Source organism: Meleagris gallopavo, chromosome 1, assembly GCF_905368555.1.
Source record: "Meleagris gallopavo chromosome 1, MGAL_WU_HG_1.1, whole genome shotgun sequence".
In the NCBI taxonomy this organism is placed as follows: Eukaryota; Metazoa; Chordata; class Aves; order Galliformes; family Phasianidae; genus Meleagris; species Meleagris gallopavo.
Genome location: NC_139404.1, coordinates 191,490,357 through 191,562,296, shown reverse-complemented (window position 1 = coordinate 191,562,296; position 71,940 = coordinate 191,490,357). Strand labels below are relative to the sequence as shown.

Here is a 71,940-nt window from a genome sequence, read left to right as displayed (position 1 = left end):
GATGTAAAAATCAATTCCCCCTGCTTATAAGCTCCCTTCAAGTACTGGAAGGCTGCAAAGAGGTCTCCCCAGATCCTCCTCTTCTCCAAGCTAAACAAACTCAGCTCCCTCAACCTTTCTTCATAAGAGAGGTGCTTAGTTGACCAGAAATAGGGATAGGCTTGAAACACCATGGCCCATATTGGTTCTCCCCTTTTCACAGAATCACAGGATCATAAGGGTTGGAAAGGACCTCTAGGGTTCATGATGTCCAACTCCCTGCTCAAACCCTGAAGCAGGTTGCAGTGGGTTTTCCTGAGTCCATTGGGAAAAGGAGGCAATTAAGCAGGTCTTTGAGCACTCTGATGAAGGCAAAAATCTTGGGGCAAAGCAAAATCCCTGCAGGATCAGAGTAATTTAGGAAATTGGAAAGTAGTATTTAGGAAATATTACTTTCCTGAAAGAATGGTCAAGCATTGGAATGGGCTTCCCAGGGGGGTGATGGAGTCACCGACCCTGGAGGTGTTCAAGGAACGACTGGATTTTGTGTTGAGGGACATGGTTTAGTGAGTACTATTGGTGATAGGTGGATGGTTGGACTGGATGATCTTGAAGGTCTTTTCCAACCTTGATGATGCTGTGATTCTGTAATGCTAGGTGGAAAGCACAGCATTAGGATGAGAAGACAATCCTGGTGCTTCTCTGCAATCCCACTTCACCAGCTCACTGCACTACAGTGATTTCCCAGATAATTTGGCAACGACTGGTGATCAGACAGGGGTTGGAGGTGTTTGTCCCTCAATCTACCATGTAACGTGAGGCTTTTGAGTGCCAGGAGCCTCACTGCCGCAATCTCCTACTCTCTGAGCCAAACTCCCCGCATTTCCAGTTTGGGCCCTGACTGATTTGGAATGCATTTGGATGTTTAGGCATCCCATTTCCACAATTTTTTATGCACTTGGGGAATATAAAGTTAAAAATATACAAATCTCTTGTTGTGATAAGGTTTTTGTCAGTGAAATTGCCCAGGCTGACACAACGTCCAGCCACAGCTATGGTGGTCAGCTCCTTGAAAATGGGCTACTAAAATGACAGACATGATGAGACTCAAAATAATAGTATAATTCCCCATTTCATGATAGCCTTCCATTACAGCCTTGTCTGTGCCAGCTCCTTGAGTGCAAAACACAATGAATCCATCCTTTTTTCTACTGTTAGATCTGAGCTTCTTACTGTGTGTCAATGAGTTTTCCCCATATAATAATGTAGGAAAGGCTGCAGAGTATCACTTTTTAGGAGCAAGTATTTCACCCGCCCTGCAGTCTTTCTGTGAAGTGACCAGTTTTTTCAAAGTCTGAGTGCTTCAGCCTTTTCCATGTCATCCATCCATCATTAGGTTTTCTCCCCCATCCACCAGTGGACTCACATTGGCTCCAAACTTTTTTCGTGAGTAGGGTATTTGTAACTCTTAGTTCCATCTGAATCTTAACTCATGTCAGCTCTGACCTCTCTGAACCACCTCATGCCTGGTACACAGGAAGAAGCAATCCCTATTCTTTTACCTTTTCCCTCTAAATCCCATCTTCCTGGGGATACACTTGCAGATTCGGGGCCCCCTCACTGCAGAGTCTCTGGAGGAGGTGATATTTTGGGATGACTTTACTCTGTCTTTTCCCCCATCCTCCCTTTCAGCTGCACCTCAAGCATCATCCAAAGCTTACTGAAGTGAAAAATGTTTTTCCATTAACTTCAACAGGCCTCAGCTCAGGCTCCCAGCATGTGCATGTGTCTCTTTCTTCCAAATGCAGCTACCCCAACTCAGACACAGCATGTCTGAAGGCTCCTGGCACGTACACCCTGCCTCTTTCCTGCTCAGCTCTGAGCCACATGGCCAAGGGCTTCACGCCTTGAGTGTTGGCCATTGCTTGGCTGGATGTGCAGCTCCTTCCAATCTGCCAGCATTAGCACCTTGTCCATGTGCAGCTTTAGCCCTGATCGATGCAGCCCTGTGCCTGATGCTTCTGGGGCCCACCTACAGCTCCAAGCCCCCCTCCCTCCTGTCATGCACACATAGACACACACATGTGTATGCAGAGCCATGTGCATTTCCTGGCTCTGTTTCAACAAGCAGAAAATTAAAAAAAAAAAAAAAAAAAAAAAAAGTGGGAACTTCTGCTCTAATCTGCAGGGACAGAATTCCTGAATTAATAAGTCACCAACATCTCATTCACCTCCCTGTCCTGAGCAGCAAGTATAATGATTCCCTCTTTGCCTCTAAGAAAAGCAATAAAAACAAAACAAAACAAAAAGTTAAAATAGAAAATTCCTGAACAATGCTTTTTTTTTTTTTTTGTGTGTGTGTGCTCTAAACATCAGCAACTGGGGGTACTTCCATGACCTCAAAATTAAAACAATCCAGACAAACAATATGTCGAGCTCTGTCCTGCCTCCTGCTGCAATTATTCCTAATGTTTGGCCTCAGATCAGAGGCAGCAGCAATCTCTATAAATACGACAGCAGAGCAGAGAGCTATTTCCAACAGAAACGCCTCCCGAATCATGTCAGGAATTTATGAGGCTGAGAACGGGCCAAGATTGAAATATGCTCTGGATCAAATGGCATTGCATAGGTGGCTCTGATCAGCTTGGCAGTGGTGGGATGAAGGAGGAATCCTCCAGATGGAGGAGTGGAAGGATATTTATTGATTTTAAAAAATTATAAATTACAGCTGAGAGTGACAAGAAAAGGCATTGGTATTTTCAAACTCAGGCTCTGCCAGAGAGGACTAGCAAGGAAAAGGCTTTAACAAGTCTAAATTCCTCTTCATGTTTTTTATTTTGTGAGCACATGTGTGTGTTGTTCTTACTCCTAAGCCTCCCAGGACCATTTTGTGTCTGGTATATAGGAAGAAGCAATCCGTATCCCTTTTATTTTCCCCTCTAAATCCTTGGGAGTATACTTGCAAATTTGAGCCCCCCTCACTGCAGGATGTTTGGAGAAGGTGTCATCCTGTGGGTTTCATTCATTTATGAAATAAATTTTTTGCTGTTTTCCCTTTTTACTGAAACCTCCTCAGAGCCAGATCAAATTAGCCTAAATAAACAAAAATAGAAATGAATATTTGCCTAAATAAATAAGGTGGAGTAGGAAAAAGAGAGTAATGCAGAGATGGACAGGCACGTTGTATCCCCTTGCTGGCTCTGGAGGTGTGCCAACCTTAAACCAGGAGTTTTCAGAGTCAAACTCCTTGTTCACACATTAATTGGGCTTTTGGGGCAGGATGGTAAATATGATATCACTCCCAGATGTCAAACTATATGAGCAATATCATATGTAGATCAAGGTGGCATCATGTGGTTGAATGCTCACTTGATCCCACACACACGCATAGAGTATGAAGGTCATGAAAAGCCATGCACTTTTGGAACAACTTAATAATTATTATGATAAATTAGTTAGCATCTGGGGCAGTATCCATCTATCCTATAGACAATGGAAAAATTGTATAAACTAAAGAGGACAGATTATCCAATATGCTCAGGTACTGATGATGATCTACAATTACTTTTGCCTAGATGACAGCATTCAGAAACAATGCCCATCATACGCCAACTCAAAGATGGGGTTTTTATCCTATTTTCATAGAACCACAGGATCACTGGAAGTTGGAAGGGACAATTAAAGGCCTTCTGGTCCAACTCCCCTTCAGTGAACAGGAACACCCACAGCTCCATCAGGTGCTCAGAGTCCATCCAGCCTGACTTTGAATGTCTCCAAGGATAGGGCATCCAATAACTCTCTGAGCAACCTGTGCCAGAGCCTCACCACTCTTATCATAAAAAAAACTTCTTGTATCCAATCTGAATCTCCCCTTTGAGTCTGAAACCATTTCTCCTTGTCCTGTCACAGCAGACCTTGCTAAAGAATCTATTTCCTTCTGTCTTACAGCCCCCTTTAGATATGGGAAGGCCACTCTTACGCCTCCCTGGATTCTTCTCTTCTCCAGGCTGAACAGCCCCAGCTCATTTACCATACTGTCCATGCTACTGGTTATACATAAGATGAGAAGAGCATGAATGGAAAAGGAAGAGGTCATTTTTCAATATAGAAGTACTTAGCCACTGGGAAGTGTCTATATACTACTGAGTTAGGCATGGCTTAGAGCCGGCATGTCTAACAGGAGAAGAGAAGCAGCAGAAAAAAAAAGACTATCGGCCAAAAAAACCCATCATTTCAGGGCCAAATTCTCCTTTAGATTCTGTAGAAATTCCCAAGGATGAAAAACAGTACTGCTATATTTGCATTTGAATACAATAAAATTCCATCTTAGACTACTATCAGAAGATAGGAAGCTATTGCAAATGAATGAGGAGTCATTACTTGTCTTTTGAAACATTTCAGATATTTCTGCCTGATTATGTCTGGGCATGGAACAGCATCTGTGACCTGGTCTGATGTAGTCAATCTTACATCACTGCACTTTAAAGGACAAGAAATGGATTCTGAACAAAGATGACTTTTTAAGTGTTTCTCCCTGCTCGTGGAGATTTAATTCAGTTCTGCTGCTGAGGCAGATGAAGTCATTTTAAGGGCAAGATGTTGCCCTGACTCACACTTGTATAGCCTGCATGGTTCTGCTGTATCCTCATGTCTCCTGCAGCCCCTCTGCACATAAGCTGCAAATATTTAGACTTCTTGGCTCTCCCTCACCAATGTGTAACTTAAACTCTCATCGGTGTGACCCCTGACTTTTGCCTCAAACCTTACAACTTGTATATCATTACTGAGTTCCTGCCCCATCATCCCTGGGCCTCTTTTTGATTTTTCCATCACTGGAGGTGGAGTTTCCATCTTTTTCCAATATTCTTCCACCCAGTGCTCTCATTCTTGGGGCCGGTTCATAATGTATAATGTTCCTCTCATGTTCCTGCCAGGTAGGTCTTTATTAGTTTTGGTCTACATGTTGGATCACTGTTTGTATTGTTATGCAACTAAGTCCAGGACAATAGCAGGATCCTGTGCATTCACTACGGTTCCCATCATCATTTCCAGGGCTGAAATTTCCCTAATTAACATGCAGAATGAAGTAAAGAAAAAAAGAAACACAAACCATCCCCTGCTACCTTCTACTTGCAAAAGCTGGCTCACCAGTGAAACAATACTCCCCAAATTTGCCTTTAGATGTTACAGCCAAAGCGCAATAACTTTTGTCACCTCTGACAGTTTTTCATTGCTGTTTCCTTCAACGCTGGTCAATATTTGCATAATAAAGTTTCTCTGATGCTGGAATGCAGCCATGATTTTGGAAACAAGCCCTGGCTCTGTTGAGAATGCTTCTTAGAATGAAAGAAATATATGAATTTCCTTAATTTGTGCAGGGATTTCCGTTTCAGTAGCTTGGCTTGTCATTGTGGAATAATTGCTAAAGGAGACACTGTGCCCTGTTATTTTCTTCTTTCTGTTTGTGCTTCAGAGGTCAAGATGATATAAGCTGCAGCTCTGCTAAACTGAAGGAAAATCTTCAGATAATCACTATAAAGGCACAATAGAAGATGCAGCTGGATTTTTGCAGGGGAAGCAGCTGTGGGATCTGTTTTGAATGGGTAGGATTTGGGAAAATTCCTAAAGGCTGGGAATATGTGTGGCATTTGTGAAGTACAACATACCTGGCATATACAGAGCTAACATTGATATTTATTATAGCAATAACACCTGTGGCCTCCGAGAGCTGAGTGCTCAACAGAAGGGAGACGTTCAGGGGCCTGTGAATCTGCTGTGATATGTTTTGGATGCTAGTTCAAAACCAGCTTGGTTTGACAGAAGCGATAATCTGCCTATTCTTCACTGCCTGGAGTCAGAAAATACAGTTATGTCCATCTTACAGAAGCCACAGTTGTCTCCTGTGGTCTCCTTGTTAATGAAGTGGATGGTGAAGGAGCATATCCTTCCTCCAGGCTCACTGAGGGATGATTTCTCTTCCACCTCATCTCTGAAGACCTAACAATACTTTCATACTGTTGGACAGAGGCACATCATTTCCATCCTTTGCAAGATGGTATCTAAACTGGTATTTCTGTTGGCAAGCCTGCCTTCTTTGCCCTACCTGGTTTGAGATCTCCTGAGCAGCTTATTACAATGGTACACGAAAATAAAATATGAGGAGAGCTATTTCCTTTGAGGTGAGTGAGGCGTGGGATTTGAAATATCTTCCCCAGGCACCTACAGAAATGGGACAGTAATGTTCCCTTATCCCCAGGGGCAGAAGTGAAGGCTCACAAGATTGACTGCCTGAGAGATGCACTGCTGGCTTTCACACCTCCATAAACTAGCTCTTCCAGGCCAATAGCAAGATCATTGCTTAAAAAGATGCAAATTCCCCAAGTCAGTGCTTTTTCTGTAGTGATTTTTCAGTCCCTTGCTCATTGACCACACAGTGTAAAGGATGTCCATGATTTTCTGCAGCAATAGAACAAGGGGCAACGGGCAGAAATTAGAACACAGAAAGTTCCATACTAACATAAGGATAAACTTCTTTACTGTGAGACTGACAGAGCACTGGAACAGGCTGCCCAGATTGGTTCTGGAGTCTCCTTCCCTGGAGATACTACAGATTTTTCTGGATGCCTGCCTGTGCAACCTGCTGTAAGGAAACTGCTTTAGCAGTGGGTTGGACTTCACAATCTCTAGAGGTCCCTTCCAACCCTTACAATTCTGTGATTTCACACCAGTTTGTGCCTGAAGCACCTCTCCATGTTTTTTTACATGATCAAGTTGCTCCTATTCCCACGGAACACATCCAGGCTATCAAACAGATTTAGTCCACAAATATTTTGGCACAAGGTCTTTTTGTACATATAACAACTTATCCGTGCTCATGCTGTGTGGGGACATAGAGGTTTGCTGTAATATTTGTAGCAATGTCAAGATATGCCTGGAATGCTGAACTCATGCCTTCTGGATTAAGGACAAGCAGGATTTTCTTTCTCATAGAACAGTCCACATCTGCTGTCCATTCATGGTCATCACAGAAGCACAGAATCATTCAGTTTGGAAAAGACTTTTAAGATTAAGTCCAATCATCCATCTACCACCAATATTGCCCACTAAACCGTGTCTCTCAGTACCACATCTACATCTTTGTTGAACACCTCCAGGGATCTCCAGGGATGGTGACTTCACCACATCCCTGGGCATCCTGTTCCAGTGCTTGACCACTGGAATGCAACCCTTCATCTGTGAGCAGCTGAATGCCTGGGCTCAAACACACAATCCAGTTGAGGCAGCTGAACATATTTCCACACACTGGCTGAGATATGGGAACTATCTCAGTGTGTATTCTCTGTGCAAATGGGGCAGAAATTGGATTTTCTGTATAGTAAGCTAAGCTGATGTGAATGACATCACATTTGGCTATCATGACACAAATTGTGTTTGATAAAACTATTAAATGGTTCTGTTGTGCTGGTGATATACTGGGGTATTTGTGGAGACCTGTTGGGTTTTAAATATTGCCATTTTTCTTATCAAAACAAGATTTCACTGAGGCAAAATTTTCATCTCATGAAGGTGAGCAGGGATGCCATAGAATCATTTGAGTTGGAAGGGACCTTTAAGGACCACCTGGTCCAACTCCCCTGCAATGAGCAGGGACACCTAAAGCTCCATCAGGTGCTCAGAGCCCCGTCCAGCCTGATCTTGAATGTCTCCAGGGATGGTGCATCTACCACCTGTCTGGGCAACCTGTTCTATTATCACAGACATCTTCTTCCTTATATCCAGTTGGAAGAATGTGTGTCTGACAAAGTATTTCCAGTGCCTGCACTGACACAGATCCTTTTGCCTTTTAAGGGCACGGCTCCCCTAAATCCACAGTGAATTCCCCTGGATTCAGCAAGGAATGGCTGTGCTGAGATCTGGCCTTGAAGTCTGTTTGCATGGCCTGGTTTGTATTACCGCACACAGCTCAGGCCTGCCAGCAGACTGCCGGGTCCATAGCACATGGCATTTGGCCTTGGGCCGACTCTGGGCCCTACGCGATGCCCCACGGCCCTAGTTCATAGTAATTATTGGAGGAGGAACAGGGGGTTCAGTTCAAAGTGTTTGAAATATTAAGTGGGCCACGCTGCAGCCTGCCAGAGCGATGTTTTTACAGTAAGAAAGTGAGGGGAGGTGTTATGAGCTCTGAGATGTGGCATAAAGACTTGTGGGGGTGTTTGAAGGTGCAAAGCCTGCCGGGACGGCGTTGAAGGACTGCGCAGGGCAGAAGGAGCCAAAAGTGGTGCAGTCTCATCAGCAACACCTCCTCTACTAAATAAAGCCGGCCGGGGCCCATTTGCTGGCCCAGAGGCCAAGTGTCACAGCGTGGCTTGTGTCCAAACACCTCAGCTCTCCTCTCCCTGTGAGCAGGGCTTGGGAGGGAGCTAACAGCAAGGCTGTATGGGCAGCCAGGGCTCATGCTTGCACTTGGACCTCTCTTGACTTAGCAGTGAGGGTATTTCTTGAATTCTGGAACTCGTTTCAGAGAACTGTGGGGTTGGAACTAAGTGAACTTTGAGGTCCCTTCCAACTCAGGCCATTTTATGATTCTAACTTAGACCTTCTTGTGGGGACTGCTAGGGCGTTATCATACAATCTGAAAATAGATTGTTGCCCAGTTTTGCTTTACCAAATGGAACAGCAGAAATGTTGCCCATCTCCGAGTACGAGGACACTTAAGAGAGAAGCCCACCATATCTTCTGGTTTCCTCTTGCACAGGTCATTCATGCAGGCAACACCATTATTACAAAACAATGTTATTACCAAAAAAAAAAAAAAAAAAAAAAGTGTAATTCCACATGGAAGCAGCAGACTCAGTGCTCCCAAAACTACACAAATACAGCTACTGGTCTCATGCTACTAAAAATGGGCTGGGCCTGGTCTCTTGGAGATGTCAGTCTCTCGTTGCTGTTGTACTGGAATGATCCTCAGGCTGAGAAAGAAGTAGAATCTTTTGAGTTAGAAAGGACCCCTAAAGACCATCCAGTTCAGCTCCCCTACAATGAACAGGGATACCTACAGCTCCATCAGGTGGTCAGAGCCCCATCCAGCTTCACATTGGTTGTCTCCAGGGATGAGACATCCAGCACCACTCTGGGCAATCTGTGTCAGTTTCCCTACCCTTATTGTACACAATACATTACATCCAGTCTAAAAATAAAGACCCTATATATAGATAAATACAGGTAAAATGTCATCAACAAATGTCACGCCAAAAAGTTGTGCATTTCATATAAACCATGTCCATGTTAGTGACAAGGGTCACCTTCTTATAGAGACTCAAATTTTACTCAGTAGTTTTGTACAACATAGTAACATACCAGTTACATCTTTTTAGGATCTTTCTGCATAAGTTATTCAAAAGTTGGCTAATACATCTCAAATGTACCAGCTAGTTTATGACCAAATACACATTAGCCTAGCTAGCAAACACTCAGAAAAAGGCTTGTTAGACAGCACTTTGCCATTAATTTTTTTCCTCAGACATTAAACAGCCTCGTCCATCTAGATCATAAAATGTCTTTCTAGCCCTGCAGACGATTAAAAGTGTGCCTGCACACATTTACTGTCACATCTGGAAAAACCCATGCTATCATAATGACTTCAATACAGATTTCATCAGAAGACAAATAGAAATTAAACTGGATTCACTAAATCCCTTACAAACATTCTGAGCTAAGTGCATAAGAGCTGACTCCCTCTGCTTTGGGGTCTGTAAGAGCTGCACAAGCTGGTGGCTTTCTGCTTGTGTTGCAGGTGAGTCTCCAGAACTACTGTTGGATCAAACTGCTAGGCTATAGTAATGCAACTTTTGTTATTCCAGCAATCCTGTCCCTTACTGGCTCTGCACATTTTGGATTCCTGAATGCCTCTGGGACCCTGGTGCATGATTCCTTCCCTAACACTTGCTAACAGGATGAAGTCATGTCTCTTTCTTCTGAAGAACCTTTGTAAGAACCACAGCCTCGACTACAAGTTCTTTAACAAGGGTTTTAAGCCAGGAAGCAGTCCCAGCATTTGCTGCAGTGCTAGTAGGGACAGGGTGCTCCCTACTTATCTATGAGCTGGGATGCCTCCTAATTAATTCTCTGCATCGTGTTGTGGTAGAAAGGATACACTGGATGTTCCATGGTGGTTCCTGACAAAATGATATTGTTCAATGAGGAGTCAGTGAACACACTACTGCACTCCTTATGGGGTGCTGGCTGGAGAAGAGCAAGTCCAGAAGAGCCATTGGCATGTGGAGGTGTTGCTTTAGCTGATGGAATACATATCAGCTGGAAGGTGGCCATGTATTTTGCAATGCTATCTTCAAATGATTGAGGTGATAGCATTATATTTTCGTTGTAAATGTCTCATTCCCTCCTGGTGCTAGAAATCTGTGGCTTTAAGGACCCTGCCCACAGAAAGGCTGTTTCCACACAGGAAAACATGTGAAACATGAATTTTTTGCACAAACTCAGATAAATGTTTCTTCCTAAAAAAAGCCTCCAATGTTACAAATCCAAGTATTGGAAATGTTGCTGAGAAAAAAAAAAAAATCTTTTCTCTTGATGAACATAGACAAGTTCTACTCCCAAGTTTGATTTCAAGCCAGGAAGGACAAAAGTCCTTTTCATGAAGCTTTAAAAGACTGGGAAAGAAATACAAAGTTTACAAATTCCTTTCAATGTTCCTCCTTATTTTACCATCATTACTGGAAATCCACTGGACCCGAAACCTTTCTGGCTTGAAAACCAGGTGACATTTTAAAATACAGACTTGAGAAGCAATCAGTGACTTCATTCCCTTCTTTTCCTTGATTGCTATGCTTTCTTTTCACTGTGGTTCCCAGCCCACTGCCTTCCAGCCCACTCTTAAACCTCCTACCTGCCTTTTCATGCACACAAAGGAGCACAGTCATGTAAGACTCCCGACTTCCCACTCCTTTCTACACCCGGGTCATGATTGACTTCATATGCTTACAAGTCCCACACAGGACATGCAGTGAACTCTGCCCTGAGCCAGCCAGCACTCCTGATCCCCTTTGCAGATTCTTCCCCACATATGCAAAGCAATGATGAAGTGGGTGTCCGTGCCATCACACGCTTGAACTACCAGTTCTCAAAGCTAGCTGAACTGGTGAGAAAGGGGAGCCACCAGCTCCTGAGACATTTTGGCATCAGTCTCTGGATCTAACTGTGTGCTCCTCTAACTCAAAAGCAGGGATAAAGGGATTTCATGAAGGAGGAACAAGTATAATGAAGGTACAGAGGTATCCTGCCATAGCTGAGAAATGGGGAAAACAGCAGTCTTCCCAAGTTAGTGTCTTATTCTTCTGTCTCGGTGGGAAATGTGGTAGGAGTGGGGTTTTCTGACCTCTGTTAGTATCCCTCAAAAATGATCCATCTGCATACAAGCTGAGCCCTAAGCATTGCTCCCAGCTTGCCATGGGTTGTCAAGGCTTGCCAGGACCTCCATCCTCTCTGTTTGTCTGTATTTGGCTGTAGAGGAAAAGCAATCATAGAATCATTACAGTTGGAAGTTGGAAAAGACTTCTAAACTTTGAGCAACTTGGTCTAGAGGGAGGTGTCTCTGGCTATAGCAGGGGGTTGGAACTAGATGATCTTCAAGGTCCCTTCCAACCCTAACCATTCTATCATTCTATGATTCTAGTCCAGCCATCCGCTTACCACCAATATTGCCTGCTGACCATGTCCCTGAGTACCACATCTACATGTTTCTTGAATGCCTCCAGAATCAGTGACTCCACTACCTCCCTGGGCAGCCTGTTTGAATGTATTACCTCTCCTTCTGAGAAACTGTTTTTCCTAATATCGAACCTGAACATCCCCTGGAACAACTTGATGACATTTTTCTCATCCTATCACTATTTACCTGGGAGAAGAAGCCAACCCCCACCTTCTAAGCAATAACTCAGGAGAACCTGAAGGTACTGTAGAACCCACTTCTTTCTCACTGTCATCCCTCAGTCTCCGATTCATTAAGCAAGAAGGTAAATGAGTAAAACAAAACCTGATCTAGTGTCAACAGTGAGGATGAATGTGGTTCATTTCTTGTGGTCAGAAGTTTGGTGTCTTTGTAACTGGGGCTTTTTTCTTACCTGAAAAAATAAAGTTTCTCTCTCTACAGATACTTGACTGCACTGTGGGCCAGGATCACTGTCTGAAGTCTCTCCTTTAGGTATGAAATCCCCTGGGAGGCACTGGATGGACATCAAAATAACTCCTCGCAATGAAGAAATTGCATTCATGAAGAGCTTGTCCCTGAGGAGGAACAAAACATAGGCCTACAGACTATGTACTTCTTGGCTGTTGGCTATAAAAGGCTATCCTCCTGCCTCTGTTGTGCACATGTTATACACCCTTGATGATTACAGGGATAATAGCTACATAAGAACAAGAAGATGTCCTGGGTGGACATGCAGGAAGAATGAAGAACTATCTCTTTCAGTACAAAAACCTTCTCTTGCAGAAGGACTGAGGACAGCAAATTAAACTGCTAGGATTGAGGTTCACAACCAGCAAGGAAGTAACTGTTCATCTAACAGAGAATTTCAGGACTCTCTGCTGTGGAAATGAAAAGGTGACAAAAGCTTAAGAGGAGAAGGCAAACCTTCAGGAAAGGGAAACTGAAGGGTTACAAAAGGCGGTAAGCCTTAAAGGCTGTGTCTACATAGCTACAACCAGAGCATGGCTTCAGCTCTTTCTTCCAGGCTGCTCAAATCTTGACTTACTTCCCATCACGTCTGAGACCCACACCAGCTGTTAAGTCCAGATAATGTAGGAGCACAGAATCATTTGAGTTGGAAGGGACAATCAAAGGCCATCTGGTCTAACTTCTCTACAGTGAAGAGGGACACCCACAGTTTGATCAAGCTGCTCAGAGTCCCATCCAGCCTGACCTTGAATGACTCCAGGGATGGGGCATCCACCACTTCTCGGGACAGCCTATGCCAGTGCCTCACCACTCTTATCATAAAAAACTTCTTCCTTACATCCAATTTAAATCTCTCTTCTTTTAATTTGAAACCGTTTTCCCTTGTCCTATCACAACAGACCCTTCTAAAGAGTCTGTCCCCTTCTTTCTCATAGCTCTGCTTTAGATACTGAAAGGCTGCTATCATGTTTCCCCAGAGCCTCCTCTTCTCCAGGTTGCACAGCCTCTCAGCCTGTCCTCATATTAGAGATGTTCCATCCCTTGGATCATTTCTGTGGCCTTTCTCTGGATGCACTCCATGTCTCTTTTGTTCTGAGGACTCCACATCTGGACGCAGTACTCCAGGTGAGGTCTCACTCAGTGCAGAGTAGAACACCCAGATGAGGCCATCTTAGCAGAGGACGAGGGCTGTCAAAATGAGCGAAGTCATCTGATAGGGGGATAAAAGTCATTTGTTTGCAAATTCTGCTGTGCCACTGGCCCTGGGGACAAGTGAACAGGCTCCAGTCTGCTTTATTTACTGGTCAAATACAGCCGAAGATGCAAGTACCTTGGGGCTGCGCATAGAAGATGAAGTCCAAGAAAGAAGTGTGATTTCCAACACGTCTCTCCCTTTGGCAGTGCCTGTTGGCTGGGCTGAGGCATTGCTCCATGATGCTTTCAGGCTGCTGCAGTGCTGAGGTGCCAGTTGTCCTCATTTAGGCATGTCCACCTGGCCTTACCCCATCCACTAGCAGGGCTGCGACTCCACCAGAGCCTTCCCTACTCTTCTGATCTGAGCAATGCATGACAGAAGTACAACATAAGTTGGGACAGGTACTGTAAGAAGCATGGCACCCACAGCAGGAACACAATGTCTCATTAGTACCTCACACCTTCCATGAGCAGCAGACCTGTTCTGGTTGAAACAGTTTGTCTGATAGGGTTCTGCAAGTGAGAATAACATGGTCCATCTGGTAGCTCCAGTGCTGGGATCTAAGCCCAGTAGCTTGGTCAAAGTCCAAACAGAAAGTTCAGCCGTAGCTGAGACTCCACATTTGAAGGGTAATAGTTTTCCACTCTCAAGCAAACACTTATGAAGTTCTTCTTATAACAGAACACAAAGGAGAACAGGAAAATGAGTCTGTGTTTCACAGACAAATGCCTTTCTTTGAGCAATCATGCTCATAATTTAGCTTGTTCTACTGACACTTCAGCCAAAATAGAAACAGAAAATGAACTTGAAGAGTTTGAGATTATTACAACAAAATAAATTTTCCTAATTCTGCAAGAATTACAGTCACTTTGTTTTTTCTTTAAGGATATGATGTATAATTTATAATTTAGGATGGTAATGCTGGCAGTGTGCTATCTTAGAGCAACTTTGGGCTATTTTACACAAAGATAAAAGAAGTCCACAAACATCCATTTCTAATCACCGATCATAGAAGGACTGCAGGATGAACTAGATCAGCAACAGATGTAGCATACCTAGGCACACACGATATCTCCCACCTTTGAAGCTATTGACATCTCAATCTCCTGCTGAAATTTAGTGAAGCGGCCACTGAGGTCAGAAGGTTTCAGAAGGAACAAAAAACAGGCTCACAGCCATTCATGAAGAAGGAAGATCCCAGAAGACTTATACCCTTAGACATCAGGCTTGAACTATAGTCCTTACAGCTTACCAGGACTTGCCACTTCTCCAATAGTCAAACTGTGGTCAAGATTACCACCCAGTTTAGCCAGCTGCCATTCCCAAGTACTATCTCCTTTTCTATGAGAACACCTCTGCCTGGATTTTGGCCAGACATAGCTAGCTTTATAAGAGAAGCAGAAGATGTTTTCCAGGATCTCAGATCTCTCTAATCAAAGGTCCATATATTGATTGCCATTTTTTCAAACTAGGAACAGATCTCTTAGCCTTCCTGAGAAAATGAAATGCATTTCCAAAAAAGCACAAATACTTCTTCCTATTTCTCCTTCTACTGTTGTGTCCTTTCCAACACAACATCCCTATGCTGAGTGAAGACCTATTTCCAGCTTCCCCCTGAGCAGCCAAACCTGTACACTGCATCTGTCATAGCCCAGTTGCCTCTGGAGGTCCCTTAGAGCCCTGTAAAGCACTGTGGGCTCTGAGCTGTCAGTACCTCAAATATTCATACTTCAGCTTCGAGTAGTTTGCTAGTGGTGTAAGAAGGAGCTCAGATCATTATCACCCAGTTACCAGCCTGTTCTGCAATGACAAGTCCATCTTTCCTCTTGTTTAATCATGTAGACAACATGGGGATATAAAGAATATGAAAAAAAGATGGCGTCAAACGTAAGTATATTTTTACAAAATGTTCCTGTAGCTAATATAGTACACAGTCCAATGCACTTTACAAGGCAAGCCTCTAAATTCTGCTACCAAACACCAGAATTCATATGTTCAGCTGTTATAAATCACTGCTGCTGATTTACACCAGCTGAGAACCAGATCACGATTTCCTAATTAAATAAATTCCATCTGAGCTAAAAAAACCACACTTTAAAAAAGTTTAACTATGAATTATTTTATACAGTTTTTCATTGAAGAGAGACTGGAAGCGGAAAAAGAATGGAAAGGAAAGGAAAAGAAAAAGAGAAGAGAAAAAGAAAAGATGAGAAGAGAAAAGAATAGAAAAGATGAGAAGAGAAAAGAAAAGAAAAGTCAGGACGAGAAAAGAAGAACAAAGATATTCTGACTTTGAGAGTTCAATTCCTTTCATTGGGAAAGAACAGGGAAGTTTGGTAAGCCCAGACTAAATCACTCACAATGATAACAACGTGATACCGAGAGCAGTAAAACTAATTTATTGAGCTGAGTTTATCTGATTCCAGGGAAAGTGAGTGCTGCTGAGTGCAGCTTTGACTGTGCTTGAGTCTGACAAGGCGCACAGTTCAGATGCAAAATTACATTAAGCAGACGTAGCCCATTAAGAAGTCAAGTCTGAAAATGTACTTCATCCTGCCACAGCAAATCCTAGTTGAAAACTTTGGACGTTTTAACAGAAATCCACAAGAAGATGTTCTTTTTTCAGGTTTTATTACCTTAATCTTCTTTGTGTGTGTCAGACCTAGTTACAGGTTGATGATAAATACAAACCCAGCTCTGTGGGATTTCTAACATATCGTAGCTCTGTTTCCTTGCCTCTGCTGAAGAGATGGAAACACCTTTATCATGAAACCTAACAGAACCAGTCTTGGATTCATTTATAATCCAGAATTTGTCTAGAAGCAAAGCTGGCAAAGAGCAAGTATTCCTATACAAAACTAAGGTAAAATACAGTGTAATGCAGTGGATGCAACCAGTTTGTCTCTTTCTTGCACCAATCCACCAGCAAGGTGATGCCAGGTTAGGTCAGATGAGGATGTCCTCAATGCAGACACCTGAGTTTCATGAGATGACTCTCAAACCAAGTGCCTTTTTGTAGGAGAGCATTCCGTAAACTATAGCATCCGGTAAGAAAACCTTGGCTGGGATTTGTAGGGATGTGGCACTGAGGGATGTGGCTAGTGGGTATGGTGGGGGTGGATTGACAGTTGGACTTGGTGATCTTAGAGGTCTTTTCGTACCTTAATGGTTCAATTAATTCAATATCGGCGGAATCTCTTTTATTGTGCTAGAAGAAAGTGAAATTTTTATTTAATGAAAATGTCGTTTAGTTCCTAGACCCATTCATTTACACCTGCCCTAAACATACATTTGTATCAACTCTGAAATTAGGAATAAGCAATTGATCTGGACTGAAAAAGAATAAAAGGCAAAGAGATATATTAGTCACTGAGGTCCTTGAGTCTCACTGTTGAATTTAAGAGCCAAAAAGGAGTTTTGGAGTGCCTTCTCCTGGGTGTTGGATGTTTGGCTTTGGAGTATTCCAGTATACTTGCTGTGATTCCTTTATTCTCACATACTTCATCCAACACACACACCTATCAGAGCATTTTCCAAAGGTTTTGCCAAGATGTAAGCAACAAGAAATAAGGTCAATCTCATTAGATTGACCAGGATCATTGTGAGAAGGATGCCACTGGGAAGATGATCGGTGTATTTCTATGGAGGAAAATTTCTCAGCTTGTCTAAGTCTCCTAAAGATAAACCAGGACACTTAAGCTGTTCACCAGGCTACATAGAGTAATGGAAAACTTTTTTTTTTTTTTTTTTTTTTTTCAGGGAGAAATCCACTACTAGCAGTTCAGCTCCATGTAAAACACAGTTACTCAATGGCTTCATTTTGTCTTTTGAAGTTTCTCTGTTTACATTTTATTATCTGAAATAGTCTCTTTAATGTCTGGGGGGAAACAAACGTTACTTTGTACCATAGCAGTTAACAATATGGGTCATGTTCAGGGGCCCTGAGCCTGACATTTGGTTGTAACAAGTGGACAAGATGCTTGGATGGTCTCATTTTCTTTGTGAACTCTATGAAAGGTAACTTCTTTCATTTCCTTGGAATCACCTGCAGGTCCCAAGATGAAAATGTTCCCTCTAATGGACAGAAGAAGGAAAAGAGAATCTAACCAGCTATACTTAGGTGTTTACAATACTTGATTTTGCCCATTGTGTTGTGTGGTTCTATTTGGAAGCATATTCCAGCAATTTATGTCAAATAACAGATGTCAACTGTAATCATCCTGGGCATAGGAGTCATATGGGATCGTGCTCTGGTTCTAATAGTCCAGTGAGGCCTAACACTTGTTTTATATCAAGACAAATATGACAATAGAAGAACCTGTACACTGAACATCAGGAGAAGGATAAATCTTGTCTGACTTCTAGCATCTGTTCTCTGGATGTCTGTACAAGAGGGGTCATACTAACTCCCAGTGGGCACCATTCATTTTACCCTGATCCCCTGGTTGGAAGCACACCCAGATTTCTAGCACTCTAAAATCTTTATTGACAGCACAGAGAGCTGAGGATTGCTGGGCACTCTGCTCTGAGTGTATCTTGTGGGGCAGGAGCTGGATCAGATTGATCTAGAGGTAGGTCCAACCTCAACCATTTGGATATTGGGAACAATTTATTCTACGAAAAAGTGGCAATGCATTGGCACAAGTTGCCCAGGGAAGTAGTAGAGTCATCATTCTGGAAGTGCTCAGGAGTTGTGGAGATGTAGTACTGAGGGATGTGGTTTATGGGCATGGTAGGAATAGGTTGGGGTTGGACTTGGTGATCTTAGAGCTTTTTTCCAACTTTAATGATTGCATGATTCTATATTCGGTGGCCTGCAGGTCTGGCCTGGCTTGTAGGAGGTAGGATCAACCTGATGCTTGCTTGCTTAGAGATGGCTTTGCAAAGCTCATTTTTGAGCATCCCTCAGTTTGTTGGTGCATGGTTACTTCTCAGAGCCGGTGGGGTCAGAGCTATGGAGGGAGGAAAGTGCACTTGAACATCACCATACACAGGAGTACAACACAATTGGGTGAACATCATAACTCTTCGAAATGCCCCGGGGTGTCCTCTGGGCTTTCCTCCTCCAGCCCAGGGGAGCAGAGGTTTCCTGTAGGGTCAAGGTCCCTCCTGCAGTCCTCTGCAATGCCTCTAATGGCACCAGATGCTTCCCTGCTGCCTGCTGAGAGGAGCCCTATATTCAGCAGAGGAAGAGTTATGCACAGGGGTCAGGGCAAGCTGGGGAGTTGTGACTGCCTTAAATCAAGCAATTCTTTGCAGCTGTCTGCTTGATGCTTTTATGTCAGGCCAAGGGCTACTCCTTAAGCGTGGATATGCGGGGGAGGAGGGGTTTCTTTGCATTTCCAAATGCGAGGATACTTCCAGCTTATGCTCCCCATAGCTCACAAGCTGCCTGCAGCAAGGAAGGAAGCACCTGCAGAGGTGAGCAGGGAGGTGGTATTTTAATCTATCCATGCCAGATGAGGAGAGCAGCCCTGGTCAGAGCAGTTGATCTGTTTGGAGTTTAGAAAAGGAAACCGTTTTCCTGCCTGACCTTGGCCCTGGTTGACATATGCAGCACTTTGTAAAATTAATTGCATATTGAACAGGTAGTGGAGTGGAAAGGAGCCACAGGTGGCGTGTGTTTACAGTGTCTGCAAGCATCAGAGAGGGGTTTGGGTCCTCCTTTTTGTGATCAGCCTACCAGACCTGAGGGAAATTGCTTTAAGATGCACCTTGAGATTTTCTTTGTTGATTGAGTTGCTGTTATTAATGACTTTTATAATAACCCAGATTGTGTAGCTCATCTTAAACAGCTTAAAAAAATTAGGCTAAGAATTCATAGAATCATTAAAGTTGGAAAAGACCTCAAGGGTTCTCTAGTCCAACCATCAACTCATCATCACCGTGCCCACTATAATGGATGTTCCGTGGCATAGTGGATTTAAACCTCTTTTTCATCTGAAATTCAGTCTGAATTTAGAGAAAGCAGCAGATGCTTGAGGAGGCTGACGCTGAACTATTGCACATCCTCAGAGCATGCAGATTAGGACAAATACAAGTTGAGACCATTGACAAGAAGTAGTGAATCACAGAATCACAGGACTTTTAAGATTAGAAAAGACCATTAAGATCAGCTAGTCCAACCGTCCTCCTGCCACCAATATTGCCCACTAACCTATGTGTTATTTACCACTCCTTCTGAGAAGAAGTTGTTCCTAATCTCCAACCTGAACCTCCTCTGGTGCAACCTGAGGCCGTTGTGTCTCATCCTATTGCTGTTACCTGGGAGAAGAAGCCAACCTTTGCATGCAGTTCTTGCTTCCTGCCCCGATCATGTCCCTACCACTGTTCCCACAGCTGCAGAGCTTTTCTAAAAGTTCATTATTCTCTTTCCCTTCCAGCTTATTCTGCCTTATCTCAGACCTATGGAGATGATGTTGCCTACTTTTATTTTCACATCTTGTCTTCCCTCCAATCCAGTTTTACTGTTCATTGCCACCAAGTAATGTTACATCTCCCATTCCAGATAGGGTAAATTTGAGGCCCAGTGTTAGCCCTAGGAAATCTGGAAGAAATGCATCTCTCCGTTTCAAAAAGCCCACGTTTGTCAGCAGTTACCACTTAGAGAGATCTCAGGTATTGATAACTGCCCTTCCATCCTCTGAGGTTTTCAGCACTTTGGCCCCAATCCAGAGGAACACTTACTCACATGTTCAGTTTGTGGCTGTGTTGTGTGGATGGGAAGACTCTCCATAACACAGCCCATGGCAGATTTCATGCTTCAAGTTCCTCTCTGCATGCATGAGGGATGCAGTGTTTGCAGCATTCCTCCTCATGCCCTTGCTTCTAAAGTCATGCAATTAAGTTACAATCTCTTCTTCTGTTTTATTATTTTTTTAAGGAGACATTGTTAGGTCATGTAGTTTGGGTGAAAACATTGAGAAATTCCACTTAAAGGAACAAAAGCCTCCCCACAACACAGAAATGATCTTTAAAATCTCTCATTTACAAGACTGACAAAACACAGTTCACTTACTTTCAACAAAGAAAAACAAAACCGAACTAAAATGATCCACCATGCATACTATTGTTATTCTTTTTATTACCGTTGTTGCTCTTATAATTAGAAAACAAAGCTAATGCTGTGTCCCTGACCAGGAGGATAACTTTTGTTCTAGATGAATAAACCATAGCTCTGCTGAGATATTTAATCAAACACTGTCTGACTGATGAAATTGCTCCTGAGGGGAAAACAAAGCAAAACAAAACATGTTGTACATGTTAAAGTCATTAATCTCAGGTGGATTTCAAGTTTCCTGTTCTTTCTTTCCCTCTCCCAAATCTTGTTTTCTACTCCGTCTGCCACATGTAGAGGACAAAGTTTGAGTCTGGTCTGCTCTTATGGCAACACAATAGTGTTCCAGGTCAAGGAAGGCAAATCGTTGAGATGGGGTGAGAGTGTTAAGGATATCATGGGTTGTTGTAGAAGTTATAATAAGGAGAATGATTTAAGTTTGGAGGAAAAAACGACTTCAGACAATGCAGGATGGTTTCGCTGATAGGACAAGGGGAAACGGTTTCAAACTAAAAGAGTGGAGATGTAGACTGCATATTAGGAAAAGTTTTTACAATAAAGGTAACAAGGCACTGCCACAGGTTGCCCAGAGAGGTGGTGGATGCTCCATCCTTGGAGACACTAAAGATCAAGCTGGGTGAGCACCTGGTGGAGCTGTGGCTGTCCCTCTTCACTATGGGGGAGTTGGGCCAGATGAACTTTAAGGCCCCTTCCAATTCAAACCATTCTCTGATTCTCTGATTCTCCTTCCTTCTTGAATTTTCCATGATGCCCATTAGAAATGTGTTTGCAAACAGATGGTGCAGGAGAAGGAAAAGCCCAGGGCTGAGTTTTCCTCCCACTATCTCCAGAGCATCCTCCCAGCGCTTCCCAGGCTGGTACCCTGACCAGGCAGCACACACACACACACACTGGGATGATGCTGGCGGTTGCCTTCAGGCATCATGGTCCCTTGAGGATTCTTGTATCACATTCCTGACAAAGACACCATTCATTGGATCCAGATTTGTCCCTCCTCTCCCTTCTCTCTCCCCTCACCAAGGGCTTTTGTAGTGGCAGGACATGAAACACTGATGGGCTGCCTGCTTGAGTGTGATCAGTGTTAACAGTTTGGTGAGCTGATGGTTGGACTTGATGATTTTACAGGTGTTTTCCAACCTTAATGGTTCTACGACTCTAGAACACTTCCCATTTTGCAGACTAAATGAAGGCTTGGGTGGGGGTTTTCTACAATGAATGCCATTTGCCTACCTTTGGGGAGCAATCTAAGTGGTATAAAAATTGAATAGGGTGAGGATATGGGGAGAATTCATCAAAAAATACAAAGCCAGCTGGATGAGAGCAAAGTTTAAATCCTCGGATTTGGAAATATCATTAAATATAAATTGTTTTATTAAATCATGGATATTTCTTCAAACGAGTAAGTGCTACAAAGCCACCAATATAACGCTTTTCAAGACAGCTTGCCCTTTTCCCTCAAGGGTAAGATTGCAATATTTTGAAATAATAATATTTATGGGAATATATCAGCTGTATTTTTCCAGCTAGTGTAATTCAACAGAACTGTGTGGTAGGGTGTGGAGCTGAGCCAAATGCTACCAGCTGTTAGGATCAAGCAGGGCATGTTAGGAGAGAGGGAACTATAGCATCACCCGACAGAGGCATTTGCATTAATTAGAGCCATTTCATTCAGAAACTAAAAGACCTCTGTGTTTCAGAGTCTTGGAAGCTGCTTACTGCAGAGTTGGTACGTGAAGGTCTTGCCCTGCCATTAATGATACATTTTCCTTGAAGACTCTTGCAGAACTGGTTTGTAGCTGAAGTTCTCACAAATATCTTCTGGGCCACACATGCACAGAAAACTATTTGGCAGCTACGTTTCATTGCAATTGCAATTGGAATTGCTGCTCATGCCAGGAGGAAAGCATCCAAATCATTAAGAACAAGATGACTCTAATTTGCTGGATGAAAAAGGACAGTGCAACTAGGGATGTTGGTCAAGGTGCAGCCACTCTGGAAAGTAAAGGGCTCTGGAAACTTGGAAGTTATGGTAAAATCAGTGTAACAGTGTTGATTAACAGACCTTCGAGTATTGAGAGGGGAGCTAGAAGAAGGAGGACAGACTCGTCAGCACGATCTTGTGATAGGACAAGAGGAAATGGTTTCAAACTAAAAGAGGGGGGATTTAGACTGGATATAAGGAAGATTTTTTACATTAAGAATGGTGAGTCACTGGCACAGGTTGCCCAGAGAGGTGGTGGATATCCCGTCCCTGAAGACACCCAAGGTCAGGCTGGATACAGCTCTGAACACCTGGTGGAGCTGTGGATGTCCCTTTCATTGCAGGGGAGGTGGATTAGAAGACCTTCAATGATCCTTTCCAACTCAAATGATTCTATGATTCTATGACAACAGCCTGGGACATGGGCTGGGGCCACAAGGACTCTGGGCTCAAAGAAGCAAAACTCAGATTAAGCCAGTGGTGAAGGATTCTTAGAAAAGCAAGAAGATATTTTAAGCCTGGATGCCTCAAACTACAAATCTCCAAACACCGCAGCCATTTCAGTTCAACATCTAAAGGTCACTTCCCACCCTGGGGTCAGAGGACCTGCAGATGCCTGGTAGACTTACTCACATCTTCTCTTGCTCTGCAAAGATAAAGTTTCTTCTGGCATGGGAAAAGCAGATGAGGGACAAGGGTCTGACACTGTAGGAGTGAACTGCAGCTGAAAACAATGTGCATACAGAGCATTTCTTCCATCTCACTATTTTTTGCGCCAAGCAAAGACTCAAGACATCAGCAAGGGAGCAGGAAAAAGTCATTACAGAAAAGAATTGAAATGCTCAAGTTTTCCTTCAGTCAGAATATCCCCTGGCTTCATCAGAACCTTGAATTAAAAAGAAAATTCCTTAGAAGAATGAAGGCTGACCTTGTCTTTAAAATATCAAACAAAGCCAAATTCTGGCTTTGGGATCTGTGCCACCAACCTGTCTGCATGTCAGCCTAAAGACAACCAACCTCTCATCGCACCGTGCTGCGGAGACGTTTCAGTCCACCAGTTTTTATGGGGTGACAATTACACAAACCACTGACAAAGTACCAAAGGCCTCTTTCTACCTGCTCAGTGCTGGGGGAGGGAAGGCAAGGAAGAAACCAATTCCAGCAAAGTAACCAAGGTGAATAAAAGATCTCTGAATTTACTATAGCACACAATGCTAGAGTACAGAATAGCTGTAATATTGCTAGTCATACTATTTTTGCTCTTATATTGCCATTATGCTATTTTCTTCCAGCTCCCAGGGGCTGCCCAGAGGCATGACATGAGCAGCTGGCTCATAGAGAGTGGCTGGAAAAGAAGAAAAAGAGGACAACGGTGTTGTTATGGCTGTATTTCCTTCTGGGAAAGTGCCTCAATGCCCTGCTTTTCTGTAGGATTGATTTGTACAGCACTTTTCCTGGGGCACAGGCTCCCCAGAAATGTTCTGTGAGACCTTACAGGCTCTGATACCTTCTGCTCCTGGAGCAGATGTCTTTCTTAACACAAACACAGAGATTGTTGCTTGTAGCAAATATATATATACATATAAAGAGAGAGAGAGATGAAGTAATCTTAAGCTAAAATCTCCATTCCACAGCTTCTCAAATTGGAGTCAAGGATCGTTATGGGTCCCTTCCAACTCGGGATATTCTATGATTCTATGATTCTCCTCCCTGCATGCAGAAGTGAGGAGCAAACCACCCACGAGAGGCATCAGTCACATTTGTTAATGCACTCTTTGGGGACACAGGGATATTTAAGTGATGAGAGGATTGCTGATACAAGAGCAAAATGAGAATGGTGACTCTCCTCCCCTGAGTGCTCCGTTTCTTTGTCTTGATTGTATCTTGGCTAATTCTGCTCAAAATGAAGAGGCTGGGGAAAGAGGGAATACTGGAACTTATCTATCCCAGCAAGTGCCTCGAGGCTTGTGCCTCTCCCATCCTTGGGAAGGAGACCCAGCTTGCTTTCCAAGTAGGAAACCTTGAATGAAACATAATAAGCTAGCATTCTGCTGTTGCACCAGAAACTTCAGCATTTATTGCGTACTATTGTTAAGGCTTGTTTATAACATAGAGATATATTTACGTAGGAAGAAGAGCAGAGTAAAGCAGAAGATATATCTTATAAATATTTCTGTATGTCTGCGTACAAAATAAAATATGTACAGCCACCAATACTGGTTTTCTCTGCACCAGGGCAGAGTCACATGAAGGACTGCTGTGTTCCCACTCCTTGCTTTGGAGAATGGCTGCTACCTGCACATCAGCACACCAGGATCAGACCCACTCTGCTCTCTGCAGTGTTTTGGGGCTGGTTCAATAGTTTTGCTTGGGGAAAGACACAGTGACATCTTTTCCTAAGGATGGGGTGGCCCGTTGTGGCAGAGCTAAGAGTGCAAGACCCAAAGGGCAAGAGAAAGAGAGCAGGAGCTTTTTATGTTTTATTATTTTCCACTGGATTTTCACTTCAGTTTTATACTTTATCCTAATGGCTCCACTACAACCCAAGAATCCCACAACACCCCTCTCAGCATGCCCTATTCTCACTGTTTCTGGCATCTGGCTATTTGTTTGTTTGTTTTCCATGGCTGAGTGTGAAAATCCATCAAGCCTAGACAACTTAGGGTCAGGTTTTCCTGTAGAGAAGTCCCATTGGAAGTCACAGACCTGCATAAAAGAAAGGTTAAAATGAGTTGATCATTTCAGGGCATGGACCTGAATTCTTTCCTCTTTTTCCATCCAGAGTGGATGCCTCCATTTTAAACATTAGGTCTTTGGAAACAAATGCAGTTATTGCTGAAAAAATTGCAGAGTTTTTGCTTCTGGGATGGTTCTAATGCAGACTCAGTGTCTGTGCAAGAAGGCATAGGCAAGCATAAGTCTTGGTTATATTCAGACAGGAGCTGCTTTTCTTCCCCTAGGGAAAGTTTTTACTTTTGCTTCTCAAAATATTAAGGCACTTGACGGCTGGACGTCATTGGCAACCATTGGGAAGATTTTGGAAGAAGATACCATCCCAAATGAGTTTGTGTCTTCTCAGAGAGCATTTTATTGGTGGGGGAAAGCCTTCCATTTTTTACATTTCTTTAAAGTCACTTTTTTACTTGATGTGATTGCTTTTTTTTTTTTTTTTCTCCTCCTACCATCTTTCTTCAAGTCTATGTCTGTACAAGATGAGCGACATCTAGTCAAGGAAATATTTTCTCTTCTCTGAAGCATCTCAGCTCAGCAGAGCGAAGTGTTTTCATTTGCAGACGTATCTCTCGACAGTCCTCTCACACTTTTTACAGGTGACGTAGCAGCACCAGTGGTATTTGCAGTGGCACCGCTCCACCACTTTGTCCATGTAGGGGTTGTAGCCTCTGCCGCAGCACATCAGGTCACAGCTGTCGCTCCCATTGGAGGTCTTGTTGCATTGCCTGGAGGAAAGGAAACATGGTGAGTGAGTGTGAAGCCCAGCAGGGCTTTCTGAACCGATGATGACAAGCTCTGCAATTGGACCTATTAAAGCAGGTCTGGAGGAGTCCACGAGGATGCTTAGAGACTGGAGCATATCTCCTATGGAGACGGGCAGAGAACTGGGGGTTGCTGAACCTGGGGAAGGCTCTGAGAAGACCTTACAGTGGCTTTCCAGTGCCTAAAGCATCTGTAGAAGATCTGGGAGGTTCTACATTGTCAGAAACGTAGTGACACAACAATAAGAAAGGGCTTTAAGCTCCTGAGCAGACTCTTACAGACACTATTTAGTTCTGAACTTATCAGGAAAATCACAACCAATACACAAACATCACACTCGTTTTTTAAGATGGTTAAGAAGGATGATCCTGGGAATTACCAATCTGTCAGTCTTACCTTTGTGCCAGGAAAGATAATGGAACAGATCCTTCTGGAAGCGATGCTAAAGCACAAGGAAGGCAGGGAGGTGATGCACGAGAACCAGCATGGCTTCACCAAGGGCAAATCCTGTTTGACCAACCTAGTGACATTCTATGATGGTGACACTGCATCAATGGACAAGGGGAGAGCCACTGATGTCATCTATCTGGACTTCAGTAAGGCCTTTGACGCAGTACCCCACAACATTCTTCTCTCCAAATTGGAAAGATATGAATTTTATGGGTACACTGTTCAATGGATGAAGAACTAGCTTCAGGATTGAGTCCAGAGAGTAGTGTGACTGACTCAGTGTCTGGAGGGAGACTGGTGATCAATGGTGTACCACAGGTTAAGTGCTAGGACCAATACTCTTTAATGTCCTCATCAATTATATTGTCAGTGGAGTTGAGTGCACACTCATCGAGTTTGCTGATGACACCAAGCTGTGGGGTGCAATCAGCACACCAGAGGGATGTGATGCCATCCAAAGGGACCTAGACAGGCTGAGCAGTGGGCCCAGGAGAACCTCATGAGGTTCAACAAATCCAAGTGCAATATTAGCTGGGAGATGAAAGGATTGAGTGAAGCCCTCAAGTGTGTGTACTGAGGACTCCTCACTGAAGACATCTCAGTGTGGAGTCCTCAGTACAGGAGATACATGGACCTGGTGGATTGTGTCCAGAGGAGGGCCACAAAAATGATGCAAGGGATGGAACACCTCTCCTACAAGGACAGACTGAGAGAGCTGGGACTGTGCAGTCTGGAGAAGAGAAGGCTCCAGGGAGACCTGATAGTGGCCTTTCACATTCTAAAGGGGAGCTACAGGAAAGAAGGGGGCAGACTATACAGCAGGGTCTATGGTGACAGAACAAGGGAAATGCTTTCAAGCTTGAAGAGGTGGAGATTTAGGTTTGATATATTTGTCGATATATTTACATTGAGGATGCTGAGGTACAGGAACAGATTGTCCAGAGATGTGATTGAGATGTGGTTGATGCTCCACCTCTGGAGACTTTCAAGGCGAGGATGGATTGGGCCCTGGGCAAACTGATGCAGCAGTGTATGTCCCTGTTCATTGGAGATGGACTCGATGACCGTTAAAGGTCCCTTCCAACTCTAATGATCCTACAATTCTATGATTCTATAAACAGATATCCCATTCTCCTAAAATTGTCCAAGTGGGTCACTAGACGTAAAAATGCAACAGGCATTGACTTTTGGATAAGATGAACCATGTCCTGCAGATGCCATTTCTCTAGAAGCTGTAGAGATCATAGAATCAATGAATCACAGAATCATTAAGGTTGGAAAAGGCCTCTAAGATTCCCAAGTCCAACCCCAACCCGTCCCTACCACGCCTGCTAAACCATATCCTCAAGTACCGCATCTCCACCGTCCTTGAACACCTCCAGGGATGCTGACCCCACAACCTCCCTGGGCAGGCTGTGCCAATGCCTCACCACTCTTTCTGAGAATAAATGTTTCCCTATATCCAACCAGAACCTCTCCGGTACAACTTAAGGCCATTATCTCTCACCCTAACACTGTTAATCTGAGAGACGAGGCCTAGACTCATCTCATCACAACCTCATTTCAAGGAGTTGTACAGAGCCATAACATCTCCCCTGAGCCTCCTCTTCTCCAGGCTGGACCAAACCAATCCCCTCAGCTTTTCCCCACATAGCCCAGGGAGAAAACACTCATGTTGGGTCAGATACTTGGCTGGACACGAATGCACAGAGTCACTGTGCACCCAACACAATGAGGCTGCGAGCTGGATGGATGCTTGATGCTAATGTAGGAAAGGCAGTTTGATGGTGGGGGCATTGCTGGCATCTCTCCTAAATTCCCTCCTGCCTATCTAGTTTGGACAGAAACAGTGTAAGGCCAGTTGGGGTAGAGAAAGAAGAGAGGAGCATGAGTCTGACACTTGGACTGAACACTCCAGTAATAGAAGAAAACAAATCCATGAGATTTATAGGAATTCCTCATGAGGTAATGCTTTAGGAAAAGTTATGGTATTAATGAGGTGTTGAGATTTTGTTCTTGTTCTTCCCTTATTTATTTCTGACTCAGACAGGCCTCTTGTTTGTTATTTCTGACTCGCATTCCTCACCGGGCTCATTTTTTTAAAGGCTCCCCCCTTCTCCCCTTCATTCGGGAGTGTGTGTAAATATTTAAAAACCTTTGAAAGCTTCTACCAAAGATGAGGGCTGCCACCACACTGAGTGTGTTTGCCCAATGTTGAACCAAAGGCACTGTTACTGCCTCATGGGCCAGGGCCCCTCCTCCAGGAAACCTTTGAACAAATCCTCATAAACAGATTCATAAAGGCAATAAATATTCAGAGCAAATGTTCAAATATAAGGATGTTGATATTAGAAGAGGGTGGAGAATTTGACGATCTCACTCATCTCTGCTGGAGACTGGAAAGGTTGCTGCCCAAAGGTTCACCTAGAGATGGTGTTCCCTCTTGTCCTAAGAACCCATTCAAATGGCCAAGAAAAGAGAAATGATGACCTTCTGACTCCAGTCCACCACCTAGGAGTCAGTTTTATCCCATTTAGAGAGCAAAACTCTTCCACCTGCTGTCTAGGAACAGTGAATCACCCTTTCCTTGCTCTCAGTTCCTGTGGTTTGCAAAAAAAGAAAGGGGGGAGAAAAGGGGGGGGATGGAATCAAAATAAGATTTCCCATAGCAGCACCCATCCTATACAGCTTAAAATATAGGGAACGAATAAAATCTTACCAAAAAATCTTCAGGTTTATCACCACTGTTAACCAAATATCAGGGACATTCTGGAAGATGGGAGGATGAAGAGCCAAAAGGAATGCTATAACCCTGTCTTGAACCTAAATATATTTCTAGAAGTCTTTTCTGATCATACCACTAAGCATGTTTGGTTTTCTGTTTTAAATTATAGGCATGGGTGAATTTTCTTAATTTTCTTTCCTTTTTAAACAAATAGAAAAAAAAGTGAGTTTCTCGGCTGTAACTACCCATGTGAAAAGCAAGTGGGGAAGACAAAGGAGCAAAAAGACCAGGGTTTACCCACAGAAGCTGCTCCTAGATGTCTGCTTTCCAAGCCCACGGCTGCAATCCCATCAGGCTCCCTGCTGATGGGTTAAGTTCAATGTCATTTGTTTTGGGCCTGGTCCAGCACAATTCCAACAACTCAGAGAAATGTCCTCCTCCCGAGTCACAGAGAGAAAACATGAACATGGACGATTGCATCTTAACACAACATCATAACCTCCAGCAGCACTTGGAAGACCAGACTTGAAAAATGAAGCTGTAGCCATAATCCCAGCCAGAGTCCTGGCTCAGGAGCAGGCTTTCATGTTGCCACAGTGTTCTGTCCTTCTTTATGCAAGAAGGGAAGAGGTCAGCCCTGCTGACAGGACAAATCCCACTCAATCTTCTTGTCCAAAATCTCCCCCTTCTAGCCTTCATTTGGAAAACCTCTGCTGTACATATTATAAAAACATGTCATAGAATGGCTTGAGTTGGAAGGGACCTCAAAGATTTAGCTCCAAACCCCTTCCCACTGGCAGGGTTGCCAACTACTAAGTCAGGAACGTCGCTGTACATCACCTTGCAAGTCCCAACATCCTCATCATGGGGATGGTCCTTGGCACAGATGGGCAAGGATATCCTTGCATTTCTGAGTCTTTCCCATCTCACACCTCTGAGCCATCTCCCTCCTGGGGAATTTTCCATTAGCATACCCATATCAGAGGATAGAGAAGCAGGTTTGTTTGGATTTTGAATCAGAAATTGAAACACAGCAAACAGGAGCACAATGTGGATGGCAGCCTAGAATAATGGAATCATAGAATATCCTGAGGTGGAAGGAACCCATAAGGATCACTGAGTTCAACTCCTCCACATCGGACCACCCAAAAATCAGATCATAAGATCAGACCAGAGCTTGTTCAAGCTATCCTTAAAACCACCTGAGTTCTGTTTTAGGAGAATTGAGTGAGTTGGTCTAGTCAAAAGCAAGAAGGACCATAGTTAGACTAAATGATGTCTAAAAGAGGTCTTTTCCAACATTTGTGACTCTATGATTCTGTGATTCTATGATTCTAAGGACAGGGACTCCTTTTCTACCTGGAAACAATCCATCTTCTACCATCCCACATAGAACAGACGTTCCAGATCTCTTAGGGTCATGCAGGAAAGAAGTACTTTCTGGCTAGAGATGATGTCCTTCTGAGTCTGTATCTGGCTGCCTGGCCCATTACTCTGCAATGTCTGTGGGAATCACAGAATCATAGAATCATTAAGGTTGGAAAAGACCACAAAGATCAAATCTAACCATCAACCCATCACCATCATGCCCACTAAACTATGTCCCTCAGTGTCATGCTGAGCATCTCCTCAGGTGGGAGATGCTGTTTAGAGAGAAAAAAAAAAATCAGACCACTTTCTGGAGTCTGTCCCCTCATACTTCCCCAACATCTGGGCTGCTAAATTTGGGATGATGATCCTGCTTAACCTCATGGTGTCCCCTTGGGCACGATTTGTCTCATCCCTGTCTGACCTCAGGGAAACCACCTGTCTCCATGAACTCCAGCAGCCACAACTCCCAGAAGATACTACTGCTGAGTAAAGAAATTCTTTCTATTTTTTCTCATTTAGATCAAATTTCTTGTCATTTCTCTAGTGCCCCTTGCTCCAGTAATGTCATGCTGCACAGCAGTACATAAAAGAAAAATAGCTGGAGTCCCCCAGGAAGTATGTAAAACAATGGGCATAGCTAAAAATACATCAAAGTGCACAACTGCATGTCAGATTTTAAGGGCAGGATCTTAACTACTTTTAAATTGCTCTCTCAGCCATGGGGAATATCTGGAGACTGACACTGAACAACTGTACAAAAGAGAGTTATCAATACTTCATGTCAGCAAGGGGATATCAAGGGAGATCCTGGAACCAGCCTGTATTTTCATTAAAGAAGGGAGAGTAAACTTACAAACTTGTGGATAATGCTGGGGAGAAGGGAGTTGAGAGCATTTCTGAGAGTGGATTAAAATGCAAAGCAAGCAATGCATTCTGAGCAAGATCCAGATAAATGCGGGAATGTTCTCAGGAGAGGCAGAGCAGCAGAGAGAAGCAGTTCAGAAAGCAGAAAGGGTTGAGGGAACTGGCTTAGGGGAGTGTGTAAGAAAAGCTGTCTTCCCACCTAGAGAGGATCATTACAAAAAAAGAGAGAACAACTTTTGTTTATATGAAGAGAAAAAGACAATCGGTCTAATTTGGAAAGAAAAAAGGGAAAATGAAAGGAAAAAGAAAAAGGAAAAAAACAAATAGAAAAAGAAGGGGGAAAAGAAAGGAAATTCAGATTAAGTCAAACATAACTCAGAGGACAGTAACGCCTGGAACAGGTTGTTTGCAGAAAATGGTTTTAAGAGAAGTGATAAACAACAGTGATGGACCAGGTATTCTCTGTTCAAACTCACTATATGGAAAGTCATTCCCGCTGTCCTCTAATCTCAACACTGGTTTGATGGGGACTAAATATGGTAGGAGAACTGGTTTATTTTTTCCACCTTAATTCACTATCCACTGCAATTTTACAATGAGTAAATTAATGATTAGCAAATATTTTCAGGTCAAATCCAGGTTTCTCAAATCTTCCCTGAGATTTAAATGAGAAAAAGCCCAAGAAACTACAGATGACCCAAACTACAGCTGGCCCAGCTACTGAAATTGGTGCCAACTATGAGCACACTGCCTTGGAAAGATGGAAAGAGCAAGCAAAAGGAAAAGAAAGATATTTTTCTGAATTTCCTTCAGTGTAAACTTTTGGGACACCCACAGAAGAATAGTTCATTATTTCTCAGTCATTATAGATGTCAGGAGGAAATTCTTCATGCAAAACGTGGTGAGGTGCTGGCACAGGCTGCCTGGAGAAGCAGTGGATACCCCATCCTTGGAGATGTTCGCGGCCAGGCTGGATGGGGCCCTGGGCAGACTGATCTGGTGCCTGATGTAGTGGTTGGCAACCCTGCCCATGGCAGGGAGTTGGAACATTATGATTCTTGAAGTTCCTTTCAACCCAAGCCATTCTATGATTCCATCATTATTTGTTGAGTGCCATGAACAAAAGGTGGCATCGGGGATAAGGGCTCCAAAATTATTAAATTGTCATATGAATTCTAACCAAGTTGAAGTTCATCATATTGTACCCTCATTGCGTGACAGAAACCCAAGAAGGTTGTCATGGACACCAAACATCAAATGTTGTTGTCTTCCCATAACTACCACTTGTCCCCCTCTAAATACGGGTGATACTGTAAAGAAATTTCATTGACCCCATAATCACACAAGGTGAAGGACATTTCCCATGCAAGCAGACGAGAAGCAGGATAGTAGGACACAAATGGGATCAAAGCAAAGGGCTCTCATTAAACACTGAATATCAGTGGGTCCATTTCTGTTCTGATCTGGAGTCCTCAGTACAGAAGAGACATGGACCTGTTGGAGAATGTCCAGAGGAGGGCCACAAAAATGATCCAAAGGATGGAAAGGTTGAGAGAGTTGGGGCTGTGCAGCCTGGAGAAGAGAAGGCTCCAGGGAGACCTCAGAGTGACCTTCCAGTATCTAAAGGGAGGCTATAAGAAAGAAGGAGACTGATTCTTTAGCAGGGTCTGATGAGATAGGACAAGGGGAAACGGTTTCAAACTAGAACAGGAGAGATTTAGACTGGATATAAGGAAGAAGTTTTTTTTACAGTGAAGGTACTGAAGGACTGGCACAGGCTGTCCAGAAAGGTGCTTTCCTCATCCCTGGAGACACCCAAGGTCAGGCTGGATGGGTCTCTGAGCACCTGATTGAGCTGCAAGTGATCCTTTTCACTGCAGGGGATTTGTGCCAGATGCTCTCAACATGTCCCTTACAATTCAAACGACTCTATGATTCTTTCTTTGTAGCATTCAATGAAACTTGCTCGTTTGACCATCAAAATGTCACCAGCCACGAAGATTTTGTAGCCAAAACTTGTCACCACCAAGCAGCAGATGCATGGTCAATTAACTCCATGCACGTTCTTGTCCAACAAATCATATCAGCATAAGACACCTCAGGAGAGAGATAAAACTAATTTTATGTATTGCAAAATAAGAACAAATACATGGACAAGAAACAGCCACGAAAGGATGGCCATATTCATTGCCCAAGTGAGACAGCAAAGGAGTGGTGGCTGATTAGCCCTGCTTGGCTTCAAAACAACACTGCAACCCAGTTTCTGTTGTGCAAGGGAGCTCCTTCCCATCTTCAGCAAAGAGAGGGTAGTATTTGCATGTCTCCAAAGCAGCTTTGGGGAAGATCAGTAATAAACAACTCAGTAATCTCTTCAAGGCATCAGAAGCCAGAGGCCTTTGCCTGTATCGCAGAATTTCCCTTTCCTTGGATTCCTTATGGGACTTTAAACAGACTTTGAAATACGATACGTTTCACCCTACTGATACAGGAGGTTAATACTTTTGCTTCTTTTCTCACAACAGAGATCTCTATTTTATAATCTGCTATCCTTTATCTCCTGTTTGAAGCTGATAATGAATTTTTCAGTCTGGAGAAACTGAAAAATCTCATTAAAAGATGAGATACAGGGTGTTTTCTTCCAAGAAAGCTCTGAAATATATATGTTGTGTATATATATATATATATATAAATATATATATGTATTTAGAATCATAGAGTCATTAAGTTTGGAAAAGACGTTCAAGATCACCAACCCCAACTCCAATCCATCCCCACCATGCCCACTGACATGTCCCTCAGTGCCACATCTCCATGGTTCCTGAACACCTCCAGGGATGGTGACTCCACCACCTCCCTGTGCAAGCTGCGCCAATGCATTACCACTCTTTCTGAGAAGAAATATTTCCTAATATCCAAGCTTAATCTCCCCTCGTGCAATTTAAGGCCATTCTCTTTCATCTTAACCAACCTCTCATTCCACATGGTTAATTCATATCAAAAATCACATAATCCACATGCTACTCCACAGATTTGCTCCTGTAGATTTTTCTCCAGACAATTATTATTAGCTATGTAAGCATGATGGTGACAAACAAACCCGTGGAGTTTGGCTGCCATCAGTGAAGGCTGTGGCTGCAGCAAGCCAGTTGCAAAATTCAGCTCCTTAATCAGATTTTGAGCACTTCAAAGAGTGGTGAGGCTTCAAATCACAGGTCTGTGTTCAGCTGCCTGGCTTTGAAACCTGGATCCACTCCAACTGCTTGAAGGCATGTGGATTCCCAAACCATTTCTGATTTCAACATGAAACTAAGGAGGGCCAAAATGTCTTAGAAATCACTTCAGGCTTGTGCTGAATGAGGCTTTGAAAAAGCTTTCAGAGAAGAGTCCTGAAAGGCTTTGGAGTAGCCAGGTTTGCATTTTCTGAGTGGATTTTCACATAGTTCCACTACAAAGTAACTTGACTCCCTTTCCTGCCTGAAGTTAGCACAGTGAGTCCAAGCAATGTGAGGGATAATTATAGAGATGGAAGCGACCGATTAGATTATCCGTTCCACCCACCTACTAATGCAGGGTTGCTCCCTGGAGCATACAGAAACCAAGAATGAAAAAAGTGTTGCAGGTATATCAGGCCTTGTCCTGCTCCCAGCATTCTCCGAGCAAGATATGAACAGGCAGAAAAGAATTTTCCTCCTCGTGATGCAAGACAACTCACTTTTTGTAATGAAAATCTGAATGTTTTAAATACAATTGAAAGGTTATTAATGGGAACCTCGTCCTTCTACACCCCTTCAGAGAAAGAAAGTGGGGCTGGAAAGTGGTGAAGCTACCCAGACTGAGGTCTCCTGGAGCACAGTGAGAAGGGTCTGCACAACAGTGCCCTACAAGAAGCCACAGGACAAGAGCTCATGGCCATAAATTGCACCAGGGGAGGTTCAGGTTGGATATGATCAGGAAATATCTTTTGTCAGAAAGAGTGGTAATGCATTAGAACCGGCTGCCCAGGAAAGTGGTGCCCCTGGAGGTGTTCAAGAAAAGGGTGAATGTTGTACTGAGGGACGTGGCCTAGAGCATCACACGGTTGGGTTGATGGTTGGACTTGATGATCTTAGTGGTCTTTCCAACCTTAAGGATTCAATGATTCTGTTCTTGAACACAAAGAGGCCAAAGAGGGAATAGGCAAATGACAGAAAAAGAAAGAAAACAAACTCAGAGACCACTATTAAAATCCTTTTTTGATTACATTTGCTGTAAAAAAACCTTAAAAATTGGCCTAGAAGAAAAGCAGGATTTCTCCCCAAAGCCTTTGATGTGAACAAGGATCAAATGTTAAGATGCTCTGGGACTTCGCTTATAGAGTGAAAACCTCTTTGGGCTACTTCCAAACAAGCATTTTACACCACTTGGGGTAAGCGTGAGCCATGTATTTTTCCTGCTCTCTCCAACAGCTGCCCCTTTGTGCTCCTGCTTCCTTGTCCCTGTCACCAAGCACTATCTCTGCCACTGGAACAGAGCCATCGTGTTTAAAACACATGAGATGTCCTCTCTGTGAGAGACCAAAAAAAAAAAAAAAAAAAAAAAAAAACAAATCAGAGGAAAAAAGACATCCATGGAAGGAGAAGGAAGAAAAATGAGCCCATCTGCAAACGCATTATACTCATTTCATCTGATTTAATTAAGAGAAGGGGCTGCTATAACTGCCAGTTTTGAGACACTAGGTATCTTCTCAATCACACTGGATGTAACTACAGATGACCTTACAGCATGGCCCAAGAGATGACTACAACTCAACGTAGGTCTATCTCACCCTCCTCCCCTCTCACAGTCATCATCACCTTGCACATCCAACAATAAGGAGCACTTCTTGACAGGTGCCTTTTGAAAGTCATCCCCTCCTGCCTTAATATCTCGCTCCTCTAAGTCCTCACTCAGCCTCATTTCCTTGGATCCTTGCCTGGCAGGCTCACAATCTCTGTTCTCACCCTGCTCAGGATAAATGGACTCCTGCAATACGCATTTTCCTATCCTAAAGAAAAAAAAAAAGATCACTCAAGACCACAACATATTTTTCATCCCTCGCTGGGATAAGATGGCAAAATCTCCTGTAAAATGAAATTATAGGAAGCCGTGTCTTCCTTCACCTTTAAAAGGATTTCAGCTCACGGAAAATGTTTCACTTGGCAGATCTCTAATGAATTCAGCTTGTTTTTGACACAACCTGTTGATTTCACACAATTCCAAATTCCAGCTTCCAAATAACCTCCACAGTTTTTTCATTGCAAAACAGGGAGTTTCAACAAAGAGGTCATTTTAAAAACAAGAATTTGTCAAAATCCATACAAATCCATAGAAACTTTGCTTCTGCTCAAATGACGTTTTCTTTCAGACAACACTTTTAGCACATGCTTTCTTCCCCACAGCCCTCAATGACTCGTAAACATCTTCACTTGCTAATTACTGCTGCATGTTTGGGCTGGCAATGAACGTGCTGTTGTATTGTGGTCCTGCCACTGCCTTCCGTTCTAATGGAGGATACAAAGCTCTAAACATCAGAGATCAAAAAGGACATGCTTTATACAAGGTATCTCACTAACTTTCATCTTCACCTAGTCAACTCCAGATGCTGATATATACTCTACAGAATTGTGGTCCTAAAGAATTGCCAAAGGTTAACTTCCATAGTCTCCTAAGTATAAATTCCTACTAATCAAAGATAACTAAAAAGGTTTAATCTTTTGTGCATTGAGGTCATTTACTTCCTTTCTGTCATAGTAAAACCTTCACTACATTCAATGCACAATGGAAAGACCAATTATATTGAAAGGAAGATGCCCTACAAGAGAGCACTTGCATGCACCTTGCAACATGACAGCACAACGAGGTAGCACAAAGAGTATAGAATAATGATGGGAACTCTCTGAAAAAAAAGCCAAGTCAGCAGATAGCAGTGAATGAGCCATCCTAAAATCCAGCCATTACATTCCCTGAACAGAAGTCCTGAAAATCCTGCAAAATTCTGGATACACACAGCTGTTTGGCTGTCGGAGGGTCTAGTGTCCACCTGTGAAACTGATTTGTCATAGAGGGAGTTCCACAAATCATGAGAAAAGACATGCATGTCTGCTTCCTGGCACAGCACTGTGCCCACTGAAGGCTTGAGTGTGATGACTTTAAATCACCAATATTAATGGAATGAAGTCATAACTCTTCATAGACATGAGCAATCCAATCATACATAGTTTCTTAAAAGCCAGCAGAAGAAAAATCCTCAAGATCCATCCTTGTGGGTGATGGGGATTTTTAAGGCTGCCTGGAAGCACCCATCCTATTTGGGTTAACTCTTGCCTTACTTGCCTAAAAGTAGAGTAACAACTCATCAGATGAGCAATGATTGTAAGAGGAACTCAATACCATCAATATCATCTGCTTGATCATTGTACCTGTGGAGATGAGCAGCCTATATGGTTTTCCTAGGGTATTTCAAAGATATTTTGTGCCTACCTCTATAATGCAAGGGACCTACAGCTCCATCTTAGCCACAACCACCACTGAGAGTCTTGGGCATCTCTGTACTGCACTGATCATCAGAGATAATTTTTGCCTGTGCATGTATGCTATCCCCACAATGATTTGCCTGTTATTCATACACAATCCCCTCTGCCTCTTCTTAGGGGCACAGAGTGCAAAAACCCTCACCTGTCCTGGGTCCCATGTGACCCCACTTTCTCATTCTTCATGCAGAAATCAGGCGAGCTCTGCAGGTAAATCAGCTCTGTCTCCTTAACCGGTCTGATATCAATATCCTTTGGCACGAGGTATTTGCGTGTGCCCATGGGCCGATGAACGACCTTGGTGGCTGACAAATACTTGTTTTTGAGGTCCAGTGCAATGTCTCGCAGCTCTTGAAGGCCTTTCCAACAGGTCTTGATAGAGCATGACCCAGAAACTCCATGGCACTTACATTTCATTTCAAGAGAGGCTTTCAAGACCTGCAAAAAGGAATGCAGGAGTTAGGAAATGTCCTGCTCTTAAGTCCAAACATCCCAGAAGCTTACTAAATAAGACTGTTTCTTAATGGAGACTGCTATAGAAAAGGCCTGCTGCTCTGATTTCTGCACGGTTGTGCTTGAGCAGCTACTTGCAAAGGGAATGAAATCCCACAGCCCCTTAGTGATCACTATTAGCCCAGGACTGCTCTCAGCAGGACACATTTCCAGCCAGCAGACAGAAGAATATGTTGAATTATGATCAGATATCTACATAGGGCTGCATTTAAACTCTCTAAATTAGGATCTGAAAATCAAAGCAATTCATAAATAGATTCTTAATGCGCATGTCTGCCTGCAACATATTTAGGCATTGGGTAACAGATGTCAAGGCACTGATGAATTCGAAGCACCCACACCCTGCCTTTCTGCTGAGCATGGGGCCAGCAGAGCCTTTTACTTCAGTTCTGCTCTGGTCTGATAGGATATAGCAGTGAATCCACCAGCCATGACAACACTGCATCCCAAGTGAAAATTTGCCCATTGCAATTCAAACAAAAACTCAAGACACAGCAATAATAATAATAAGATAGTGTGGGATGCAGGGAACCATAAAGAAAAACACCCAGAGGAGGTGAGTTTGATAGGGTTTTGCTCTGGAAAGGTAAGTTCAGCCCATAGCTACACAGAAAGCTGCCAATGAGCTCAGTATGCTCCAAGTTTTGCCCTAGAAGGACAAGTCATGCAATAGAAGGGAACTGCTGAAGCCTTTATAGCTCCCCACCCCAATTTCTCAAGCTGCATGAAGGGCTGCGGTGGGGATTTGCTCCTTGGGGCATGCCAAGCAGCATGCACAGTGTTACCCCTCCATTGGCACAGCCACTGAATGCAAGCTGTTAAGAGCGGCTTCTGCCAGATAGGAGAGTAATCACTAGCAAAGCAGTTTGAGAAGGAACACATCAGCCCTCCTGGCTGCAGAGATGGCTGGGAGGCAGCTGCTGCTGGACACGTCTGGCAGATGGTAATCCTCTGTGCTTACACAGCACTTCATGTGTGCAATGCCCTTGGCAGAGCACCACGAGACCCATCCCCACCACACCTCCTGGGGTAAGCAAGCCGCAGCCATCCTTGGCTGTGGAAGGTGTGGCAATGACACATCCCACCCACGGTTCTAGAGGGCTGGAATTAGCATTTAGGGCCTCCTGAGGTCCAGCATGACTGATAGCCACAGTCTTCAGCAGGCCAAAGGATTTGAGAGCAGTCAGGGAGAGACCTGCTCCTTTCGCTTGCTGATAGAGACACTGAACCTCACAGAGCGACCGACCACTAAAGAGGACTGTACAAGTACAATAACTCTTGTGGATTTGTTACCTGTCTCCCTACTTCACTGTTGTGCAGATGCATCAGTTTATTGGCTTGTGATCCTGATTTTTTCATCTTCATGGGAGCATCTGAAAATTTGGACCCCATGATAAGACCATAGTTGAGGTTGTCTGCACATCCTCCCCATCGATACCCAGGTCCAGGTGTCTCACCTGGGATGGGACCACAGGAACAGCCAGGGAGGTCCCCGGTGGTGCAGGCTCTGGCAATGGTATGGCTGATAGCAGCAGCAGAAAGGGCATACACAAATGCTGACTCCCTTGTACCTGCAAGAGATAAGAAACTCCAACTCAGGCTCTTGGGATGGCTAAGTATTCCCCAAAAAGAGACCTACATAATCTCTGCCTCACAGAATGGCAAACACACTGCCTCCTTGCAGCTGAGACCTCTACAGGACAGGCTTGGAGAAAATCTCCAACGAGAGCTCTTCATCGTGTGAGACAACATCCAATTTCAGGTTGCTCAGAGAAGCTGTGGGTGCCCATTCCATGGAGGCCTTCAAGGCCAGATTGGTTGGGATCCTGGGCAGCCTGACCTGGTGGGTGGCAACTAAACGATTTTTGAGATCTCTTCCAACCCAAGCCATTCTATGATTCTATGATCTTAGCAGGGGAAAAAGGTACATGGGGTCGTGCAACTTGTCTACTGTGGTATGATCTGCTTTTGGAGCATGAGGAGGAATCATAGACACACAGAATGGCTGAGGTTGGAAGAGACCTCCGGGTACATCTTCTCCAACCTCTGCTCCCCACCCAAGGCAGCAGTGCTGTTTACCTCTCTCTAAGTCCAGCAGGTAGTTAGGAGCCAGCTCGATGGAAGAGCAATTCCACCGCATGTCTGAGAAAGTTTTGCGGCAGGTCTTTATCACTTCCCGTGCCGCCTGGATGATGGTCTGCATCAGCTCCAGGTTGCTGCGGCACAATTGCACCTGGGAAACCACCAGGCCTTCTAGCTGCTTGCAGTGCTGGGTTTGATTCAGGGCCAAAGCCGAAGGAGTCTTGGACAGAGCTCTGAGGAGACAAGCACATGCAAAAAAAAGGCATTAGAACCCACAAAAAGTCAGTCTTCGTATCAGTATTAATTTCTTGACTACCGCCAACCCAGCAAACGCCTTGGCCTGTGTTCAGCTGACCTAATATTAGCTACATGCAAATTACATGCCTAGTTTAAGCTGATGAGAGAGATGGGAAACTATTCAGTCTCATTTATCTCATCTAAGGTAAATGTTGAAGATGAGTGGGACAATTCACCATTAAACCTGTGTGTTTCTCCTATCATCGAGAGGAGCCAGAACAAATCTCCTGGGGTGAATGCCAAGTCGACTGATTGTGTAAATCCTTATGGGAAGGTTTTGTTTTTCTTTCTTTCTTTTTTTTTTTTTTTGCAGAAGAATGAAGAGGACAGACCTCCCAGCAGGTGAAAAACAACCTGTTGGATCCATGATAATGGAAAGTTGGGTCCTCCATGACTGTGGTATTCAGAAAAAAAAAAAAGAGTGAGGTTGGTTTTATCAGTGATTTGCATTTAGCATCTGTCTCACACAATCTTTAAGGATTATACTAAATGTCATGTGATTAATAATAGAGAAAGTCCCCTGCAAGATCTAGGGAAAAGCCACCAAGTTTGCAAAACAGATGCTTTCCCATGGAGTTAATGCCAAGGGCCTTCACCAATTCCATCACTGTTGCACTTAGATATCTAAGTCTGTTTCTCTAGTCTCTGAAGATTTAGTGCAGAAGCACAATGCAAATTTGTGCAAAGAGGCTATCATGGTCAAAACTTAGGAAGAATCCACCAGAACCAGAATGCAAGTTACCATGGAAGAAGTCAGCAATACCATAGAGCCCCATTGGTTCTTGCAGTATGCAGTGTTTCACACTCCAGGTTAAAAAAAAAAAAAAGAAAAAAACAAATGGTGCCATGCCTCAGAGCATGCTGTGCTATTATTTCTCAAGCACCCAAAATGATCAGCAGAAGTCTGGTGTGTAACTCTCTTTGTATCTTTATGACCTGCTTAGAGCAGTCATAAATGTTATTCATTCCCATAAAACAACTTTCTAGCTGGCTGCATCAGTACCTGGCATGTGATCCTGGCAACACAACTGCTTTAACACATATTTCCTTCTCTCCTTGTTAAATGTTGCCTTTCAGTTTCATCCTAAGCCATCTTGGTTAGTTTGGCATATTAGCAGACACATTTCTGGGCATATTTTACTTTATTGCTGTAACATCCACGTCCTTCAGAAGTTAAATGAGATGGAAATGGAGCTAAAAATGAGCCCTAACCAGGATCAGGGATATTAGCTCTGATCTCCAGCTTTCAGGAAAACACATCTATATTCCACCAACTACCTCAAGGTTGGCTCAAACCAGCTGCTGTGTATGTTGGAGCTCTCCCCGGGCTGTGCATAACTGCTAACCCCAACTCCTCCGTGAGTGGGAAAAAGCTAAAATCCTTGCTAGGGCTGAGCAGGTCTGCGCTGACAAATTCCCAGTCGACTGGAATTTGGCATTTCTGGTGCTGGATAATCAGTGGCAAACTTGGAAGGGAAACCACCACTCTGCTAGCAATGTAAATATATACATCATACAGATATTTAGAGAGCTTCATTAAATATACAGAGAACAAAAGTTTTGGACAAGGGGAAGAAGTGAGTAGAGTATTTAATTGTCGGAAGTTCTGCACCCAGTGCTCAGTGAACTCAGACGTATCATGCTCTTGAAGGCAGAGAGCATAGGTCTTGGAACAGTACCAATGCCATCTGACTGCAAACCTCCATGGTGAGGGCTTCATGTTAGTCCTCCAGGGTCCTTCTTTAACCCATGGAGCTCCTAAAAGATAATCAGCTGATGCACATTGGAGATCTATAGCAGGATAATTACAGAATCATAGAATAGCTTAGGATAGATGGGACCGTAAAGATCATTGAGCTCCATCCACTCTAGGGTTGCCAACCACTAGAACAGGCTGCCCAGTATCCCATCCAACCTGGCCTTGAATGTCTCCAGGGATGGGGCATCCACAGCCTCTCTGGGCAGCCAGTATCAGTGATGCTAAGGTAACTCATGCTCTGAAAAGTGCTCTTTCTGCACTAGCTGTAGGGGGAACTTAGGCATCAAGCTTGGATGCAGCCATCTATAAGCATAGAGATGGGTGAGATGAATCCAACCGCCAGCACCTGGCGCCAGAAATCTGTGAAAGTTTATTCCAGAAAACCTCTCAGGAATGGGCTTAAATGACAATCAGGCAAGAGATTGAAGCTGCTCCTTGAATAAAAGTCATAAATACAACTTGGATTGTCCCTTGTGGCCCTAGCTGCTCCTCAAGAAGGATGCATGTACCTCATAGGTCCTGCACCATATCTTCTACATCTGTATGGAAGTCTTGAGTGTCTTTAAAGGACTTGGTGGTGGATGCAATGGTGGTGATGTGCTGATAGTTGGACTAGACCATCTTAATGGACATTTCCAACCTCAACGATTCTATGATTCTATGATTTGGAAGCCTTTATTGATGCACCTGCATCTCACCATTACAGACAAATCAAATAGCAGAAATAACCACCTTTGAGTTGGAATGAATGATGAACACAGACTGAAGCTCATACTGGTTGTGAAGAAATGGGACTAAAAAGGTACAAAGAGTTTGCTGTAGCACTGCATTATTACCAAAGGCCTGAAATTATCACCATTAGAGAATGAGATGTATAACATGACGAGAAAGAAATGTGCTTTATAGAAGAGGGGAAAAGATCTGCCAGAAGGTCAACAGAGGAAATGCTGCAGCCCCTTTGGGAAGAATTCAGTAAATGGCAGTAATGGCTGTTTCTTGTCAAATGAGCCAAGCTCCAGGGACTCCGCCAAGAATAAAAAAGTAAGATGCAGGAAGGTGTTTTCTGAACATCTCCCAGGCCTGAACTTCATGCCTTTGCTTGTGAGAACCTATAATTGGAAACATCTCCAAGCGTCGGGAGGAAAAAGTAAAGGGTAATGGGGATGGAAAAGAAAACTCAGTTATTGGAGTCACTTGCTGAGACCAAAAAGCACATTTATAAATCACAGATCAGGAATGTGAGAGGCCTATTAGGTCATCCAGCCCATGCTCTGACAGCACAGGTTTACTCAGTCTCTGTCTTACATTGTCTTCCCCCATCCCCTGTTTTGCTTTAAATCCCCCTTTAGAAAGGTAGCAGCCCTCCCTGCTCCCCAAATTCTGACAGCACCATGGAGTGTCTTCCACAATCTGCAAAGGATACTATTGGAGAGCAAAGCCCATTTTTGGGTGGCAGAAATGAAATCTGGTGTTGATGGTGGGTCTCTACCTGCTAAGGCCAGAGGCACTGGTAGCCCCAATAAAGGAGCCCCAGTGGGTGTAGTTAGCAGGACAGCCTTTACTCTTCAGTATAGGAAAAAATCCCAGAAGAAAACATTTCTTTGAACTCCAGTATTTCATCTGAGAAGCAGCCCAGAGGAATTTTACCTGCTGCCATCCCATAAATGCTCCTTTTCACAATTTCCTCCTGCTAACATCATACTCCCCTCCCCTGACTCTTCTCCATCCTTCATTCTCCAGAAAGGTGAGGACAACTGAGGGGAGGCTGATGGTTTTTTTTTTTTTTTAAATATAAATATATACATATTTGACCCATCCCTTTAAATAAACAGGCTCCAAACCAAACATCTCCTGCTTTATATATAGCATAGCAGGGCTTTCAGTTGACGTTATGGATACTGACAGAAAACCATAAAGGTAATTACAGAGGAAATATGATGCATGGATGGATCATGACTTTCGTTTACTCTCCTAATTATCTCAGGCAGTTAATAAATTCATTTGAAAACATGAATGCTTTACAGTGTTGGGTCCTTTGAGAAGTATAGGTTCAGTGCTGGGCTGCCTGAGAAGACTATTCATAGAAGCATCATGCATGAGCAGAGATACTCATGAAAGCCATACACAATTAGCTTTGTAAGGATAAAGGGGCACACAGGATCCTGTTCCTGGCCCACTTGTAGGGAAATTTTTTTTTAAAAATTGAGCAGTGAAGCACTGGCACCTTTTAAATTGCCCTGATAGAGTGAAAGGATCTCTCTTTCTATACAAGCACCCCTCTCCACGTCCTCCCTTGTGTGATACGACCCAAGGAGGTGTGATACAACCCAAGGAGCTGTCACAGAAGGACCACTGGTGAAACCAAGATCTTCTGCTCCAAAAGATTTGTTTTACTTTCTGAGAATGCACTTTCAATCTTATGCTGATTGTTAAACTCTTTAATCTGCCAGAGATTTGGGGTAGAGCAAAAAAGATTTAGGCAAAATTCTATTACTTGAAGAGTAAACTTAAACGAAGAGAAGTAGTGATTTTTTGTGTGTGTTTATGTTAGACTTTATTTAAGGGTTTTAATCTGTAGGAGCTTCATTTTCTCAAGTGAAAAGGGCTGGCAGGACCATTATGAAGATTCCATCTGAGGCAGCCTGTGCTCCCACCACCCGACCCTGCTCTTCTGCTATTTGAGAAGGACTTGGGATGCTGAGGAGCATCATCAGCCCTGACCTGGGGACCACAGGTGCAAGTGGGTAAGCAAGTATTCAAAGCTTTCTCAAAGCAAGAAATGGGATTTCTATAGAAAAATAAAGAGGGGGGAAAGAAAGAAGGAGGAAAGAAGAAAAAAATAAGGAAAGAAAGATGGGGAAAGGGAGAAAGGGACAAAAGGGGAAAGAAGAAGAAAGAGAAGGAGAGAAGAAGAGAGGGAACAAGGAAAGAGGGAAGGAAAGAGAGAGGGAAATAGGGAAAAAGAAAATGAGAGAAAGAGGGAAAGAGGGTAAGAGAAAGGGAAGAGGAGAAGAAAGAGAAAGAAAGTATGAAAGAAGAAAAGAAAGAAGGAAAAAAAGAAAGAAAGATGAAAAGAAAGGAAGGGAGGAAAGGAAGGAAGGGAGGAGATGAGTAAAAGAAAGGAAGAAAGAAAGGGAGGAAGGAAGGAAGGAAGGAAGGAAGGAAGGAAGGAAGGAAGGAAGGAAGGAAGGAAGGAAGGAAGGAAGGAAGAAGAGGAAAAGGAGAAGAGGAAGAGAGAGGAAGAGAGAAAGAGAGAGAAAGAGAGAAAGAGAGAAGAAGAAAGAAAGAAAGAAAGAAAGAAGAAAGAAAGAAAGAAAGAAAGAAAGAGAAAGAAAGAAAGAAAGAAGAAGAAAGAAGAGAAAGAAGAGAGAAGAGAAAGAAAGAAAAAGAAGAAGGAAGGAAGGAAGGAAGGAAGGAAGGAAGAAGAAGGAAGGAAGGAAGGAAGGAAGGAAGGAAGGAAGGAAGAAGAGGAAGGAAGGAAGAAAGAAAGAAAGAGAAGAAAGAAAGAAAGAAAGAAAGAAAGAAAGAAAGAAAGAAAGAAAGAAAGAAAGAAAGAAAGAAAGAAAGCAAGCTGAGGAGAAAGGCAGAGAGGAGAAAGGGAAAAAAATCCCTAAAGCAAAAGCTTAAAATAAGAGTTTTTCAGATACGGTGCCAAATCCAGCGCTGGCAGTAGTGGGCACAAGGCCATTGACTTCCAGCCCAAGCTCGACTGAAGTCGATGCCAGTGGTGAATTGGCTGCCCCAGCGCCGGAGGAAGGCCGTGGAGCTTTGTCAAATTTTCCCGAGCTGCCTATAGAGCTCTCCCTCACCCCCAGCCCACTCCCCTCCTGCTGTCCCCATCCTGCAGTCCTTTCACGGCAGCTCATCTAGCAGCTCCTGTGCCAGGCAGACAGCCCCTCGCCGGCGCCCATGCCCCACTGTCCCAGCTGCCTCCCTCCTTGTCCAAAGTGGAGAAGCAGGCACTGCTGGGAAGCACAAAATCTTTCCATTTTCTCCCCAATTTAAGAAAAAAAAAAAAAGAAAAAAAAAAAAACAAGAGAAAGCACGCTGCTGGCTCCAGAAAGGTCTTGGTTCTCATGCCTGGGAACAGTGCTCATGTCCCACTGTGAGGCATATAAGAAAGGACAGACTTTTCAGCAGTGTCTGCTCTGATAGGACTAGAGGAAATGGTTTCAAACTAGAAGAGGGGAGATTTAAATTGAATGTAAGGAAAGAGTTTTTGTGATAAGGGTGGTGAGGCACTGGCACAGGTTGCCCAGAGAGGTGGTGGGTGCCCCATCCCTGGAGACATTCATGGTCAGGCTGAATGGTGCTCTGAGCACCTGATGCAACTGGGTCTGTTCTTGAAGGGGAGTTCAACAGATGGATTTTAAGGGTCCCTTCCAAGTCAAAAGAATTATGTGATTCAATGATTTCATGTCCAAGAGGGACCAAGAGACCTTCCAAAGTGACCAAACTCCACCTAATGATGGCATTCCTAGAGCTGTAGCTCATGGTAATGGGCTGAACCTGCAGCCTCTTTGCAAACTATGCAAAAAAGCACACATTGCTTTCATCCTCTTGGCAACCATTCTTGCATTGAGGGTGACACTCAACACAGGGACAGTCTAACCTGTGCCCCAGTGTGTAGATAAGGAGATGCCACCTTCAAGCAGGTAGAAGTGCCTTGAAAGCAGCTCCATGCCTGGACATCACAACATCTGCAGTGTGCACATCTGGCTGCAGCTCCCTCTAGTGCTCATTTATTTTTCAGAATTATCCGAAAACATCACAGAATCACAGTATTGTAGGGGCTGGAAGGGACCTCTAGAGATCATCAAGTCCTTGGCCAAACCCAAGTCCCCTTAGGTCAGCTCATATGGTTGCAAAAGGAAGTGAGTAAGGTGACAGAGTTCCTTTAAGTGTTGGCCCTGAAGTATCTCAGGTTGGATATTAGGAAACACTTCTCAGAAAGAGTGGCAGAAGCTGCTCAGGGAGGTGGTGGAGTCACCATCCCAGGAGGTGTTCAAGAACCATAGAGATGTGGCACTGAGGGATGTGGTGACTGGGTACAGTGGGGGTCTTTTCTAACCTTAATGATTCTATGATCTCCCATTGAAAATGTTGGCTGTGTCTCCTTGGCTGCTGTGCTGCAAACCAAGCTCAGAGAATTACAGAGCCCTCCTCTAAGGCTAGGAATGGGCTTGCATGCAAAATTAAGACTAGAAGCTCACATGCACTGAACAGAAAGCCAGTCTGTCCACAGCAGCCCTGATCCTGCAAAGGTCTGTCAGTACTCTGACTTTACACCCAGGCAACATCCTGGAGCTTAGATGGAAGATGACAAAACACAGAGTTTCTCTGGGAGCAAGGGCAGGTTTATGGGATGCTGAGCACCCACACACCATCCTGGGTGCTTGGTGTTGCATGTCTCCATGGCAGGGAAGGGCACAGTGCCGATTTGCAGCAGCTGGGGATCTGGACCACAGGCCTTGTAAAAATAAGCCAAATAAAATAAAACAAATAGCTCCATTTTACATTCTCCCCACTTCTACTAATTTACAGGGAATATTCGTGTTACAGGGAAGTCCTAAATGGCTGAGAAGAGTGTTTTTCTTCCCCACCTCCCCCTGCAATTACATCACACGCTGAATCAAAATTGAATTTCCTATCGCCCTCCCTATCAGTCGCTCTCTCTTCCTCCAACTTGCAGACCCGGCCCGCCAAGCTTTCTGCCCCAACCCCTTCCAAGCCTGTAAACATCTGGCAGAAACCACCTCCTTATCTCCTTCCCCGCCATCCTCATTCCTCTTTGAAGCTCGCTCCTGGCACTGTGCCTACAACAACGTTGCGATGGGCAGACCGCAGAGACGAGCCTGCGACCGAAAATGCTGCCTCGTGCTTTCCTCTCATCCCTTTCCCTCTCCATCCAAGAGCGTGAGCTCAGCTATGCCATTTATAGAGATGGTCTCTGAGCCCCGAGGTTGGCAGCAGCCTGCATCTGGCACCGCTGCAGCGGTAGAAAAGGAGCGATGGATGGGGGAAGAAGTTGGCCAGTGGCTCTGTAGAAAAACAAGGGTGGGGAAAGGAGGAGAAGCTGCGAATTAAAAAAAATATTAAAAAAAAAAATCTCATTTCGTTGTGAAATCCCAGCTGGTGGTGTCCTCATTGTACCAAGTGCCCTGGGACAGGGAGTGCAGTCCTCTGCCAGGTTACAAGCAGGTGCAAGAGGAGCCTGGCGGCACATCTGGATTCGATTCATGCTTTGGATGCCATTTTAATCCCAGCTTTCATCTTCTCCACTCGTTTTTCAACAAGGGGATGTGTCTGCTGGAAAGTGGAGGAGTGGCAACCACAGTGTCTTTCCCCCAGATGCCTCCTTGTTCCCAAAAGAAACCCTTGCAGCCTAACTGCTTACTGGCTGAAAGATGCAAATAGCTTTACAGACCAAGCCCTGCCTCTCAGGGTTAAGAGGAGATGCCTACCTTATGCCAGGTGCCGGGGGCAGACTCATTAGCAGGGTCTGTTGTGATAAGACAAGGGGAAATGGTTTCAAACTAGAATAGAGACACCCAAGGTCAGGCTGGATGGGCTCTGAGCACCTGATGGAGCTGTGGGTGTCCCTGGCTCACTGCAACGGGGTTGGACTAGGGACTAGGGTCCCTTCAACTCAAACAATTCTATGATATTATGATATATGCAAAGCTAAGAACCTAAATACTTGGAGTTGGGCTTTGAGACTTAGCCGTGGTGCCTGCTACAGTGTAGAAAGACAAGATGGTGAAAAGCAAATCAGATCTTCATACCTTCTACTTCCTCACAGTATGGAGAGAGAGCACAAAAGATGCCCTAATGCAGGCAGTCAGACTTCCCACCTGACCATGTGCATTTAAACACCCTATGGAAGGATTCACCCTGCTTCTCTTCATGCATGTAAAAGGTGGATGTGTGGTCTCAAACAGCTCCCCGCATTCCATGACATGTCCAGAGAGCATCTCCTGATGCTTGTGTTTGATGTCTATCCTTAGAGTAGGCATCTGCTAAGTCCTTTCCCTGCTGGCTGCACGCAGGGCAGTGAATGCACTGACTCCAAAACATCTAATTTAAGAGTAAGAAAGTTGTCAAAGGAAGATGTGGGTGCCTCATCCATGTAGGCATTCAAGGACAGGCTAGATGGGGCCCTTGGCACCCTGTTCAAGTGGGGGGCAAGCAGCCCACGGCAAGGGGTTGGAACTGGGTGGGCTTTAAGGTTCCTTCCAACCCAAACCATTCTGTGGTTCTATGACTGATTCTGTGTTTCAAAGAAAAAATCCCACCTTTTCAAAAGATGGTGAGGGGAAAGAAAGCCTCAAGTGGCAAAGGCTGGGTCAGAAGGATGGGAGTTTAACACAGCACAGGGTCTGTGGTGAAAGGAGGAGTAAAGCAGGAACCTCTTGTCCTAATTTCACTGCCTATCCCCAAGTTCCTCACCTAAACACACTGCATCCCACACAAGAGACTTTCCCTGGCATCTCATTTTATTGTGCCATTTACGGGAGATGCTCACTTGAGGTTAGCCCACATCCCGTTATTTACTTTGTGCGCAGCTTCAAACCAGAGCAGAAACAGAGGGCAGGAAACCAGATGGGTGCTGGAGGAGTTTGTTTGTTTGCTTTGCAGTAAGCAACTAATCGATCGCTTGCTTAAGCAAAGAAATGAGATAGCAATGTTTTCACTTTGTTTGCAGTGACATTACCTCAGAGGAAACTCGATCCAGACTTGACCACACTCCTTGGTATTTCTTCACCCTCCTCCCCCCTCCCCACTTCGTTTTTAACACCCTTCGCAAAATCCAAAGGTTAAAAGGTCCACCAAAAAAGCATGTTATCTGTCAAGCATCCCCTGTGGCTGGAGATTATCCCTACTGCCCTCCCTCCTGCTCTCAGCTCCTGCTCGCATGACCATTGGTCCCAGTGGGAGCTGGTAGGGGCTGACACTAGAAACTTCATAAGTGGCTCATGCGAGCATTCAAGTGTGTGCCTTTCCTCTGCTATCAATGAGGAGAAGAAAAAGCAAGCCTAAATCATGCATATTTTGCAAAGAAGATTGAGGCATGTTGTTAGCACAAGCCCCGAGTACACACACTTAAAATCAGTGAATGTCTGGAGAAGTGCAACACGCACTGCTCCTTAAATGGCTCAAATAACAGAGCTGCAGAACCGGGTAACAGAGCAGCAGTGACTACAAAGGTTCTAAAAATGCTGAGAGATAGCTGGGTACTTACATCCATTTTATCCCATAGCAAATCCCCGTCTGCAGAATCAAGGACAGAAAAGCAGCTAGAAAAAATTGCGGGCTCGGCTTCATTTTCTCCACCGTCCCCCACTTTCAGTAGGAAATCAGCTTCAAGAGGGGAAAATAGGAGGCTTCTGAATCTCCTGTGCGATGTATTTCCTTCAACCCCTGCGCTGGGGATGCACAACCTGGAAGGAGACAGAGCACGGAGCCACGGTTAGCTCTGAGGTTGGGTGAGTCGCCGTGAAAGAGATCTATTATCCAAATCGCAAAGGAGTGGTTTATGAATCACGATGAAGTTTGGATTATCCCCTCCCTCGCCAAGCCTTGATACAACCTTTCGAGGCAACAGACAGACAAAACGTATGGCTTGAATTACACCCTGAGTTATGGTCTGATTGTGTGTTTCCATTTAACCCTGCGTGCGGCAAGGCTTCATTCGCTGCTTGGCTTTATTTCCTCCTCTCTAAAAGGTTGGGGAAAAAAAAAAAAAAAAAGAGATAATTTTTAAGATGTGCTCAAATCTCACTCTCCATCTCTCCCTTCCTTCTCTCCAGAGTTTTTTTTCCTTTTACAAATTAAAAAAAAACTACATTTCCCAACCAACGCAGGTGCCCGTGCCCTGCAGATGTTTCAGGCTGATCCGTTGCAACAAATGCGTTCTGCTCTTTCCCTTCTGCTTTCCTTCTCACCTCATTAACTCTGCCTCTCACTTCTTCCAAGTCCTCGGGCACCTGGAGCTCACGGAGCGGCTTTATAAACACGCAGCCCCATCGCTGTAGAGCTGCCCGGAGGGAAAAAAAGCTCTCAGAGATTCCCCCCTCCCCTCCATTTTCTTCTTCACTCCAAACAAATAAACAAAGCAGCAAACAAACTCAAATTCTTACAAGGGTTCTCTCTATCTCTGGGGCATGACTTGTTTTAGCAGTGATATTAATAGCAGTAAATGGGTTTCCCTTCAGTTCTCCACTTCAGAAACTGCTCCAGGCTGTTCATTGTGGTCTTTGCGGTGGTTTCCAATGGCAAGCCCACCCCACAAGAAAGCCAACGACAAAACAAGCAGAAAAGCTTGCCTCTTGAAAAGTACTCACCGACATCCACAAGTCATAGGTTAGTTAAAGTAGAAAAGACCTCTAAGATCATCAAGTCCAACCCCAACCTACCCCACCATGCCCACTGACCATGTCTCTCAGTGCCACATCTCCATAGTTCTTGAACACCTTCACAGATGGTGACTCCACCACCTCCCTGTGCAGCCTGTGCCAATGCATCACCACCCTTTCAAAGTAGATATGGTTCCTAATATCTGATCTGAACCTCCCCTGGTACAACTTGAGACCATTACCTCTCATTCTACAGATGCAACTGCATCCCTCCCAACACCGTCTTTTCAAAGTTTTGGGATGAAGAACAATCAGCATTGGGGATCCCCTTTGCCACCCATTAACTTGGGTCAAATATGTCTCACCTGAGCTCCAGCTCTGGGTTTGTCCCCACTGTACCTTTCTGCCTTGGTGTCCCAATTACAGAAGCAATAGTGGAAGGAAGAAGGAATATCCCTGGGTGTTTGCTCTGCAATCTGAAATGTGCTTTTCTATTCTGGCTGCTATCACAACCTCAGTGTCTGCCTGATGTAAAGAGTTACTGGAGAAGTGTTGTTATTATAAAGGATTTTAATAACATCTGAGAGCGAGTTCCCATCTCCCTTGAAGTCCAAGACAAAACTCAAGAGGAGGCAGGATTTCATTGCCATAGGCTGTTTTCCTTTAATGCCCACTTGGATTTGGGTTTGATGCATCCACTGGAGGGGAAGGCAGCGCTGCCAGGAGCATCCAGACATACTTCTCAGCTCAGGGTATTGCTCTGTCTTTTCATCTCTGGAAGCTCTTTGCTTCCCTCCCCTCCACGAGCACACTGGAAACCTTCAACCCTTAATCCTGCCCATGCCTTTTAGTGTCCATTTAGATATTTCAGACCCCTTATCTCCTTCCCATGAATGGCTAAACGTTGAGAGTAAGCACACAGTTGAGGGTAAGACGTCTCAGACGGTCTCACTATCCAACATCTTAGTTCTGTGCATTGAAAAAAATCAGGTTTTTCATCAATCTATCTGTCTGTCTGTCTATCTATCTGTCTGTCTTTATTTACTTATTTTTCCCAAAGAGGAATAGAAATTATCCACCTCCCCATCCCAAGAGCTGCAAATTTTGCCCACGATTGCACCCCTGTTACTCGGGGAGGCAATAAACTCCTTTTTCCACTCGCTCCAGCACAGGTTACGTTTGCAAGAGGAATTTGCAAAGGGGAGGGAAGGAGGGAGACTCATTGGGGGCAGATGTGATGTTTACAGCTCTGCAGAGCTGTGGGTCACTGATCAAACTGGCAGCAAGTGGCCCGCGGTCTCCTCAAACCGGCGCCGTCTTTAACTCAGAGCTCCCTTTTCCTGACACCCCGGGGCTGTTTGCAGGCAGTCCTACTCTTGCATGCAGGAAAAGTTCCTTGCATGCAGCAAATGTTCCCATCTGACACCTCTGAGAGTGCAGCTCCAGGATGGGAATGAGGAATACGGACTATATATAAACATGTGAATATCCGTCTCACCTTTTCCCAACTTTCCCACTCAAGAAGGAAAGTCACCCAGCTGACTCTTATTTTAAGGGTATTTTATATGAAGGGTAACACATCTCCCAATGACCTGGAGAGAGGATGGGGAGAAGGGGGTGGTGTATCCCCCTTCATGCTTTCAGCCCTGTCTCTTGCAGCATCCAGCACTCCAATGTCCCTATACGCTTCTGCATCAACTCTCTCCCTTCTAGTCCCCTCTAGTCTTCCCTTTCCCTTACAGCTCCTGGGTGCCTGATCTCCCTTGTAACTGCTTGATCTCCCCTCTCTCTTGCAGCCTCCAGGTCTCTCCTCTTCAGCCCCTGGGTTTCACAACTTTCTACATCCTCTGGACCCCAACTCATCCTTTTGGGTCTCTTCTCTCCCTTTCAGCCTCCAGGTCTCCTTTTTCCCCTGCAGCCCCGGGTCTCCCCTTTCTCTCCCACCCTTCAATCCTCCCTTCTCCCTCTATTCCCCAACTCTCACTTCTCCCTCCGTTCTCCCCTCTCCTTTACATCCTCCAATTCTCTCCTCTCCCTCCATTCTCTCCTCTCTCCTCATCCTCCAGTTCTCCCTGCAACCTCCCTCCCGGGGCTCAGCTCCCTCTTACACCCTCCAAACCATCTCCTACCCTCACTCCACCACTCCTACCCTCAATCCGGGGACCACTGCCCCATCCCATACCGGAGGAAGGGGAGGGGGGGGGTGTCCCGTCAGCTCCTCACCCCAAAGCCCCCGATCTCCACTTACCTCCACCCGGGGCAGAGCGAGGGCTGAGTCCGGATCCCCTCTGCTTCGGCGGCCCCGCGGAGCCTCCTTATATGCGGTCCCCGCGGCTTTGATACGTGATGTCAGCCCGGATTAGCATAACAAAGGGCTCGGCCGGGAGCTCTCCGCGCCCCGCGCATCCCCCGCGGGTCGGAGCGGTGCTCCGCGGGGCTCCGCGCCCGCAGCGATGCGCAGAGGGGAGGAGGGGAAGGGGAGGACCTCTCTCCCCCCCCCATATTGAGCCCTCCCTTCGGAGCTGCCCCCGCTGCCTCCGGGGAGGGCAGAGTGCCACGAGGTTGGCTCGTTTTAATGAGCAGTTAATGATTAGCAAGAAAAAAAAAAAAAAAAAAGTTAAAAAAAAAAAAGCGAAAAATGCTATTTTCACCGGAAAACTTTGAAGCGCGGTCTCTCCGGAGGATAATCAGCGTTCGCTGGCTGCCCGGCTGAAGGACAAAGATACTTTTCAGGCACGGGGCTGTCAGGTGGATTTCCAACTTCTGTGAGGGGAAGAAATCACTTCGTGATGGTCACAGCGCGGCTGTGAGCAAACGTCCCCGCTCTGTCAGCCCCCGGGTAGCACCGCCTCGGGTTCTTCGATCTGCATTTAATCAGTTTGGAAACTTCAGGTGTTGAGATCTGGGTTTTTTGTTTCTTTGTTTGTTTGTTTGTTTGTTTGTTTGTTTGTTTTTCTCTCGTTGGTGTATTGGTGATGGGTGGTGGAGGGTTGCTTGCATCCAGAAGGAAAAGAAGAAGAAGAGGAGAAGAAAGAGAACGTAGAATAGAAGCATAGAATCATAAAGGGTGGAAAAAAGAAAAACGAGAGAAAAAGAGAGGAAGAGTGAAAGTGAGAAAGGAAGGGAATAAAAAGGAGAAAGAAAGTGAAAAAGAGAAAAAGAAAGAAAGAAAGAAAGAAAGAAAGAAAGAAAGAAAGAAAGAAAGAAAGAAAGAAAGAAAGAAAGAAAGAAAGAAAGAAGAAAGAAAGAAAGAAAGAAAGAAAGAAAGAAAGAGAAGAAAGAAAGAAAAAAAGAAAGAAAGAAAGAAAAGGAGAAAGAAGAAAAACAATAAGAAAAAAAGAAAAAGGGAAAGGGAAAAGGAAAGAGAAAGGGAAACGGAAAGAGAAAGGGAAGGAAAAAGAAAGGAGAAAGAACAAGTAAAGGGAAAGGAAAAGGTAAAGAAGGGAAAGGGAAAGAGGAAAGCAGAGGAAAGGAAAAGAGAAAGGGAGAGGAGAGAAGAGAAAGGGAAAGAAGAGAACAGGAAGGAGAAGAAAAGAAGTAAAGAAGAGGGAGAAAAACAAAGGAAGAGAGGAGAGAGGAGGAGAGAAGAGAGAGAGAGGAGAGGAGAGGAGAGAAGAGAAGAGGAGAGGAGAGAAGAGGAGAGTAGAGAGAGAGAGGAGGAGAGGAGAGGAGAGGAGAGGAGAGGAGAGGAGAGGAGAGGAGAGGAGAGGAGAGGAGAGGAGAGGAAAGGAGAGGAAAGGAGAGGAAAGGAGAGGAAAGGAGAGGAAAGGAGAGAGGAGGAAGGAGAAAATGGCTTCTAAACCTCATCTTCCTGAGCATGATTTTTTTTTTTTTTTTTTTTTTTTTTTTTTTTTTTTTTTGTATGTCAGCTATGAACTGTGAAGGAATTGGCACTGCTTGCAAAAGTACCTGTGCCATTTTGATTATGCAGCTTCATCATAGATGTCAGGTGAGAGGAAAGAAAAGGATGAATGCTTTACTCTTAGGACCAAGAGACTCCAAATAAATTTCCTAAAGTTCTATTTTTGGAAAACTTACTTATCTAGGGTTATACTTCTATGTATGTGTCCCTGCACTGGAAAGATTGCATCTGTATATACAGGTCACTGACAAGCTTTCCTATATTGACTTCAAGAACACCATATACACAGTCCTGAATTCCCAAGGCCTCTGTATTATTTAAGACCAAGTTTAGCCGGCAGCTATGCAGTTTGTCCATTTTTCTTTGTGTGACAATTGCCATCAGATGCTCAGACAGCCTGAGACTGCCATTTCCCCTTCCTCTTCCCACCCCAGAAGTGTGCACATCCTCCTCCAGGGTCTCATAGAAGCATAGACTCATTTGAGCTGGAAGGGAGCATTAAGGATCATCTGATCCAACTCCCCTGCAGTGCACAGGGACACCCACAGCTCCATCAGGTGCTCAGAGCCCATCCAGCCTGAACTTGAGTGTCTCCCAGGATGGGGCATCCACCACATCTCTGAGCAACTTGTTCCAGTGCCTCACCACGCTTACTTACTCTAAAAATCTTCTTCCTTATCTCCAATGTGAATCTCCCCTTTTCTAGTTTGAAACCATTTCCCCTTGTACTATCACAATAGACCCTGCTAAAGAGTCTGTCCCCTTCCTTCTTATAGCCTCCCTTTGGGTACTGGAAGGCCACTCTTGGGTCTCCTTGGAGCCTTCTCTTCTCCAGGCTGCACAGCCCCAGCTCTCTCAGCGTCCTCATAGGGGAGATGTTCCATCCCTTGGAACATTTTTGGAGCACTCCACTGGATGCTCTCCAATAACTCCATGTCTCTTCTGTTCTGAGGGACTCCACATCTGGACACAGTACTCCAGGTAATGGCTCACACTGCAGAGCAGAAGGGCAGGATCACCTCCCTTGCCCTGCTGGCCACATTGCTTTGGATGCAGCCCAGCATACAGTTGGTTTTAGGGATGTGAGGGCACAGTGCTGGCTCATGTTGGTTACCATCCACCACTACCCCCATGTCCTTTCCAGCAGGGATGTTCTTCATCCTTACATCCCCTGGCTTGTAATGGTAGTGAGGGTTGCCTCAACCCAAAAGCAGAGCTTGCACTTGGATTTGTTGAATCTCACACATTGCTCCTGCTCAGAGCACTGCTCAGCCTCTCTAGGTCCCTCTGGATGGCATCCCTTTCCTCTGGTGTGTTGATCACACCTCATAGCTTGGTGTCATCAGCATACTTGTTGAGCATGCATTCAGTTCCACTGTCAATGTCATTGATTGAGATATTAAAGAATATAGGTCCAAGTGCTGACCACTGAGGGACACCACCCATCACCAATCTCCATCCAGACATTGAGGCACTGACCACCACTCTGAGTACAATCTCACAACCATTTCCTCATCCATCAGACAGTCCACCCATCAAATCCATATCTTTCCAATTTGGAAAGAAGGTTGTTAAAGGGGACTGTGTCAGAGGCCTCGCTGATATCCAGATAAATGGCATCAGTGGCTCTTCCCTTGTCCACTAACACAGTTACACCATCATAACAAATGACTAGATTAGTCAGGCAGAACCTGCCCTTGGTGAAGCCATGCTGGTTATCCCATATCACCTCCCTCTGTTCCATTGTTACCAACATGCTTCTGTTGCTCACTAGGTGGTATGCCCTCCTGGATTTTCCATTTCTGGTTGATGTACCTATAGAAGTCTTTCTTATCCTTCTTTGCACCCCTTCCAAATCCAGTTCCAGCTGGACCTTGGTCTTTCGGACCCTGTACCCATAGGTTACCTATATGTGCTGCCACTACCTTCTTGCTCTCCAGTTTGACCAGCATGTACCAGTTCAGCTACGCCGGCCTCTTGCCTTCTTTTTCTGAATTGCTACACCTAGGAATGCAGAGCCCTGTGCCCTGAGGAAAGCCTCCTTAAACATCTGCCAGCTGTGCTCTGTTCCCCTGTCCTTGAGGACAGATACCTAGGGGAATTTGTTGACTAACTGCCTGAAAATCTGGAATTTGGCTTTCCTAAAGTCATAATTTTCCAGTGGCATGGTGGCTTCCAACTCCTGTTGGTTTCCCAAGCTGCATGCATTGGTGTAGAGGCACTTCAGCTGGGCAGCTGGTCTTGACACCTTCTTGAAGGATAACTCCTCAATTTCTTTGAAGTATTTACCTTAAGTCTCCCCGTTGCCTTCATCATCATAAGATGCAGCAGATTGAAGGCTCCTACTAGCACTTTGTCCCTCTGAGTTGTCTGTTCTTCCATCACCTTGATAGGCTCACTATCACACCCAGGATCCTCAGTAGTTATAAGACCCATGTTTTCACAGTAGGCACCTACTGTGCTTGGAACTATGCCAACACAATGCAATAAGGGAAGTCCTACTTTCATACTTGTTGGTGATGAGAGGGGAATGGCCAATGACAGTGTGGAGGAATGATGGAGATGTGGTTTTCTTGCACTGTAAGCATTTGTAAATGTTTCTTAAGACCAGGCAACATGCTGGGGAATCATGGAAAAAGGCACTGGGAACACAGCTATCCACTCCGTGCAGTATGCAGGAGAACTGCTTGTCTTTGCTTCTTGGGACAAGACATGCAAAAGAGAGTTGGATGGAGAGGAAACTGATGAGGTTCAACAAGAGCAAAAGTAGAGTCCTACACCTAGGGAGGAATAATGGAACATGTCAGTACAAGTTAGGGGCTGATCTGTTGGAAGGGAGCTCTGCAGAGAGGGACCTGGGGCTCCTGGTAGACAACAGATTGGCCATGAGCCAGCAGTGTGGCCTGGTATATTATGATGAGTCAAGAAGAGTGTGGCAAACAGGTTGAGGGAGGTGATCCTCTCCCTCTACTCTACCCTGGTGAGGTCACATCTGGATTACTGTGTCCAGTTCTGGGCTCCACAGTTCAAGAGAGTTAGGGAACTGATGGAGAGAGTCCGGAGGAGGACCACAAAGGTGATTAGGGTGATTCCTCCCTTATGAGGAAAGGCTGAGAGATCTGGGACTGGTCAGCCTGGAGAAGAGAAAGTTGAGCAGAGGTCTTATCAGTAGTCATAAATATCAAAGGACCGATGTCAGGTGGATGGGGGTAGGCTCAAGAAAGAAAGAACTTCTTTACCATGATAGTGATAGAGCGCTGGCGTAAGTTGCCCAAAGAGGTGGTGGAGACTCTTTCTCTGGAGATATTCAAGATCCTCCTGGACACTCTCCCATGTGACTAGCTGTAGGGAACCTGCTTTAGCAGGGAGTTGAACTTGATGATCCCGAGATCCCTTCTAACCCCTATGGTTCTGTGATTTTGCAATTCTCTGGAAACAGAAAATAAAAGATGGGACAGAGGGTAAAAAAACCCAGAAGAGTAGTGAGAAAAGATCTACAGGATTGTCATGGTTACTTAAATGAGGTAGGATATGTGCTCTAGACTAACCACATGCATTTGGGGAGTTATTTAGGAAGAGCTTTAGAAACTTTAAAACCATCACAAACCTTTAATCTGAGACAATGTCTTGCATAGACAAGCCCCCAGGCCCTGATATGCCAAAACCTTTCAGCATGTGTTTAAATCCCCTTAATCTCTATGTGACACGTTATTCTCTAAGTGCTTTGCTGAACCGTGGATGTCACTGCTAAAACATTGCAAGGCTTTTCCTCCTGCTGCTCATGCACAAATCAGGGCCAGGCTCTGGTGCAAAACATGGAAGTTTTTGGGACACACTGGAAGGGAACTGCTTTAATGTATATATGTGGTATTATTTGATAGGACCTGAGGTCTGAGTCAAGGGTTTAAATCTAGAAGTTGATCAGCCGCTAGGTTTCCTAGCATTTCCGTGGGTCAAAAAAATATTGCCATTTCCATCAGCAGAAAATTACTTGGTTCATCTTCTACCATGGGATTTTCCTGAAAGAGGACTATCCACACCAACACAACAATAAACAAACCAGAGCTGGGACTTTTTAAGAGTGTTTATGGCTGCCAGCTGAACAAGCCCCATGGGAACCAAGCAGTTGTTGGGCAAACAACACCCTCTGGCATTGCAGCTTGAAGACATGGGGTGATGTGGGGAGTGGATGCTCCCACCCCTTATTAGATTTGGAGACAGTGGGACAGAGTTTTCTGGATTGCATTTCTGAAGCAACATAATTATGAGACTCAAGGCAATGTTTGGAACATCATCTCCTTGTGAGCTCTTAGCATAGTTACTTTGGGGAAGAAAGAAGAAATCTGAAGAAAGGTGCTAGGCTGAAAATAAGACTCTGTGGCCATCTGATACAACAGGTGCAGCGAGATCTGAGATGTGACACTCCCCCTCCTGCCCCAAATTGGATGGATTTGATAATCTTATTGACCATTGTCAACCTTAATGATTCTATCATTCTATGAAATTCATTGGGAAAATCCATCAGGATGCATCAGGGTAGGGTGCAACTATGAGACGTCAGTCCTCAAAGTAACAGTGGGCAGAAGAGGGAGCATCACTTCACACCTCTCCCTGATCCCAAATGTAACTCAGGTGGGACGAGGTGAGACCCTCATCCCCATTATTAAATCCTAATATTGTTACGGATCTCCCCCAGCTGTATAACCATACATTGCCATTGAGAGAGGGATACAATTTTGGTGTTGAGGAACTCAACTGGACTTCAACTAGCAACCTATATGCAAAAAAAAAGGCATTTTCCATTATTAATGCCACCCATGCTGCCTTCCATAGCATCATTTGTCATTAGTTTTTATGCATGTGTCTCCTCACCCTCTCTCCTTCCCACAAAGCCCCCACAAAGAGAGGAGACCCTCCATGGATAACTCACAATAACATTAAACATATACAGAACCAGGACCAGAGTGTAAACTCTCCTGGAGCAGGGGGCCACGCTCCTCCATTTAAAAATCTCTAAAATGCAGTGCCAAGTCGTGGCACTCTGCAAATATTTATTAATATGACATCGTTATGTATACTATGGGGTGTGGTATTACAGTTTTATCAGTGAGTTTCAAGATGCTGCTTGCTACGAATGAGCCATGAAAGCCATCACACGCGCAGTGGGGTTAGGATAACACTTCACCCAGTATTAGTGTGTGTTCTGCATGTGACCGTCAAGGGAGCCATTTATAAATGTTCTGGAGGTGGGTTTTTTTTTTTGTAATTAATGAGTAGGGATTGGTGGTTGGAAGGTGCTAGGGCATATGACAGTCAGCCCTGTGACAAGATGACATTCCTCTGGTCTAAGCAAGAGAGATTAAACAAGGACCTTCCAAAATGCTGGAAAGCTCCTATAAAAGTAAGGACTCAGTAATCAAGGTTCCTCCAAATTAAATGCAAGCCCAGGGAAATATTCTGTGATTGTTTCCTCTGTGCTGCCACATAGAAAGGATCGATAGTCCTGAGGAGCAAATGCATTGGTGCAAGTCTGGATAGAGCCCTGCCTGTTTTGTACTGCGCACAAGGGCTGTGCCACATTCTGGGAATCATAGAATCATGGAATCATTGAATCATTAAGGTTGAAAAAGACCAATCAGATCATCAAGTCCAACCCCAACCCAACCCCACCCTTCCCACTAACCATGTTTCTCAGTGCCACATCTCCACAGTTCTTGAACACCTCCAGGGATGGTGACTCCACCACCTCCCTGGGCAGCCTGTGCCAATGCACCACCACTCTTCTGGAAAATGAAATTTTCTGAATATCCAACCTGAACTTCCCGTGGTGGAACTTGAAGCCATCACCTCTCATCCTATTGATATTACCTGGGAGCAGAGGCCAATATCTGCCTCGCCACCACCTCCTTTCAGGTCATTGTAGAGAGTAATAAGGTATCCCCTGAGCCTCCTCTTCTCCAGACTGAACAACCCCTGTTCCCTCAGCTGCTCCCCATCAGATTTGTGTTTTCCACTGCTTCATTGCCCTTCTTTGGACATGCTCTGCAAAGAGGAAGAGGATGAGGAAGACAGCTTTGGATATAAGGATTATTTTCAAGTGGGGTTGCTCTGAAGCTGTCCATAGGATTGAAACAACATATTGCAGAGGAACAACGTGTGAACAAGTATCGTACCCCACAGCTGGCTGCAACACCATGGCCATGGAAGGACTGCAACCCCAAGGCTACATCATCATAAGCATGGAGGGGGTGCAGTCTCCTGCAAGGAAATAAAAGAAAATGGATTTTTGTCCCAAGACAGTGCAGATAAAGAGACACAAAAACTCAGTGTTGCCCATACTATGGTTCCAGTAGAGGAGCAAGGCTCAGAGCTGTACCTCCATTTCACTCTCCCCACATTTCCTTGAGGTTTATCCCCCTCACCATCTCACCTTGCCTTTAGTATCACTGCTCATCACCTATGCTGCAGGAGTGCCTGGCTGGAGGCCCAGCAGAGCTCTGCACCAGCCCTGCTCCCATTCTCAGAAAGAAGAAAACCAAAGCAGAGCCTCTCGACTCTTGTGCCATTTGGCTGGAGACCATACAAGCCCGACCTCCCAGACCAAGGACTGAGAAAATGTCCCACCCCTACTCCAACGCTGCCTTTAGGCCTCCATCCTAATAAAAACCAGCTGTCAACTCCTCTCTCCAACGCTGAATGATCCCTTCAGGGTGGGGTAATGCTTTTTCTTCCCTGCAAAGAAGTTCAGTAACCCCTCCTTTGCTGCGGTGCAGGAGCTGGAATCCTCCTCACAGGGGGCTTAATAAAGGATGCCTAATTAATAACAGTGATTTGCAAGAGTGGAGAGATGGAGACCGACTGGAAAAGATAAAATGCCTGAATGACCTTTTTGGAATAGGAGGAACACTGTGAAATGTTCGCATCTCTGGTTATGATCCCGGCTTTGCAAATGCTGGCTGAGAGTAAAAACACCTCTTCTACGAGCAAAACATTTGTTAGACATCCCTATTTCTGCCCATTTTTAATCCAGTCCCTGATCCCCAAACTCATTCTGGGATGTGTGCTCTGGGATAGAGCTGTGCCAGGTTTTGAAGATCTTGGGACCACCTCAAGCAAGGCAGCTTTAGAGCCATGTTATCCGAAGGGCTCTGGAAGAGGTTTTCAGAGCAGACTGGCTTGTAGGAAAGAGGTCTTCAGGCAGCCATCCCCACTGCCACACCTCCTGGGCAAGTATTTTGATTTTGTTCATGCGAACATTCTTCATCTCTGAAAATCCAGCTGGGATTGGAGGGGCTGAACATTTCTGAAGAGCCAGGCACAACTGGCTCTGCTGCAAGGACGTGTTTCCAAGGCAAAATAAAGCAAAAGCAAGACATAATTTGGACCACCGTGTTCGTCTGTGACCCCTGGCTGTGAGTGTAGGACATTCAATCACAGCCAGGGGAAGGATCCCAACGTGAGTCACAGTGCCCCATCTTGGTCAAACAATTCTAGTTGTAACGCTGAGAGAAAGATGGCTTTGATGGAGAGTAGGGACAACAAGCAGATTAATGGCATAATCGCTGTTTGACTTGACTGTACTTGGTAGAAGTCCAGACGAGTACTTTGAAACTCAGTCTGGAACTATTTGGATGAGAAAACTTTCTCCCAGGTGCACTCTTCTGTATGTAATCATACGCATAGGTATGTTATATTTTTACCTAAAAAGCTTCTTTGCATTTCCCAGCAGTCATTTAATGCGTTCTCACCAACTCCATCCCTGGCTGGGAAATGTGGGTTTGAAGCAACTCTGCACAGCTCAGGTGGGGGCTGATTTTCAAGCATCTGCCCCCTACTCCATCCCACTAACGCATGTCAATGCTGGATGCTGTTTTCTTGACCTGTAAAGTCTGGTCATGGCTATGGGCACCAGGAGATGGTCGTCCACTTGCTCAGTTGAGAAATGAGCTTCTGAAAACCTGGTTTGTGATTTTCTTTAAAAGACTGAAGACATGCAGACTGGGACCTCTTACCCTCCAGCAGTCAGTTTTATTAAGGACTGGTTTTCAAGGGGATGCTATGAAAGCCTTTCCCAGACACAGGCTTGTTACTTCATTGTTATCTGAACCAGCCTGGAAAATATTGCGGATGAGTCCCTTTTGTTGACAGCAGTGAATCTTTTTCCTGAGTGGAGTGGTATGCTTTCTGTCTGCTTCCACCCTGACAGTTATTTGGGATTTCTGTTTACTTCCAAACACCTGATTACGGGGCATGGTTCCTCTTCCACGATGGAATGCGTCCATGTGAGTGGTCCTGCAGAGCATTCATTCATCTCTGCTTCATGTGTGTCCCCACACAAGCACGCACACCTCTCTAAACAACCTGTCCAACCATTGTTTTACTTTAGTGAAACCCAATACTGAAGTTTACATTCACCCATGATGTCATGATACAGGTTGTAACAGTGAGCCAGTGGACAAGGACCTCAGCGTTTAAGCAGCTGCATCGGGTGCCAAAACTTTGTGAAACAGGTACTGGATGAGTATAGAATGATAGAATCATAAAATCTCAGAAAAAAGCTTGAGTTGGAGGGGATGCTTAAAGGCCATCTGGTCCAACTCCCTTGCAATGAACACGGACACCCACAGCACCATCAGGTGCTCAGAGCCCCATCCAGCCTGACCTTGGGTGTCTCCAGAGATGGAGCAACCACCACCTCTCTGGGCAAGATAAATGGTGTCTTGTTTGAGTCGCCTTGCCTGGGCAGCTTGAACCTGACTATCTTGGATGCCATGCCAGAGATGCTCACACAGAAGTGGGGTGTTTGATGCTGTAGTTGTTTTGAGTGGGTTCCTTGGTCTGCCCTGTCTTGGAGGCCTGACCAAAAGTTTCCTCCTTGACTTTCAGTCTCTGCATTCAGACCCCACAGAGCTCAGTGGAAAAGCTCTATTAATATCAATGGGGCATGATCAGATGTGAGAAGCCAGAGCCTTGGTGACCTACGGTTGTAGAATCATAGAATAATTAAGGGTAGAAAAGAACTCAAGATCATCTAACTGTCTAAAACCCCCAACCCCCACCAAATATCTGAATGAAAAGCAATAATAAAAATAATAACACCTAAAAAAAGCAACAGATCTCCATCCATCCAGGCAGAAAAAAATCAAGGTTTGGCATGGAACAATCTGAGAATGTGTCTGAAGTGCTGCAAGTGGGTTCTGTATCAGACGGAGGAGCCAAAAAGTGTTTGACCACAAACAGCGCGTGGTGCATTGCAAAACTTTTCTCGAGGAGATATTTAGAGGGTGGGATGGCTGGCATGGATAAGAAAAGGGGGGAGGTCTCTCTAGGGAAGGAATATCTTTAGCCTTCAAACAACAGCCACTAAAATATCCTCAGCTGTGCGCCTCCCCAGGGGTGCCAGGGGCTGAATGTTTTGTGCAGAATGGCTTTGGTGGGATAGCTCAATCTTGTTAAAAATTATTTTTCAGCTGTCCCTTTTGTAGCGAGGAGGGATAGAGCAAAGATAGGGCCTGATGCAATTATGTCAGTAGGCTTTGGATTAATGGGTTTTGGATTGGACCCACGGTGTAAGAGACAGCGCTCAACTTCAGCCATAAATAAAGTGGCTTCCATTAACGTTTATATTTGCTTTAATTTATTTAACCAAGAAAGTCAGCAGAGGCCCATAGGTCTCAGTATTAAGAATGAGCTGGCCAAGACAGCAGCAGATAAAGCTTGCACCAGCGTAAATCAAAGCTTCCATAAGTCATGCTCAGGAAAGCATGGATGAGCAAGGCAATAAAATGTGGCCATTGTTTTTCTTTATTGTATCGTTCTCAGCTTTCTCTTTCCATTGCAGCCAAACACAATTTCTGCTTCATGGTTTTAAGAGGTCTGGGAGAGGATGGACTAAACTCATTGCAAACTGACGACGTAGAACAGTTCAGAAGCTGGGATTTGCAAGTAGCTCACAATTGATTTCCCTCCCTTTATGGCCAGATAATAATAACAAAGATGAGATCCAGAAGATTTATGTTAATCTTTCTCTACTTAAATGTTGGAAAAGCCTTTACCTCCATCTCGTTGGACACACATCATGAAAAATCACTGCGTCCAGTGTTGTTTTGCCTAGTACAACTGGAGATGATCCATGTATATCCAGTGCTGTCCATCCTGGAAATGGGTCCACATCTCAAGGGCATGAAGAGCTGGAGAGCTGCCCTGAGAAGAACTTCTCACTCTGGCTTAGACACTGAAATCATAGATCCACCATCCTCACAATTCTGAGCTCACACTAAGTCCCTCAGCTCGTTTCCCTCAGCACAGGGCTACAGTTTTGCACTGGGGATAAGGAGATTTCATCATTCTGTGTTTGGCGTAAGGAGATTTCATCATTTTGCGTAGGTAAGGAGATTTCATCCTTTAAAGCTCGCCTTGGCAAAATGCCCTTTTCCCAACCAGTCATGGATGGGGCACCTACTACCTCAAACCTGCTGGGGGTACCACGTGTACTTTGGTCACTTTTTTTTACCTTTTATAATTCCCCCTAGGACAATACCAGTTTACAACTGTATTGCAGTGATGCTGTTCCTGCTACTACAATCACAGCTCTGTTGTGATTTCCATTATAAACCTCGGGCTAGCCTTTGGGGGTGTTTTTTAATTCTTTTGCTGGGGTCTACAATTTGATCGTAAAAACTCGTGCTGGGCTGAAATTCAGCTGCCAGGTCTTGGTTGGGTAGCAAATCTGATTTAACCCTGAGGATGCTGAACTACTTTCACATAGGGGTGTGAGAGATGAACCAGAAGAGCAGCAAGGAGGGATGGTTCACTTTGGTTTGGGGTATCTGGGGACAGAGACGGGAAATCCAGCTGGGTGCCACAATTCACTTGTTGATGTCTCTTCTGCATCTTTTGGACTACAGATTGCAGCTGATGCACTTTATTCCTTTAAGTGATATCTTCATCTTCATGGGTATGACTTGTTTGAGCTGCCTACTCCTGAGCTCTTCAGAAGGAATTTCTTAATGCATTTTAAGCTTACAAAACCCACACTCATTAAGTTTTGTTAGACATATGTCACTTAAAAGCATCTTTCCCCCCTTGCTCTACACTTTATACAATAAACTTTTGAAGCCCTCCTCCAAAGTGATTACATTTTCCCAAGAAGACCACGTTAGTTCAGGTGGTTTTCAGGTTTGACAGCAGCTGCAGCTCATCACAAATTGTTGGTTTCTGGGGGAAAACTCCTCCATTCGGTGAGTTTACCACCTTACCACCAGCTCAGCAAGCTCTTCCTCAAGGAGAACACAAGGTGAGGATGCAATAGGGCTGAGTGTGGCACAGAGAAGGTTGTGCCATGGACAGGGGTTTACTGGAGGAGAAAAGAGCAACCAGAAGGACACACTGCATCACAGAATCAATAAGATTGCAAAAGAGCATTGAGAACCCCAAATTCATCCCCAGGCCTTCCCCATTATGCTTGCTAAACACTAACTCAGCACAAATCTCCATAGTTAATGAACACCCCCATAGGATGCTATTGGCCCTCTTGGCCACCTGGGCACACTGTTGGCTCGTGTTCATCTGGCTGTTCTCACCTCAGTGTGAAATGGGATCTGCTGATGCATGAGCTACCCACAGACTACCCAAACTCTGTAAACCTAGAATAAATGCAATGGAAGGCACATCGTGCAGTTACAGTGGGATAGGGCAAACATACTTCCAGTTCAACCAACTTTCTTTAGACCACAGAATTGACGAATGGCTTGGGTTGGAAGGGACCTTTAAGGTCATCTGCCTCTAAGCCCCCTGCCACGAGCAGGGCTGCCAGCCACTAAGCCAGGTACCAGCTCAGGTTGCCCAGGGCACCATCCAACCCAGATGAGGTTGAGAACCTTTCCCATCATGATGCCTCCTTCCTTCTCTTATTTTACAATGAGGCAATTCTTTACACCGAGTCCCCTAGCCTTTAAATCCAGCCAAAAGGCTGTGAGGTAGATTCTGGCAGCTTTACTCCCACGGATGCTGCTGTGGTGGGATGGTTTGGGGTCACCCATGGGATGGAACAGAAGGAAAAATTGCTTCTTCACGAGAGCAATGCAGCATGAAGCCACCAGTTCCTCATTGGGGAAACGGTGTAATAACACTTCCCTAAGCCTGTGGGGGGCATGGTGAGGATGATGCCGCTAAAAACATTTGTGCTGAGCAGATACCTCAGCCTTGAGGGCCCTCCTGAGAGCCTAGAATTGATGAGATGAGGTGTTGTGGCTGTACAAACCTCTAATCTATCAAAGCAATAATCTGCGGAAGAAAGATCCTTTACAGCACACTCACAGTGCAGACGGTAAGTGACTTATGGAGCATTCGACCTATCAGCTGCAGAAATACAGTATTAATAAAATATGCTGACACAAGAGATTAATCGTTCAGAACCTCAGTCCAGAAGAAGTTAGGACGAGCCTATTCTTCCTCTGGGGTTTTTAACAAGGAGGAATTAAGTAAATGTTAGGCACTGAAGATTACTTGAAGGCAATATTAAAGCAAGGTTTTGCTCTGAATGGAGGCTGTAAAACCATCACTGTGGGACTCCAAGTTTATTGTCCTGCAGTGGTTTTGCACAGTGTACCAATAAAGCGTGGCTTCTTCTCAGTGCTCGTGCTGTAATCACATACTAGGATCGGAGAAGGTGATGGGCAGTGCAACCCCCACCACTGTTCTATGAGGTATTTGAATAGGCCTTTGTCATTTCAGGCCAGTATAATTACAAGTGCTGCAGGATGATTTTAGAAAAGTGGAACTCCGGCTTGGAAAAACAGAACAGAAGAGTCCAGAACTACTCGTGCATCTGTTATATGTGAATTTAGGGCTCCATCTCATGTATCAGAAGGACGATGCAGTGCTCACCAATGTTGTACCAGCAAAAAAAAACCCAAAGCATTGTATCTTACTTAAGTTGGCTCTTTTCTCCTTCTGATACCGAATGCTTTGTCAATTCAGCTGTGCCTTTGCTGGAGTGATGGACCTGCTGACTGACAATAGAGAAAGAGGGAAAGAGAGGAGAGAGGAGGAAAGGAGGTGAGGAAGGAAGGGGGAAAGAAGGGAGGGAGGAAAGGAGGGAGGGAGGAAGGGAGGAAGAGAGGAAGGGAGGAAGAGAGGAAGGAAGGAGGTGGGGAGAAAGAGAAAGGGAAAAGGGAAATGGGAAAGGGAAAAGGAAAAGGGAAGTGCAAGGAAGGGAAAGGGCAGGGAAGAGGGGAGAGAAGAGGAGAGGAGAGGAGAGGAGAGGAGAGGAGAGGAGAGGAGAGGAGAGGAGAGGAGAGGAGAGGAGAGGAGAGGAGAGACAAGGGAAAAAGAAAGAGGAGTGAGGAAAAGAAAGTTGAAGTATTCTCTTCTCCTTGCTATTGCCGTATGAAACCAGACAACACCAGGTCCTTCAGCAGAGCACCCCTACAGCAGCTGCACTCAGGAACCTCACCTTTTAGCTATATGGAAAGTCCACACCATTTTATTAGTAACTTTTTAAGCAACTTTCAATAAGAGGCATAAAGAGGCTTGATTGAAAACCGATGACACAATCTAGCCCTGCTTTTAGTCTCTTGGCATGCAGCACAAACGCATTTCTGAAATCCCTCCAGCATCTAGAACTGTACCTGGAATGGTTTTAGGACTAATATTAAAGATGTATGGTAGGCTGGAGGCAGGTCTGCTCAGATGAGGGAACATCGAATATGTTCCCTTCTTTTCTGTCTTTGAGCAGTAGAATCATAAGAATCTTGTGAGATGTGCTTTTCCTCAGGGGTAAAAAGAAAAGAAAATCATGATAAAGTATCTTCAACTTAATTTAAAACTGTTTTATTTGGTGTTTTCTCCAAGACTCTTATGAATGCTTGCAATCTCATTTGTGTGGCTATGGGTCTTGTTCGGTCAATTCCCATCTCCACCACTGGGCCCTGGTCTTCCAGGAACATCTGCCAAATAAAATGTTTGAAAAACAAATACATGTGGTCTTTACTTAGAAGTCTTGAGGGTATCCAGATCATAAATTTGTTGAGGAGCATGTGGCATTGCTTATTTACTCACAATTGGTTATTTTCGTTGTGGGAGTTTTCCAACCAAGTTAGAAAATCAGAAAGCGTGATCTTAGTAAATCCAGAATGTAGCTTAAATTAACAGCTGAGGGACTCATCAAAATTCTTCCCTGGAGTACAAAGACATGGGAATTTCTTCAGTATTGATCAACATTTATATAAATGAAGCCCGAGGGAGTAGAAACATCATTATTAGAAGGGTGCAGATACCAAGCAAATTTCTGGGCAGATGAATAATATCTGGACTTAGGGTTTGGGATGGAGATGAGACTCTATTGAGTGTCTCTGAAGGAGCAGAACAAAGTATGCCAGCCCCAAGCAAACAGCTTGTGGTATCTCTATGACTGCAAAGGGGAAATTGCTTCTGGGAAGCTTTGGGATGAGGTTTTCTTTCAAGTTTTGGATTCTATTTGAGCTTCAAGTTGAAGTAAAAATCAACATGGAGTTGGGGGATGGGGAAAGCTTTTCATGCTCTTCTACATCATTGTATCTCTCAAAAGGGAGGGCATCTGCATCTTCACTGTGGTTTTGGATCACATAAACTCAAAGCAGAAGACCTGATCCATGGGATTACATACCACATCCCAACCAACAGTGGGTCCAGAGGACCAGGATATGGCTAGCCTAAAAATAAAATATCTTGGGGCTGTGGATTGTAAATCTTCAGTGCTGTTTCACTCCATGGTCTGGTGACGTGGATATAGCCAGATATCTTTACCTAAGGAACGCTGTGGGTTGTCATGTTGGGGTGTGGATGAAGACCATGCAAGGAGACAGAGAGTCTCCAAGTGGTGGGATCCATGGGTTGTATACACACTGTCAAATAACAAAGGATTAGGAAACACCCCTGGGCTGGAGAATACAGACCAGGAGTGCCCACCCCACCAGGGCTGTCCCCATCTGGAGCACATTCCCTATTGCAGCATGCGTTGCCAGCTATCCCCCAGCTCACATGCTGCCCCTCTGGCCCCAAGACATAACAACCGTTTTGTGTGTTTTGGCCAAGTTAAACTGTCTGAAATAATATGCGAGCTGTGCTGCAGACCACCGGCATGGTGTTTTCTAGCATGAAACCCGATGTTTGAGGGTGTGAAGCCTGCTGGGATAATGCTGGAGGGCTAGAGATGGGGCAGATTCAAACTCACACACCAGGGTTGGGCATGGGATGAAGGATGAGGACCATCAGGATGGGCTCAAGCACAGTTTCTGGTGTCGTCCTGGCCAGCAATGCAGATAGAACTTCCTAGCTGAGTTGGCTTGGATGGTTCTGGAATAATCCTTTCTGACAAAGGCAGAGTAAGAGATGCTGCCCATTATGGACCATGCATGTTCAATCTCCTGTCTTCAGTTCCTCTATTTAAGAAACTCAGATCAAGCATTACAAATTCAAGTCTTGGGGAAGAGTTTGAAGGAAATCCAATATCATCCCTTTACTCCACCATATCCTCATCCCATTGGACATGAACCACTATAAAAGGGATATTAAAATTAATATTCAGAGGGAGGCCGAATTACCATCCTTAATGTGTGTGCCACACATTTCATAGAATGAATCACAGAACCACAGGCTGGTTTGTGTTGGCAGGGATCCTAAAGTCCACCATGCTCCAACCCCTAAATGGACAGAGATACCTCCTGTAGATCAGATTCACAAAGCTTCATCCAACATGGTGCAGGGCACTGCCAGGGATGGGGCATCTACCGGTCCCCTGGGCAGCCTGTGCCAGTGCCTTATCATCCTAAATTTTCTATGCATAGGGCAGGAGGTATCTGACAAAATGCTTTCCTCAGCATGTCCCCTTCATTCAGAATAGCGACATCCATTTTCTCTTTGTAATTCACATAGAGGAACATTGTGATGTGCTTCTAAAGGGAGTCATGGGAGAAAGAAGATGATCTGCCCTGCAAGAAACTCTGCAACAAACATGAAGGCAGTTCAGAACAACTGGAAGGATCTGGTCACTGATGTTGGTGAAACAAATCCTGTTCTCTGTGTCCAGAAGGGAGGAAAGGAGTCTCATGGGAGACTCACTGCTCTCTCCAATACCCTGAACGGTGGTTGTAGTGAGGTGGGGGGCCAGATTCCTTTCCCAGATAACAGCAACAGGACAAGAGGTAAT

General features: G+C 44.6%; 1 protein-coding gene across 2 annotated transcripts; it reads right to left on the bottom strand.

Annotated features, from left to right (window-relative positions):
• Positions 1-24,481: 24,481 nt before the first annotated feature.
• Positions 24,482-54,380, bottom strand: WNT11 (Wnt family member 11). 2 transcript variants are annotated; one of them, XM_085216503.1, is made up of 7 exons: positions 54,138-54,380; positions 50,776-50,974; positions 40,475-40,710; positions 39,853-39,966; positions 39,689-39,768; positions 38,028-38,320; positions 24,482-25,887 (listed from the first exon to the last, which is right to left on the bottom strand). In XM_085216503.1, exons 2-7 carry the CDS (start codon positions 50,856-50,858, stop codon positions 25,713-25,715), a joined length of 981 nt encoding a protein of 326 aa, XP_085072629.1. In that variant the 5' UTR covers positions 50,859-50,974; positions 54,138-54,380; the 3' UTR covers positions 24,482-25,712. The 2 variants fall into 2 exon arrangements, with proteins under 2 accessions (XP_085072629.1, XP_085072628.1); XM_085216502.1 differs by having other exon boundaries at positions 39,689-39,966.
• Positions 54,381-71,940: the final 17,560 nt, after the last annotated feature.

Bases quoted from the DNA above. Each gene is read 5' to 3' on its own strand.
- WNT11 (XM_085216502.1), bottom strand. From the start codon at position 50,858: ATGAAGCCGAGCCCGCAATTTTTTCTAGCTGCTTTTCTGTCCTTGATT. The intron at 40,711-50,775 runs GTAAGTACCCAG...TTGTCTCCTCAG, and splicing joins TGCTATGGGATAAAATGGAT to AGCTCTGTCCAAGACTCCTT. The intron at 25,888-38,027 runs GTGAGGGTTTTT...CCTTTCCTCCAG, and splicing joins TCACATGGGACCCAGGACAG to GCAATGCAACAAGACCTCCA.